The sequence below is a fragment of the Mustelus asterias genome, chromosome 5 (assembly GCF_964213995.1).
Source record: "Mustelus asterias chromosome 5, sMusAst1.hap1.1, whole genome shotgun sequence".
NCBI lineage: Eukaryota > Metazoa > Chordata > Chondrichthyes > Carcharhiniformes > Triakidae > Mustelus > Mustelus asterias.
In genome coordinates, this window is record NC_135805.1 from 108,899,179 (window position 1) to 108,971,267 (window position 72,089).

At 43.3% G+C, this 72,089-nt stretch overlaps 1 protein-coding gene across 1 annotated transcript; it reads right to left on the bottom strand.

Annotated features, from left to right (window-relative positions):
* Positions 1 to 55,345: 55,345 nt before the first annotated feature.
* Positions 55,346 to 57,725, bottom strand: LOC144493752 (transcription factor SOX-11-like). The gene has a single exon (XM_078213194.1). It carries the CDS (start codon positions 57,723 to 57,725, stop codon positions 56,595 to 56,597), a length of 1,131 nt encoding a protein of 376 aa, XP_078069320.1. The 3' UTR covers positions 55,346 to 56,594.
* Positions 57,726 to 72,089: the final 14,364 nt, after the last annotated feature.

Consider the following 72,089-nt stretch of genomic DNA (forward strand, 5'->3'; position numbering starts at 1 on the left):
ACTACCAAAATGCTGGGGGTTACCATTGACTAGAAACTGAGCTGGAATAGTAATCTAAATACTGTGGCTACAAGAGCAGGTCAGAGGCTGAGAACTCTGCAGCAAGTAACTCACTTCCTGACTCCCCAAAAGCCTGTCCACCATCTACAAGAAATAAGTAGGAGTGTGATGGAATACCCTCCACTTGCCTGGATAAGTGTAGTTCCAACAAAATTCAAGAAGCTTAAGCCATTCAGGACAAAACAGCTTTCCTATATGCCATCACATTCACCATCTTGAACACCACCAATGCGCAGTGGCAGCAGTAAACCATCTACAAGATGCACTGCAGCATTTGTCAAGATCCTTCGATAGCTCCTTCAAACCCGCAAAATTGGCCATTTAGAAGAACAAGGGCAGTAGATGCCTGGGAACACCACTGCCTGCAAGTTCCCGCCCAAGTCGCACACCGTCCTGACTTGTAAATATATCACTGTTCCTTCACTGTCACTGGGTCAAAATCCTGTAACTCCCTCCCTACCAGCACTGTGGGTGTACCTGCACTACATGGACTGCAGCGATTCAAGAAGGCAGCTCACCATGACCTTCTTAAGGGTAATTAGGGATAGGCAATTAATGCTGGCCCTGTGTTCTTTTTCACTACGTAAACAAGTGTTGTACTGATTAAACTGAGTTAATCTGATTATAACTGTTGCTTTGTATGTTCATTCATTATGGAATATAGCAGCGGAGCAATTATTATCAAATCCACAAAGTTATGATACGCAGTTCGCTTGCAGAAGCAACTGCCACGGAACCCAAGAAAGTATCTGCAGCAGATCGAAATCTGCAAAATTTAGTAAGAGTTTTCTTCAACTTAACATCAGCAAGATCAAAGTAATTCAAGATGATTCGTGCCAAAAACTCAATAGGCCAGCTCCAATTTAATTCTGCCCTCATTGCTCACTCCATCTGTATCTAATGATATGCGATCTTGTTGTTTTGGTTGATTTGAAGCTTAACTTCAACCTTCATGTCTGATGTCTAATCATTACTAAGATTGTCTATTTCCACCTCTATCCATTCTTCACACTCACTGCCACTGATATCTTCATTCTCATTTTGTCAGCCCCCAGTGTCTCTAATGCTCTTGTTGCTGGCATACCAAGTTTTATCCTTCACAAACTCTAATTCATCCAATGTTTTGCCATCCATCCTATACACCGACCTATTCTCCAATTGTCCCTATTTGTGATGGCCTTCATTGTCTCCCTGTCCTCAACATATTCAATTCAAAACCATTTTCTTTCCTTGCAAATTGTTCATTGATCTAATCCTTCCTTATCACTAAACCCACCTCCAGCTATAATTTCCCTTCAGGATCTAGCACCCATTGCTCCCATTTCTCCACATTTGATGACAGAACTTTTAGCCATCTTGACTGCATGTTCTGGAACTCTGTTCTCAAATTAACCTGTGCCTTGTAAACCCATCCAGCTCCTTCAAAAAACCCCCGCACAGCCTATTGTTTTGACAGTATCTACATTCATAAACTCCCACCATTTCTTGGTGAATGTGAAACACTTGGGTGTGTATTGCTAGGTTAAAAGCACTAAAAAAAAGCTGTTGCACAGCCTTTAAATTTCATTTAGCTCAGATGCAGAAATAATAGTATTCTCCGTGATTTCTCTCGTTAAAGCTACATCAGTTACTCGTTTTTCCTCTCCACCTAAACAGGCTGACTTAATTTCAAACATAAATATACCTCATTCAGTATTCCAGAAAAACATGGAACTCCTGATAATTTGGCTGAATCTGACATCTATTGAACTTTGTCGGGCCTGAGAATTGGCCCAGGCATTTGAGGGAGACCTGAACCAATTTGCCATTTCCTGCAGCTGCCCCCACTGAGTTCACACACGGCTGATAGTTTTTTTTTCCCCTTTTTACTTTGATAGAGGTTGATTGAATAAAGTTCAGGAAACTATCCTGTTTATGTACATAAGCACTGTGTATAGTCGTGAGCAAATGTAGATTTATCTTTTGCTTCTGTTTAATCAACTTTTTTTCATGTGGTCACTGAGCAGTGATCAAGAAATGTTATAGAAGAAATACAATATGGTTATGTGTGTGTATGTCTGTATATGTGCGTGTGTCTGAGTATGTTTGTGTGTGTCTGTGTTTCTGCGTGTGTCTGAGTACATCTGTGTGCATGTGTGTTTGTGTGTTTCTGTGTGTGTCTGAATATGTGAGTGTGTGTGTGTGTGCTGGTGTGTGTCTGGGTGGTGTGTGCACACGTGTATGTATGTGTATTTGTGTGTGTGTTGTGTGCGTATGTGTTGTGTGTGTGTGTCTTTGTGTGCGTATGCACCGGCTTGTGTGTGTGTGCGTATGTGTCAAGTGTGTGTGTGCGCGTATGTGTTGAGAGTGTGTGTGTGTGTCTCTGCATGTGTATGCACGCATGCGTGTGTGTCTGATGGTGGAATGTTAATGCTGACAGAAAAGTTGGTTTGATTTCTGTTACAAGCTGTTTCCTTTTTCAAAAAGTTGCCTCTGGTCTGAATGGGACCGTTTTCCGCTCCTGGCTGTGACACTACCTCCTGATTCCAATGTGCAACTCCGTAATGAAACCGGGAAATGCTGCACTGCACGACAAATCTGCCAGCAGATTTGAACAGAGCAAACACAGTTTAATGCTTACGATATAATTGTCGGTCAGAATGGAAAACTGAAAGATAAACAAGCATTTTGACAATGGATGTGAGATAAAGAAAATAAGGGAAGGAGAAGAAAAAAACAATGTGGATGGATAGGTGATCTACGTCTACACCAGCATCGATGATATTGCCCTCTTAATTCAGTGATTCCTGTAAACTCGCTTTGGGTTCCTGTCTATTATGTCAGATTGATCGGCCAAAAGCTAATAACATTAACATATCACTTAACCCAATATAAAAGCAGGTGAAGAGGAAACTGATCACTCATGATGTGATCTTTCTTTCCTCTGGCAATTGCAAAGGACGTAATATCTCAGAAAGACAGGAATTGCTGTCTAAAGTCAAATACGTGAGGGTAATTGTCAATCACAATCAGTGATTTATTATTTACGATTTATTATGGATTCAATTTATTACCTGGGTGCATGTTTCACTGAAAATGAGTTCGAAGTATCTTGCAGTGCCTGTTACACATGCTGCTGTAATGAACCTGTCTAATGTTAAACATGTCACAATGGAGCATATAGACGCAAGCTATCAGATTCATCAAAATGCTTCCTGAAATGTTTTCCTTGCCATTTTTAATCATGGTCACAGAAATTTAAAATACCTAATATAAGGATTTTAACAAAATAAAAGGTCCAGAATGTGGGACAGCCAGACAATGGGGCAGGATTTTCCTTCCGGGAGCAAGACTGGAAGATGGAACTGCTTCCAGGCTCAAACCAGCCTCTGGCCTTGGGTCTCATGACTTGGAGACAGGCTAGGTAGAAAATTAATGGTCAGAGGAGCAGGAACAGAGGTGGGGCTGCTCAAATGCTGGCCTGATTCAAACAGACCATGGCACTCATTACTGTGGCTGCCATTTGAGTGCTGTACACCATAGATTCATTGAAGCATCAAATCCCTGAGAGCTAGAGGCCTGATACCTGGGGAAAAGTGCAGCCCCTCAATTCTCTGATAATTCTCCTCAGGAGAGAGAATGGAAGTCCTCTTTGCAGAGGGTGGCAGGAAAAGGAATCCCACCTAAATGAAGCAGGTCTGGATGGAGATGGCTGACGGAGTCGGCAGAAGAAGCATGGGGCAATGAAATTGGATCCAGTGTCAGAAGAAGTTTAATGGCCTGGCAGGGTAAATACAATCCTCAAACATCAAGACCGGCCTCAGACACAGCAGCCAAGGTGCCTCAGGGCACAGGTTGCTCCTAACCATGGCAGGACAGTGTACCCAGGGCACTTACTAACACCGCAGAATGCCTCAGAGTCATGGTGCTGCCGAGGACTAAAACTAATGAATTGGAGCAGCAGGCATTGATCAGAGAGGACAAGAGTGACTTCTCTCACTCTCTTTTATCCTTTGAGGGGAAATGCGCACATAATGCCTAGGAGAAGTCACAGGCTGGAGGAAGTGTTCTCTACCTTCATGTGTTCGTATGGATGGAGCGGGGAGGCATTTATGTCGACAGAGTCATGGACCCTGAGGAAGTAAAGCATGGAAAACTGGGCATCCATAGTGAAGATGGTGATACAAGAATCATCCACAACTGTCCCTCAATTCGAGGATGACATCTACTTAGAGTCAAGGGTTTCTATCCTAGGTCTTCACATGACTAAATAGATCAATTACCCAGAGATCTTTGGGCACATGGGGCCAGATGTCCCCTGAGGTAATGGGATCCAGAGCACAGGATTTACTTCCTGTTCTTTCCTCGGTTGCCTCAGCACCGCCTTATCAAGATGTTGTAACTTAAAGTGTTTTGAAACTTGATGGACAAGTTGTCACCATTTTTAATGACTGGTAGCAAGCCTCACTCAGTCTTCAATGTCAATGACGCAGTGCTTCAAGGAGAGCTTCAGATTGTCTTTGAAGTGTTTTCTTTGTCATCCTGTGCAACGTTGACCATTTGAGAGTTGAGAAGACAAGTCCTCGCAGAGGAGACAGTTTTTGGCCATCTGGACAGTAAACAGTCCATCAAAGTTGACTTTGCAGGAGTTTTGCCTAACTGTTTGTGCAGATGACTTTAAGAAGGACATCAGAATTTGTTCAATGGTCCTCCCATTGAACCCAGAGGATGCAGGAGAGTCTTTGGTAATGCAATTACTCTAGCACACTGATAATTATTGATAGATAGTCCAGGTTTTGATGCAGTGAGACAATGCACTCATTAATAGCATGTATTACACTCCACCTCACCAACAGAATGCCAAATACTGAGATATATTGGGAAGCCTCAGTACATGCAGAGGCTTCTGCTCTCTAAGACTACTTCTCATGATCTCTTTTTGTATGTCCCACAGGTGAAGACATAGATGTGACAAAACCATCTCCTGCAACATCACCAGGCTAACAATAACAAAGCTTAGAAGGACACCTATACACCTTACAAACATCCTCCTACAGGACAGTTACGGCTACCTTAGCAGTTCCTTTTGTGTGGCTAAATAAGGTCGAACTGGACGAAGAGCATACCATGAGAGCCAGAGGAGGTGACAGATATAGATGCAGCTTAGACCATTAGACCATAAAACATAGGAGCAGAATTAGGCCACTTGGCCCATCGAGTCTGCTCCACCATTCAATTGTGGCTGATTATTTTCTCATCCCCATTCTCCTGCCTTTTCCCCATAACCTCTGATCCCCTTATTAATCAAGAACCTTTGTATCTCTGTCTTAAAGACACTCAGTGACCTGGCCACCACAGCCTTCTGCGGCAAAGAGTTCCACAGATTGACCACTCTCTAGCTGAAGAAGTTCCTCCTCATCTCTGTTTTAAAGGATCTTAATCTGAGGTTGTGCCCTCTGGTTCTAGCTTTTCCTACTAGTGGAAACATCCTCTCTATGTCCACTCTACGCAGGCCTCGCAGTATCCTGTAAGTTTCAATAAGATCCCCCCTCATCCTTTTAAACTCCAACGAGTACAGACCCAGAGTCCTCAACCGTTCCTCACACTACAAGCTCTTCATTTCAAAGATCATTCTTGTGAACCTCCTCTGGACTCCTCCAAGACCAGCACATCCTTCCTTAGATAAGGGGCCCAAAACTGCTCACAATACTCCAAATGGGGTCTGACCAGAGCCTGATACAGCCTCAGAAGTACATTCCTGCTCTTGTATTCTAGCCCTCTCAACATGAATGCGAACTTTGCATTTGTCTTCCTAACTGCTGACTGAACTTGCTTATAGGCAGTCCCCCTCAGAAGAGGGAAGACAGATTTGATATGTGCAGCTGGGCACAACTGCAAGGCCTGACTAGTCACAGTAAAGAAGTCTCTACTTGGACCAGGTGTGCTCCCACGTGTCAGAGTTCCCTGAGTCAGTGCCAGGTCATGAGTGGAGGATAATAATATTATAAAATCAAGGAAATAGGAGCAGAATAGGCCATTCAGTTCATCGAACCTGTAAATAGTTGACACATAAGCCAGACCTATGAGCCACCTTTTATTCACAGAATCCCTACAGTGCAGAAGGAGGCCATTCAGCCCATGGAGTCTGCATCTTACCCAGGCCAACCCCCAACTCCACCCTATCCCCGTTACCCCACGCATTTACCATAGCCAATCCACCTAACCTGCACATCTTTGGACTGTGGGAGGAAACCAGAACACCCAGAGGAAATCCAAGCAGACACGGAAAGAACGTGCAAGCTGCACACCCAATATCTCCTAAGGCTGGAATTGAACCCGGATCCCTGGCTCTATGAGGCAGCAGTGCTAACCACTGTGCCTTCATTTTGAAGTGCCCTCTTCCTCACTTACTTACTATGAGTTCCTGCTCCTTTCAATCTGGAAGGCTTCTTATTTGGTCTCCAGCTTCTAAAGCCTGCCCTCTGGTCATTAATTGGCTCTCCAGGGAAAATCACATTGGGTGAGGCCACGCCTGGAGTATTATGTGCAGTTTTGGTCTCCTTATCTATGAAAGGATAGATGCCATGGAGGAGCTAAAGCAAAGGTTCACCAGACTGATTCCTGGGTTGGAAGGATTGTCATACGATGAGAGATTGGGTTGACTGAGCCTGTATTGACCGGAATTTAGAATGAGAGGGGATCTAATGAAATATATAAATATCTGACAGGGCTGGACAGACTGGATGCAGGGACCTTTTTTCCTCTGGTTGGTGCATCTAGAACAAGTGCTCACAGTCTGAGGATATGGGGTAGGTTATTTAGGACTGAGATGAGAAGAAACTTCTTCACTCAGTGGGTGGTGAACCTGAGGAATTATCTGCCTCAAAAGGCTGTGAGGCCAAGTCACTGAATATATTTAAGAAGGAAATCGATAGATTTCTAGACTCCAAAAGCATCAAGGGGTTTGGGGAGGGCACGGGAGTATGGTGTTGAGGTCGAGGATCAACCATGATCATATTGAATGGTGGAGCAGGCTGAATGGGCCAAATGGCCTTATCTTCTCCTATTTCCTATGTTTCTCTGATTGACTGTTTCCCGCAACCTGCAGACTTCTGATTCCCATTTGAACCTACTGTTGAGAAGCCCACTGGGGAAATCCAGCCTGTAGGATTTAGAGCACAACAGGAGGCTAACAAGCCATCAAATCTTTGTCGCATTCCAGCTTCAAACCATATAATGATGCAAAACAGTCTTGAGAGGTTGGATGATTCCCAGCTGCAACTTAAAACTAATAGGCACATTCCAATAGGAAAGGTTCCCTGAAAGAGTGATGGCATTTCGGTGTTTTGGCTTGAAGGGCAGATCATCTGAAAGCAAACACTCCCTTAGCAGCAGAATAATACATGGTTACATGGTGCACTACCAGCATGAAACAGCATCGTGGGTGGGACTTTCTGGCCATGCTCGTCCCTAAACTGGAAAATCCTACCCAAGGTCAATGGACCTTTCCCTGGTCCGCCCCTCGCCCGCTCTGATCCCTGTGACGCGCAGAACGGGAAAATTCGCCCCTGCACTTTTAACTGATAAGGGCTCAAAATAACATGTCAAAATGTTCCAGAAAGGCTGAGGACCAGCAAGACTTAAAAATGATGGTGAATCATTAGTGTGCTAAGTCATTATTAACATTCATTGACACACCATCCACACATTCTCCTGTTACTGTTGCTCATGTGGAGTTGTTATCGCAGTTGCAATGGAATCCATGGGTGACATGCTGTCTCAGGGGAAACTTTGAGATAAGCTTTGGTTTAGACAAGGTCACAGCCACCATTCTCGATAGGTACCATAGTGGTTTATCACTGTCAGAATCAGGCAGAGAAAGGATACACAACAGGGCCAAGCACTAAGTGACGTCAGACCAAATAACTCACTAGTGACACTGATGCCAGTGAGTTATAAAGGATAATTTTATTAGCTTGCGCTGCCAGTGCAAAGCTTCACCTTCACATATTAGGACTTTAGATATAGGGATTGACATGCTCTGCAGGATTTTCTGACTATTAAAATGAATGAGAAAAATCCTGAAAAGGCCATTGACCTCCATTTCCCAAACCTACCATCTGTGGTTATGGCAGGTGAAACTCATCCCAGGATTTCAAATTAATACCATGCTTCCTCCACTGCAAATCCACAATTAAAACTGCATCCGTTTGGATTGCTGCAACTAACATGAATTTTGACCAAAATAAGAACAAGATAAATATTTCTCTGAAAATGATGTAATATGTTGCTGAATTTTATGTGTGTTACACTGGTTTCTTGGTATGGTGGGGGAACCCGAATCATCCAAGGAGCCTGGAATCATTCAAGCAATGGATCTTAGATAGTTGATTGCAGAACTGATGATTTTGGCAAGGGTGAATGGCCTTCCTCATAAGTACCCATTTTCCACCATTTAGATGTAGAATAGCAGAAATGTGTTTACCTGTTCAGACAGATCTCCCATTTCTTTACTCACAATGGATAGTACGGTGGCACAGTGATTAGCAGTGCTGCCTCACAGCTCCATGGACCTGGGTTCAATTCTGGTCTCAGGTGACTGTGTGGAGTTTGTACATTCTCCCCGTGTCTGTGTGGGTTTCCTCCAGGTGCTCCAGTTTCCTCCCACAGTCTAAAGATGTTCAGGTTAGATGGATTGGCCGTGCTAAATTGTCCCTTAGTATCCCAAGATGTGTAGGTTAGATGGATTAGCCATGGTAAATGTGTGGGGTTACGGGGCTAGGGCAGGGGGTAGGGTCTGGGTAAAATACTTTGTCAGAGAGTCGGTGCAGACTTGATGGGCCACATAGCCTCTTCTGCACTGTCGGGATTCTATGAATAAGTCAGAAGATAAAGTGTAATATCTTAAAGATGACATAATATCTTGATATGATACTGAGAGTTCAGGGTTATGTCTGAAATCTGACTAACTGACCAGCACATGATTTCACTTTTGCCATCTGATTTTCTATAAGGATCCCTTAGTGATTTGGATTCTGCAGTGATCCAATGAATCTTGTCAGTTATTCTGGAACCTGTCTGTTGTAAATTTGTCCAATGAACAGCAAGGGGCAAGATGTTAGTAGCATATTAATAATAATAATTTTACCCACTTAGGATCTTTTCATACAGACCATTCATTTTCTCATAGTTGAAGTGGGATCTTCTGTTTAAGGTATGGAAGAACTTTTATCAACAAGTAAATTAGTGAACTGAAAAACTTTTTGATAGGTTAATTCCACGTCAATGCAGAATTACCAGGCAAAATAGCTTCTCTCTCTATCCAATGCTATTCTTTAATGCCATGGTACCCAACCTTTCACAACATCACAAGGTAAATCCAGAGGTGGAAAATCCTTTGTCTTATTGTAGTTAATCTAGCCAGAAAGACCCCTATAATTGCTCTCAATATCACAGGACCCAGCTAAATGATTCTGTGTTTCACCTCCATCATCTTCCCCAGAAGTTTAGGCCAAATACTGTTCAAGCTTTCTATGAAGGGTTTCCTGACATCAATCCTAATTTTGCATTTGACTAGATTGAATCAGCATCCTCCTGTCCTGCAGGATTTGAAATGATCGTTTCCAAGCTTAAATACCTTTGTCCGTTATCTCTAATTGCCTCGTATTGAGGCTAAGGTTCAGATTTCTCTAGTTTTTTCCCATTGGTAGTTGGCGACCCTGTTGATAGCTGAGGCAGACGCTGTGTGTAAGCAGTCCAAATATCGATGAGCCCTTTGCACATGCACCTATACTAATAGCTGTAATCCACAGCATATTGCTCTATTAGCTGCCTACTGCTTTCAAATAGTTTTTGTGGTGAAACGGCAAAAAAAAAGAAGTGACTGCACCAGGAGCTGCCTACCATCAAAACACAGAGCTAGTAGCTCTGAGTGGGACTGAATTGTAGCAGTCCTTTGAGAAGAATTAGGAGGTGCGAAGGTGAGAGCAATGGCATGGGAAGGCACCCGATGGCATGCCCAATGTCTTGCAACTGTGATGCAATCTGCCAAGATTGGTGAAGGTGGCAGATTTTGCCCATCCACCCGGAGCCCAATTTTGTGGCCAAATAAGAGCATCTTGATCCCACCATGGGTACTCTACCCTGGTGGCCTCCAAGCGGACTTCAGGGAAAGGGGCCATATTTTGGGCACATATTGGCGCACTGCCCCCTGTTGACAATGGCCACCCTCCAGGCAATGGATTCGCTTGTCTTCAAATGACCCCAAGCCCTTGCCAAGTTTGCCTGCCTGTTTCTGGCCCATCCCAGAACCCATCTACCTGACTTTGAGGGCACACAACTACCGATGCATTCTTACCCTCCAGGTGCAACCTCAACCTCAACAATGGACACAGCGGGTGCGATCTTACTTGCCATTAACACCACACTCCCGCTGCAGTGAAGTTGGAGAATTTGGGAAAATCCCGCCGGCGTGAACGGTGGTAAGATTCCAGCCAGCAAGTGGTGGTCATGCTGAGCTGCTGGCCCTCTGATTGGGCTGAAATGTCTTTGGGGGAACGGCGGGGGGAGGTGATGGGTAGCATTCTTAACCTGATGGCAGCCATGGTAGCAGTCACTCAATTGACTGCTGTGGCAAAATATGTAAAGGAGTCTCACTACCCACTGAAATGTGTTTGACCTGAAGCTGAAAAGGGTCTAAGGGATGGCTACAGATTCCGCACTGGAAGGTTGTGAGTTTGAGAACTCCCACTCACCTGATGAAGGAGCAGCGCTCTGAAAGCTTGTGGCTTGTGCTACCAAATAAACCTGTTGGACTTTAACCTGGTGTTTGAGGTGAGGCAGCACCTCACTTGAGCTTTGACAAAGGGTCATCTGGACTCGAAGCGTCAGCTCTTTTCTCACCTTACAGATGCTGCCAGACCTGTTGAGATTTCCCAGCATTTTCTCTTTTGACCTCACTTGTATCACCTCACAAACTGACTCTGGTCTTTGCCTGAGCCTCATTCTGATAATAAAGATGAATCTTCTGACTTTTCCCTTAAACTCTCGCAGTACTTACATAAAGTGAGCAGCACAGAGACAGGCAGTCAGCTGATCCATTTCAATCTTTATACCACTCCAGCCCTCTCACTCCCCTTATCTAATCTGAACAGTAAAATTATTTTTAATCATGCGTTTACCTCGCTTTCCCTTAAAGGCAGCAGTATCTCCTTTGCATCTTCCTGACCATAATTAAACCTAATAAGCAGGCTTTTGTCTGATAAGAGCTCCGTACAGTTTGATTATGAGCTCCACTGACTTGTAAATGTGACCATAAAGGATTTTATGACTTTTCCCAAGCTCACAGAGTACATCTTCTCCTTTTGCTATCGGAGGCCCTCACTCTCGTGCTTGGAAGCCTCAATCACCTTTGTTCACTATAATGCTTTCCAATTCTCTGCTTCTCATTCAGTTGGCAGACTGTTATTTCCTGTGGAATTATTTTCAGACCTATCTGTAAATGTCTGTTTTTCTTTTGGTTTGCCTCTTAGCATTTGTTATAACAAGAGAGCAAAACACACAAAGTGAAAAGTGAAGACAGACGAGGTGGATATAGCTTAATTCCCGAGATGAGGAGACTGTCCCTTGAGAAGAGAATGAGTAGAATGGCCACAGATTCTCTGAGGTTTAAAGAATGAGATGTCCTTGCATTGAAACATATAAAATTCTTCGGGGGTTTGGCAGGGTAAATGCTGAGAGGCTGTTTCTCCCTAGCTCAAGGCTCTGGAGCTAGCAGGTCTCAAGATATGGGGGGGATAACAATTCAGCACTGTGATGCAGAGACATTTCCCAGAATTTTACCAGCACGCCCGCCCCGAAATCGGGACAGGTGAGGCTCGGAGGGCAGCATTCTCCATTGGCCTTGGGTGGGATCTTATGAGCCTCGAGTGGGCGAGGCCGTAAAATTCCGGAAATTTTGTCACTCACAAAATTCCAAATCTTGGGAATTTTCCATCCCGTAGGCCTGTGGATGCTCAGTCGTTGAGTATATTCAAGGCTGGGATTGAAAGATTCTTGGATCCTAGGGGAATCCAGGGATATGGGGATCAGGTGGGAAAATGGAATTGTTGCAGAAGTTTAGCAGTATTGTATGTCGGAACAGGCTGCAAGGGTCATATGGCCTACTGCTGCCTCTATTCTAATGTCATTACATTAAAGAAAAACCACTCAGAACTAGAAGTATGTTTTTTTTTGTTCCTCACTTTATTTTTTCCTTCTGTCGCTCCAATTTTGTTCTGAAAGTGCAGAGTTCTTCTGGGAGTTACAGTTTCACACAGACTGATCATCTTCCAAGACCTCACCATTTATTATTTTAAAAGCCTTGCTGTTCTGTTTGACCCAGAGCCAAACCTCAAATTCATGTCTTATTCTACTCCCTTCAACTTCCAAAATATTATTGGCTCCCCTGCTCCCTCAATCCCACCCTGTTGAAATCCTTTTGTTACGTCTTTGTGAGAATTCTCTCATGTCTTTCTTTCGAACCTCCCCCTCACCAACTTGTCTAAAACCCACCCACCCATGATGCGCGACAATCAAGCACGAGGAACAAGGCTTCAGTATTGAAGGCTTTTATTAGCAAACAATGGAACTAACTAACACGAGTACACCAGTTCAGACTGGAGGGGTCCCGCCTGAGCAGAGGGTCTTATACCTCTCCCCAGGAGGCGGGGCCCGACCGGGATGTGCCATAACAACATCTACCACAGGTAAACACCCTAACCCAACAACATTATACAACCCCCACAGTGGCAACACCCTAACCCAACAGTAACATAGGCATAACCCACAGTGGTAACCAACGATGGTTCACCACAACCCACCACTCATACAGATCACAAACTGAACTGGCTCTGATTTCCAACCAGCAGCAATTATGTGGACTGGGATGGTGGGGAGGGGAGGTGAGTTAGGGTTATGGGTGGGGAAAGGGAATGGGGGCAGCGGGGTGGGGGTGGGGGGGGGGGCGCAGAAATGAAGCTGAACCCAATTCTGTCCTCAACTGACATTTCAGCATGAGTCACTTCCGAATGATCAAGAATAGAAAATCACCACATCTTTGGGGAACTGAGGCTCATTGCAGAACCCCTTCGCCGGCTAAATCAGTGGCAGATGGGAAAATAAATACGAGTCCTTCCTGTTCTGGGTGACTTGATAGAACTGGCACAATAGGTAAACGTTAGGTATCTTTAACATAGGTTATCGGAGACTTGTCAGGGTTATGTCTCTTTTGTATTCTGCCCTGTTGGGGCATAGTTTTCTCAGGCAACCATCTGCCAATAAAACAGCTCAGATGCCTATGCAGACCTGAGATCTGCTGCTAAGCATGAGAAGACCTTCAGCTTTCTGCACTCAAAACAACATTTATTGTGGTTCCAATTTCAGTGAATCTCTGGTTCCTGGTTGAGTAGCCTCTGTATTAGCTTTTAAATTTGTTTTCAGATCATAAAGGTTTATATAATCCAAAGATTTGTGGGTTAGGTCGATTAGCCATGCTAAATTGATCTGAGTGTCAGGGGGATTAGCAGGGTAAATGAGGGTTGCAGGATTAGGGCCTGGATGGGATTGTAGTCAGTATAGACTCAATGGGCCAAATGGCCTCCTTCTGTACTGTAGGGATTCTACGATTCTATGATAAATCTATAAACATAAAGGGACAGATTTTCCTGTCTCTGTGTCTAGGGTTATTGGGTTTCCTGGGTGCTGCAAGCACAAAACAATTAGGAGTGAGCCTTAATCTGGAGGCTGCCTGATTTCCATGCATTTTCTGTGCTCAGCCATTTGATTTGACCCAGAGGTGGAAAATCAGCCCTACATTCACCTTAATAATGGATGATGTCTGGTTTAGTAAAACTAACAGCAACTTGCATTTATGTCGTGGCTGTAATGAAACAAAATGTCCCATCGTTGTGTGTGTTATGATATAAAGGCACCAGTCACACATAAGGTAGTGTGCATGCACACTGGGTTCATTTATTACACGTGGACAGATATACATGGATAGAAAGCTGGAGGACATCAGCAGCAGAGCTGTGGGTCTGTGCTCTGCCCCAGGCCAAAGTGAAACTGAAGCTGGATCACATGATGCACCTCCTTTAAAATGAAGGCATGCTGCAATCCCTGAAAGGCATAGTACCACACCATTGTGTTTCACAGCAACGACCTGAATTTATATTGTGCCTTCATTGTAGTAAAATGTTCCAAGGGGCATCACTGTAGTTTTATCAGACAAAAATCAATATTGAGCTAAAGCTTGTGATGTGAGAATCCAACTAAAAGAATGGTAAAAGAGGTACGTTTTAAGGAGCATCGGAAAGGAGAGAGAGGGAGAGAGATGGACAGATTTAGGGAAGGAAATCCAGAGCTCTCTGTCACCTATGGCAGGATGATGGAAGTGGGAGTTGCACAAGTCAGAGTTGGAGGAATACAGAGCTGTCAGAGGATTAGAACATGTTTTCAGTAATCCTATGAATTGTGACTAGTTTTCACAAAGAGGAATTTCAATTTCTAACTTCTGCCTATATTTAGCCCATTGCTGGGTCCTGGTTACTTCTAACGTTCCTCTCGGTAATTGCCTGCTTTCTAGTAATTATTGATACCCATCTTTCCCATTTTTACTTTGTTTTGGTCAGGTTTATAAGCCATGTCATGTCAGTTCTGATCAAGGATCATCCCTCAAATGCTGCTGTATTTTTTTCCCAACAGATGCTAACCAACAGCTGTATATTTCCAGCATTTTCTGCTTTATTTCAGAATTCCCGCAGTTGCCATCTTTCTTGTCTACAATACCATTCTTATCATACCGGGTGCACAAAGACAGGAGAAAATCAGCTGAAGCTATTCATGAACAGACTGATTTGAATGACTGTAATTGAAGTATGCACAAATGGCTCTGCAATACTCAGAGGACATCACTTTCTTAAGAGAGTCCAGCTGCACTCTTTAGAATGTAAGAGCTGGCAGATCTATTGGAGCTTTTGAATAGAATGATGAATTTACAAGGACTCCACGTTACAACAAAACAGCAGGCAATGGTCATGTGGTGTGAAGCCAGTGATTTTTTTCTCTCTATCTTCAGCCACTAACGAGCTTCTTGAGATGTCACATTCTTGTTGTCTTTAAACTGGCAGCGAAGTATTGATGGTAACTAGGTGAAAACAAATAAGGCTCATTAGGTTGAGCTTGTGTTAGATGCCAGAGTCACCACCCATAATTAACAGTGTTATTCAAATGTCGTTCGACTGTTCACTGAGCATCGCATATGTGCTGGCAGTTTGAATCCTTGTTTAAAGTGGGTAAGCTTGTGTATTCAAACACTGCAAACAAATGCGAATGTATTGTTCTGTTAATGAGAATAAATGTTATTAAAAATGTGATGAAATTAAATGCTAAATTATAAAGATGATGCATAGGATTTTTCTGTTCCTGTAAATACAGGAAAGCTGGGTAAGATGGAGAACATGTTTGTAAGAGAACCAAGCCCAGTTTTGCATATCCACAGCACCGAGCTGATTCATGGTGCAAGGCTGGGAAAATGGACCCTACTTTCCATCCCCAAAATTCTTCCCTATTTTCCCTTTGAGGTGGTGTGATACCATGAGTACCACTCTCCAATATCTGATTCTACAAAAACAAAATGCATTTTAAATCACCTTTGATCTAATAAAACTCCCCACACATTTCTCAGGAGTATAATTAGATGAAGATTGACACTGGGTACTGGAGTAAGTCATCGCAGGAGAGCTCAAAACCGTGTTGTGCTCCTCGTGTTCCACGTGGGGTAACGCGAACATTTCCAGGGCCTGGGACAAGTATGTGTGTGGAAAGTGTCTCTAGCTGCAGCTCCTGGAAGCCCGTGTTTCAGAGTTGGAGCAGTGGCTGGGGACACTGTGGAACATCCATGAAGTGGAGAGTATCGTGGATAGCACATATTGAGAGGAGGCCACACCGCAGACTAAGATTCCCCGGGCAGGAAGGGAATGGGTGACCACCAGGCAGAGCAAGAGGTCTAAGAAGAGAGTGCCGGGATCTCCTGTGGCCATTCCCTCATAAAACAGATATGCCGCTATGGATACTATTGAGGGAAATGGTCTCTCAAGGGAAAGCAACAGAAGCCAAATTCATTGCTCCACAGTTGGCTCTGCTGCATAGGAGAAGAGTAAAAAGTGTGGGAGTGCAATAGTTATAGGGGACTCAATTGTAAGCGGAATAGATAGGTGTTTCTGTTGCCGCAAACAGTGGTGTGTTGCCTCCCTGGTGCTAGTGCCAAGGATGTCATGAAGTGGTTGCTGGACATTTTTGAGCACGAGTGTGAACAGCCAGTGGTCATGGTTCACCTTAGTATAAATGACAGATGTAAAAAAAAGAATGAGGTCCTAAAAGCAGAATGTAGGGAGTTAGGAAGTAAGTTGAAAAGTATGACCTCAAAGGTAGTGATCTTAGGAAAAGCACTGTGCCATATGCTAGTAGAAATACATGGCTGAGGAGATGGTGTGAAGGGAGGGTTTTAGATCCTGGGACAGTGGGACCTGCTCTGGGGGAAGTGGGGCCAATACAAACTGAATGGGTTATAGCTGGGCAGGACCAGGACCCTCGGGGGAGTATTTGCTGGAGTGGTTGGGAATGGTTTAAATTAGGATTGCAGGGGAATGGGAACTAATACAAGGAGTCAGAGGAAGGGGAATCCAGGACTAGAACAAAATACAGTAAAGAGAATAAGAAGAGTGATAGGCAGAGGAATCAAGGCCCAGAATCAAACAAAGCCTCAGTGAAAAATAGTGGGAATGGGACAAGTAAGATTAAAAAGACGTGCCTTCAGGCTTTGTACCTTAATGTGTGGAGTATTCACAATAAATTGGAAGACTTAATTGTGCAAATTGATGTAAACGGGTATAATATATTTGGGATTACAGAGACATGGCTGCAGGGTGACCAGAGATGGGAATTGAATATCCAGAGGCATTCAGTATTTAGGGAGGACAAACAAAAAGGTTAAAGAGGAAATTAACGCAATAGTGAGGAAAGATATTAGCTCCGATGATATGGAATCTGTATGGGTAGATCTGAAAAACACTAAGGGACAAAAAACCCTAAAATAGGTTGTATGTAGACCCCCAAACTATAGCGCAGATGTTGAGAATGGCATTAAACAGGAAATTAAACATGCGATAAAGAAACACCTGTTAATGTAGATGACCTTAATCTGCAAATAGACTGGACAAATTAAATTAGTCACAATACCGTAAAGGAGGATTTCCTGGAGTGTAGGCGGGATGGATTTCTTGACCAATACGTTGAGGAACCAACTAGAGAACAGGCCATTCTTGACTGGGTATTGTGTAATGAGAAAGTGATAATTGACAATCTAGTTGTGTGAGACCTCTTGGGATTGAACGACCATAATATGATGTGTCAGCAAGCATAGGGATGATAAGGAAACAAGAACTGCTGTGAGCTAGAATTTTGGGTGACTTCAAGTTTACAGAGGGTAGATTGTGGAAATCTTGAAATAAAAGTAAAGTTTATTTATTAGTCTCAAGTAGGCTTACATTAACACTGCAATGAAGTTACTATGAAATTCCCCCAGTCGCGACACTCTGCCGCCTGTTCGGGCCAACGCACCTAACCAGCACATCTTTCAGAATGTGGGAGGAAACTGGAGCACCCGGAGGAAACCCATGCAGACACAGGGAGAACGTGCAAACTCAACACAGACAGTGACCCAAGCCGGGAATCGAACCCGGGTCTCTGGCGCTGTGAGGTAGCAGTGCTAACTACTGTGCCACAGTGCTGCCCACATACATGACATAGTCAAGTCTAGAAATTACAAAGGCAGGAATGGGGGTTCCAGCAGCAGATGAGTTGAAATAGGGGCGAAGTCAGACGATGCTATGGAGGTGAAAATAGGTGGTCTTAGTAATGATATCAATAGGCTCATCGCAGACTACATTAAGGAGCGCAGCATTTTCACTCTCAGTCACGGTCACCTCTGCGTCTTTACATCTGGATCTTTCTAGGATGAATAAGCTGCCTTTCGCCACAGGTTAGGCATCTGGTAGCACTGCAGCAAAAGGACACTGATGCTCCACTCTGGAGGGTTGCACAATTCATAACCTTCCCAGGGAGACAAGATGATTACATAGAACGGGGCCTCTCCAGTTCTACAGTCTGCAGGATTCCCACAGCTGCAAGGAGAAATTGACAGGAAACATGAGGCACTAAAGTTCCATATGCCAAGCACATGAACGCCATGAACAGGGAAGCCATTAATGTTCAGCTTGTGTACAATGCATATTAATAAAGAGAAAACTTCATCTGCCTCCCATCTATTCCCCATCATGTTTAATGTCAGCCTTTTGGTTATTGATCAGTTCATTGTACAAGCAAATGCAGAAAATGTCATGTTGGACAGGAGACATTTTAGAACAAAATGCTAAGTGCATTTGGTCAAATGCAGCAACTGTAGGTAACTTTTTCAAATGTAATTTTTATGGCCAGGCAGGTTGATAAGACAATTAGTGATAAGTAAGATCTTTGTTTATTGAAAAACAGGCACAGACTAATCCCCATAATCTCCCACTGCAGACTTTTATAGTTTGTTGGAGGTTACGTAAATCAATATGTTTTCCCAAGGAACACGATTACATCATAAATCACTGGTTACTGATCGCTTTGCGGCTCTAGTCCTGGTGCATGATGGAAATGTACATGGTCATTTTTTAAACTCAAAAAGACCCTGGGAATTTGAAGAAAGAAGTGGAACTTGTTGAGAAGTGTACACTGTTATGAGGACTGTTATATATTTTGGTTTAAGCTGAACATTGCATGTAAAATGTTTGAGACATGATGGGCTATTATCAAATGCCTCACTCGACACGAAACCGTAAAATTCCGCCTGAGGTCAACGGACCTCCCCATGCTCCACCCGCTCGCCTGCTCCGATTCCCTTGGTGGGCAGGACGGTAAACTTCCAGCCACTGTTTTTGATGTATAATTAACATTACATACAATTTACAGCACAGAAACAGGCCATTTGGCCCAACTATTCTATTCTTGTGTTCATGCTCCTCCCACCTTAATTCAGCAAGTACTGACACATAGACCTCTTTTACTTTCTCCCCCCAGTACATATTTAGCTTCCTCTTAAATGCATCAATGCTATTGATTTATACAACATTATTGCTGCCAGTTACAGTACGAAAAGTAAATTACAGAAACATTTAAACTGAAGCCCTAATGTGAGTAAGTAACTGGAGACTTTCAAAGTTCAATTAGGATTGTGTAAAATGTCTGCAACAAATTGAAATACCGCAGTTTACTATTCTAGAATTTTAGAAATAGATATTTTTAAAAACTGAGAAGGTGCATGGTCCATAGTCCAGGTCTGAAAATTGTGAAAGAGATCAGAATTATTAAGGAACAGTTTTTTTTTATTCACCCAGGGGATACGGGCTTTGCTGACGTGCCTAATTGCCCTTGAGAAGACGATGGTGATGAGTTGCTTTTTGTAATGTTCTTGTAATGTAGGTACACCACAGTGGTGTTGGGAAGGAAGTCCCAGTATCTTGACCCAGCAAAGCAATGGCGATATAATTCCAAGTCAGAATGATCTATCGCTGTGAGGGAAATTTGCAGGTGGTTCTGTGTCCTTGTTCTTCCAGGTGGTAGAGGTTGCAGGTTTGGAAGATGCTGTCAAAGGAGGCTTGGTGAATTGTTGTAGTGCATCTTGCAGATGATACACACAGCTGCCACTGTGCATCAGCAGTAGAGGAAGGTCGCTGATCAAGCGGGTTGCTTTGTCCTGGATGGTGTCAAGCTTCTTGAATGTAATTGAAGCTGCACTCATCCAGGCAAGTGGAGAGCATTCCTTCCATCATGCATTCAATATCCACATTAGGTGTGGATAGACTTTGGGGAATGAGATGGGTCATTTCTCTTTCATAAGATGTGGAGTGGCACTGGCACTTGATTCCATCCCTAATTGCCCTTGAGAATATAGTGGTGAGCCACCTTCTGGAACCGCTGCAGTCCTTGTGGTGTAGGTACACCTGCAGTGCTATTAGAAAGGCAGTTCCAGGATTTAGATCCAGTGACAGTGAGGGAATGGCAACATAGTTTCAAGTCATGATGGTATGTAGCTTGGAGGGGAACTGTCAGGTGGTGGTGTCCCCATGTTTGTTCTGCCGTTGTTCTTCTCGATGGTAGGTGCTGCAAGTTTTCAAGCTGGAGTTGAAGGAGGGTTCCTGAGTTTCTGCAGTGCATCTTATATCTGGTATACACTACATTGATTGCAGAGTGATTCAATGTTTATGATAGTGAACAAGATGTCGATCAAACTTTGTCCTGGCTGGTGTCAGGCTTCTTGAGTGTTGTTAGAGCTGCATTCATTCAGTGGAGAGTATTCCATCACACTCTTAACACGTGCCTTGTAGATGGTGATCTGACTTTGGGGAGTGCAGAATTTCCAGCCTCTGACCTGTTCCTTTAATCATGGTATGTACACTGGTGGTCCAGTTCAGTTTCTGGTCAGTGGTAGCCCCTGGGATATTGATAGTGGGGGATTCAGCGACGGTAATACCATTGAATGTCAAGGGAAAATGGTTAGATTCTCCCTTGTTGGAAATGGTCATTGTCTGGCATTTTTGTGGCATGATTGTTAATTGCCATGTTTCAGCCCAATCTTGAACGTTGTCCACGTCTTGCTGCATATGGACACAGACTAATTCAGTATGATGCTGAACATTGTGCAATCATCAGCGAACATTCTCATTTCTGGCCTTACGATGGAAGGAAGGTCATTGATGAAGCAGCTGAACTCTTGCAGTGATGTCCTGGAACTAAGATGATTGGTCTCCAACAACTACTTCATCGTCCTTTGAGCTCGATCTGACTCCAACCAGTGAAGAATTTTACCCCTGATTCGCATTGACTTAAATTTTGTTTGGGCTCCTTGATGCCATATTTGGTCAAATGCTACCTGATGTGAAAGGCATTCACTTACATTTCACCTCTGGAGATCAGTCCTTTTTTCCCATGTTTGGACCAAGGCTGTAATGTGGTCAGGAACGGAATGGCCCTGGTGAAACACAAACTGAGCTCAGCAAGAAGGTTATTGCTGTGTAAGTGCCATTTGATAGCACTGTTGACAATACCTTCCACCACTTTGCTGATGATCGAGAATGGACTGATGGGACGCTTATTGACCAGATTTGTCCTGCTTTTTGTGTACAGGATGAACCTAGTCAATTTTCCACATTGCTGGGTAGATGCCAGTTTTGTAGCTGTACTGGAACAGATTGGCTAGGGTGTGGCTAGTTCTGGAGCACAAGCCTTCAGCACCATTGCCAGAGTGTTGTCAGGGCCCCAAACCTTTGCAGTATCCAGTTATTCTAGCTATTTCTTAATATCACCTAGTTTGAGTCAAATTGGCTGAAGATTGGCATCTGTGATACTGGAGCCCTCAGGAGGAGGCTAAGATGGATCATCCACTCAACAACTGGCTGATAATATTTGAAAATGCTTCATTTGATGTGCTGGGCTCCTCCATCATTGAGGATGGAAATATTTGTGGTGTCTCGTCCTCCAGTTAGTTGCTTAATTGTCCACCATTATTCACAACTGGATGGAACAGGATCTCAGAGCTTTGATCTGATCCATTTGTTGTAGAATTGCTTAACTCTTATCACATTTTGTGCAGGATTGCCCACCCTGGTTTAGCATACATGTACTCCTGTGTTGTATCTTCACCAAGTTATTGCCTCATTTTTAGGTATGCTCAGTGCTGTTCATGACATGCCCTCCTGCACTCTTCATTGAACCAAGGTTGATCCCCTGGCTTGTTGATAATGGCAGAGTGGAGGGTTTGTTGGGCTATAATGTTACACATTGTGGTGGAATACAATTCTGCTGCTGCTGATGGCAAACAGTGCCTCATGGAAGTCTAGTTTCAAGCTGTTGAACATCCTGAAGTTATCTCATCCAGCATGTTGTAGTGTCACAGAATACAATGAACGATAGCTTCAGTGTGAAGTTGAGACTTTATTTCCACAAGAAGTATTCTGTGGTCATTTCTCTCAAAACTGCTATAAAAAGATGCATCTGTGACAGGTCAATTGGTGAAGATGCGGTCAAGTTAGTTTTTCCCTCCTGTTGATTCCCTCACCACCCGCTGAAGGCACAATTTGGCAGATATGTCCTTCAATAATTGGCTAGCTTGGTCAGTAGTGGAGCTACCGAGCCACTCATGGTGATGAACATTGAAGTCCCCCTCCAGAGTACATTCAGTACTCTCACCACCTTTAGTGCTTCTTCCAACTGATGTTCAAAATGTAGAGGTACTGATTCATCAGCTGGGGGAGGGAGATAGGGAGTAATCAGCTGATATTTGACCTCATAGAGTCATAGAGGTTTACAGCATGGAAACAGGCCCAACTTGTCCAATTTGCCCAGTTTTTACCACTAAGCTAGTCTCAATTGGCCCATATCCCTCTATACCTATCTTACCCATGTAACTGTCTAAGCACTTTTTAAAATGTTGCCATAAGACTTTATGTGATTTGTAGTCAATGTCGAGGTCTCCTGGGATAACAACCTCCTGACTGTATACCACTGTGCCACCTCCCTGGTGAGTCTGATCCGCCAGTGGGACAAGACACCCAGCAATGGTGATGGAGGTGTCTGGAGTGATATCAGTAAGATATAATTCAGTGAGTATGATGATGTCAGGCTGTTGCTTGACTAGTCTGTGAGACAGCTCTCCCAATTTTGGTACAAGTCCCCAGACGTCAGTAAGAAGGATTTTGCAGGCTCCATTGGGCATGGTGTGTCTTTGTTGTTTCCGGTACCTCGGTCGATACCAGGTGATCTGTCCAGTTTTATTCTTTTTTGACTTTTCTTTAGTAGTTCAATATGACTGAGTGTCTTGTGGGGCCAACTCAGAGGCAGTTAAGTGGATAAACCACAGTGCTGTGAATCTGGAATTACATGGAAGCCAGACTGAATAAATATAATAGGCATCCTTCCTTAAAGGTCAACAAAGAACAAAGAACAATACAGCACAGGAACAGGCCCTTCGGCCCTCCAAGCCCGTGCCGCTCCCTGGTCCAAACTAGACCAATCTTTTGTATCCCTCCATTCCCACTACGTTCATATGGCTGTCTAGATAAGTCTTAAACGTTCCCAGTGTGTCCGCCTCCACCACCTTGCCTGGCAGCGCATTCCAGGCCCCCACCACACTCTGTGTAAAATATGTCCTTCTGATATCTGTGTTAAACCTCCCCCCCTTCACCTTGAACCTATGACCCCTCGTGAACGTCACCACCGACCTGGGGGAAAGCTTCCCACCGTTCACCCTATCTATGCCTTTCATAATTTTATACACCTCTATTAAGTCTCCCTTCATCCTCCATCTTTCCAGGGAGAACAACCCCAGTTTACCCAATCTTTCCTCATAACTAAGCCCCTCCATACCAGGCAACATCCTGGTAAACCTCCTCTGTACTCTCTCCAAAGCCTCCACGTCCTTCTGGTAGTGTGGCGACCAGAACTGGACGCAGTATTCCAAATGCGGCCGAACCAATGTTCTATACATCTGCAACATCAGACCCCAACTTTTATACTCTATGCCCCGTCCTATAAAGGCAAGCATGCCATATGCCTTCTTCACCACCTTCTCCACCTGTGACGTCACTTTCAAGGATCTGTGGACTTGCACACCCAGGTCCCTCTGCGTATCTACACCCTTTATGGTTCTGCCATTTAGCGTATAGCTCCTCCCTACATTATTTCTACCAAAATGCATCACTTCGCATTTATCAGGATTGAACTCCATCTGCCATTTCTTTGCCCCAATTTCCAGCCTATCTATATCCTTCTGTAGCTTCTGACAATGCTCCTCACTATCTGCAAGTCCTGCCAATTTTGTGTCGTCCGCATGAATGAACCAGATGGATTTTTACAACCGTGTGACCTTTCATGGTTATCATTACTGAGACTACCTGGATTTATTAATTCATTAAATTTAAATGAAAGAGGTGGGATTTGAACTCGTGGCTGGAATTTTATGCTCCATCTGTGGGTGGGATGGTGGATCAGTGGCATAAAATTGGGCACAAAGGCATGGGCGCTGTGCCTGTCCATCTACCTGCCCTGTGGATATTCTACCCATGATGGGGAAGGCATGCCCACCTGCCAATGGGCCAATTGGAGTATTTAACAGGCCAATAAATGACTGCTGAAAAAGCACCTCCCTCCATTGCTGTAGCAGAGGAGACTGGAGTGAGGTGTTCAGCCACCTGGTGCCATTGTGGCTGGGTTAGGAGGGGCACCTCCTAGTCAGGCACCTGGTGCCAAACAGAGGCCCACTTGGTGCCAAACAGCGGCACACTCCCTGCCTCTGCCCCATCTGGTTATCCCCTCCCCCTTGCCCTTTCAATTCCAGCCACACCACCACCCCCACCTGCAAACTGACCATTTGATTGGCCAGAATTTTAGATGGGGGCAGAATGGCCACCGGTTGCCAAATGGCTGCAGGGCGAGTCAGCCAAGCGCAGGCAGGATTGTCCCCAACTTTTACACTGGGGTATGGGTGCAGGTGCGGGTGCCCTGCTCCTCTGGAGCATTAATGCTCTCGTCTTCATTACTAGTCCAGCCATGTTATTTCCTCACAGTTAGGTGATGCCAACCCATGGTTTTGAAAGCTGACAGATTGTAAGAGGAAGAGGCAACTTACAAAGATATGGAGATACACATTTGAGAAAGAGTGAGACTGACTATGAGGGACTTCAATAAAGACTTGGTCTGTTTATTTAAAATGGGTTGGGGTCTGGATTAGAGGCAGACAAGCTGAAGGACCTGTCACCATGCTATATTGCCCTATGACTCGATGGCCGGAACTCTACCACCTTGCCCGCCACGGAATCGGCGCGGGAGAGGATCTGACAACGGAAATCTCTGTTCACTTCGGGCGGGAATTTCCAGTCTCTCCCGAGCGAGGCTGTAAAATCCCGCCCATTGACTTTATAAGTATTTCCCAGCTTGGAATTTGGCAGTGTCAGCCTCCATTCCAATTCCCCACCAGAAACCCATCTCCAAGACATGGTTTCTTCAAACAGGGTTGGACTGGCTACTCGGCGGCAGAGGTGGGGAACCAAATTTGGATTAATTAGTTTAATGAAGGGGCCTGTTCCTGTACTCAGCAATATATATGGTATTTGCTACCAAATAAACCTGTTGGACTTTAACCTGGTGTTGTGAGACTTCTTACACAGCAATATGGGCAGGCAGCGTTGGTCTGGACCATGATTGTTCACAGGAGGGGTTCTCCCCCTCCACACCTATAATGGACATTGGCCCACAGCTACAACCGCTGGTTATCGTCCCCTGCTGCCCTTCCAGGATCATGGGCAGGCAGCTGTGGCATTTTAGAAAGTGAAGTAAATGTACCTGCAGAGTCCCTCCCTGTCTGCATCTTCACTTTGACAGCTCCCATCTTGGCCAGCAGAGTTCTCGATCTCTGAGTGCTAGAAGACCTCCCATTCAGATGAAAGCTGTTTATCATTCTGCCTTTCACGCCCCCACACAGTTGTTTCTTTACTTGTCCCATTCCTATGGCCCTGGACCATCAACTCTTTTGTCATTCAATCTCTCCTGTCTTCCACCCACTCACAGGCCTGCAATGTTCACAACCCTCCCCCATTTTCACTTGTTTGAAAACTCATTACATTTCTGACTTTACACAATTCTGATGTTTTGGTCATAGACTTGAAGCATTAACTCAGTTTCTCTCTCCACAGGGATTGCCTGCCTAACCTTCTGAGTATTTCCAGCATTTTCTTATTTTATTTTAAAATTTCCAGGATCTGCAGTATTTTGCTTTGGTATTTACAGCCCCATCTTTGATCATCTTCTCTAAGCCTAATGCCTCGAGGCAGATTTGGAGAACAAGAGTCACTATACAGAAATATTGGTAGAAATATTAATAATTGCACACCATCGTGCTCCACAGATAACTTTCAGTTGTCCCAGATTAAATCTTTGGACAATGCTGATTTTTCAACCTTAGACACCAACAGGATACATCAATTAACCTTGATATTCCTGAGTTAAGGAGAGACAAAAAGGCTGGAATCCTGATCACTGGAATCCAAAGTGACTCTTGTTGGAAAAGATCACATGAGTTGGATCTCAGCAAAGGGGTGATGCTGACAAAATTGCATTTTTATTGCCCATTGCTATTTGCCCAAACAAAATGGCAGTGTACCTTCTTTTTCAGCCACTTGGTGATAAGGATGTTCCTATGATGGTTTCAGATAAAGAGATCCAAAAGATTTCCCAACAGCAATGAAGGAACAGCAATACTTGGAGGGGAATATGGAGATGATAGTAATCCCGTGATATTGCTGCTCTTGTTCTTGGAGGTAAAGCACAGGTTTAGAAAATCACTGGCAAAATAAGTCTGGTTAGTTGTTGAAGTGCATCTTGTGCATCATACAATGCTGCAGCCACAATCTGCAGGTGGTGGACAGAGTGTATACTGGAACTGAGTGAAATGAAGATTTACCAAAAGCTGATATAAAAGCAAATTTTCAATTTCTTCCCTATTAAATGTAAATGAGCATTGCCAGGCTGTTGAACAATGTTCAGCATCACAACTAAGCTCAGTCCACAGCTATAACATTTAAAAAGCATTTGGATAAGTACATGGATGGGAAAGGATTAGAGGAATATGGGCCAAATGCAGGCAATTGGAACTGGCGGGGTACAATGGTTGGCATGGACCGGTTGGGCCGAAGGGCCTGTTTCCGTGCTGTATTGCTCTATGACTTTACAAGTACTTCCAATTAGGTGATCACTGGACGGTGATCAACTTTTGATGACCAACTGAACAGGAATCTTTGTTGATGTTCTCCTTCTAACCCGAGGGTATTGAGGCCAGTTGTAACACCTCTATTGCCAAAGACTCTGAGGGGGGAATATTACCATTTTGAGTCTAAGTGCCGCATCTGGGCGTCAATTAAATCCGCGCCTGGAATCCTCTTTCCAGCGCGCCCATACGCGTTTTGCCAGCTGCGGCCCGGTTCGCGCTGTGGGCGGGGCTTAGCGCTGGCAGACCGATCGGAGCTCTGAACTGTGCATGCGCAGTTCGAAAAAAATCTGACAGCGCAGCCACAGCCATCTCTCCCGCTCTCTCGCACCTGCAGGGAAGAGTAATCTGTGGCTGGTAGTGTACCAGTGATGGTGCCAGGAGGGATCGGCCGCAGACACGCAGCGGAACCCCCCCGACCAGAGGATGAAACGTCACCCCCCCCCCCCCCCCCCACACGCCAGAGGACGAGATGTCACACCCCCCCTCCTTCTTCCCCCCACAGCGGATGATACGTCACCCCCCCTCCCCTCCCACCCCCCCCCCAGGGGATGAGACGTCACCCCCTCTCCCCTCCCACCACCCCTCACCTCCCCCCCCCAGGGGGTGAGACATCACACCCCTTCTCCTCCTCCCACCCCCCTCCCGCCCCGACCAGAGGATGACCTGGGTCAGAGAGTCGTTGCAGTCTCTGACCCCGCTCTTCGGAAGCTGCAGCGGCGACTTCAGACTTTTATTTTGCAGGTCGGTAACAGCGCGGACGCGGATCGGGCCCGAAGACGGTAAAGTGGGATTTGGCGGTAGAGTTGGGCGCGCGGTTCATTAAGTCGATTTAAACGCATGCAAATGCATTTAAGTCGTCGGGCCGCCCGATACGGACGCGCGCCGGACCCACGCCCGAATCGGGTGTCGGTAAAGCTGCGATCTGCTCGGAGTCGGGTGCAGATCGCGGTATAGGCCCGACGCCCAACTTTACCCTTCGTGCGCGAAGTTTTGATAAAATCAGGCCCTTAATATAGCTTAATTATTCAGAATATAAAGTGTACATATAATATACATGGAATGTTTTTGTTTATTAATGTGCCTATGAAGTGCCTCAAGATATTTTACTACTTTAAAGGAGCTGGAGATGTGAAAGTTGTTGTTGTTCCATATTTTTCTCATTTCTTTTTTCCCATGTTTTTCCCAAGCACTGATTCCTGCGAGGTAGGGCCTGGCTCCATATTCTCCAGCCACCCTCACTTTGTTTAAATATGAGAGTCTTGGCAATGAAGGGCAAATTCACCAACCCCATGCTCCTAGCAGGTAACCATGTTGGATAATTGAGTTTCTGGGGCTATAGCCATAACTCTGGTTCCTGCTGCTTTTGAGCAAAGCTCACTACTCAGGAGCAGAGGATTGCTGCACTTATTTTATTGAGTGTCAACAATTATTTTACTGGTTCACTGGTGAGCAATAGGAATTGGGAACAGTGCCTGATATTTTTCAACCTCCTGGGGTGCTGAGCCCAATTGTTATCCCAGTACAGGCCACAATTGGAGTTAGCATCTTCCGGTGTGTGAGGTTCCATACTAGATTGTAGAGCGGCTTTAACCATTAAATGTGCTGGAGCTGGAATAAAGTATTGGAGTTAGATTATGGTACAGTGCTCATGGAATGTATGTGGTTAAGGAAAGACTTGGGAGGAATTCATGGAACCTGCTTTTAGTTATTAGTCTCTGCTTTCTTACATTGTTGTTCTCAGTCCAATATGGAGCTGATGTATTTCATTCACTACTGTTTGAGCATTTATCAATGCATTCCATCCTCAAATACTTTGTTAATAGGTCTATACACTGGTGGACCCTCAGAAATATTCTGCATCAAAAAGCACACGTATAAATCCAAATAGTTTCAATGGTTTTCAAACTAAAATCCTATTCTTGAAAATTAAATGTGTTTTGCTTAAATTACTGACACCATAAGTCATTCTCAGTTTGTTTTACCTTTTTAAATTTTGTTTCCAATTCCCTTCTCCTATCAGCTGGAGCTGCAATCGGACGGATATAATTGTCACAGTGCTCCTGGGACCATGAGTACCAGTAACCACGTCGCCTGCTGCAGCACCTATCTCCACCCACCCTGCCTGTACACAAGTAAGAGCACCATCAAGCTCAGTTGTAATGCCTTCCATGGTCGACTGTTCTGCTGATATTCATTTTCTGGCTTTATATTGAAAAAAATGATGAAATAGTCAATCTTCTTCACTGTCATCGGATCAGCACGTGCAGCTTTGCCAGTGTCCTCCAGACCCAGGGGGTGAAAATATTCCCACTGAAAACATGGAAGAAGGTGGAAGGACTAGAACTAGACCAGAGCCTAGCTACATTAGGTCTTTTCAGTCCAATAGTTTACATGGCGTCTTGTGTGGGGTAAAGCCATGGAAGTGTACTCCATGCTGAGAATTCCTATGTCATGTGGGTGGGCTGGGCCAAGCAGGTTCCCAAAATGATTCTAGACCCTGTTCCATGAAACTCCACCTGGCTGCCCTTCGTCCTGCCTTTGGAAAGTCACCTCTTCACTCACCATGCTTTTATTGTCTCCTGCAATTTTTCACCTAATAATAATTGCCACACATATTATTTGATAGCTAAAGTTTGTTGTGTTTATCAGTGAGAAAAGGACTTCACTTTAAGAGGATTTGTACTATTAAAAATCAATGGTGTCTTATGTCTCACTGCTGCACTAACGAGTAATTTAATATCAATAATCTGATTTGAATTTGAAGGCCAAAAATGACAAGAAATGAGAAAGCATTCTCTGCCACGCCTTCTGTCTGGAGCATTTTGGGACATTTACCATGTTAAAGGTGTTCAGAAAATGCAAGATGTTCTTTTCCTTGTCTTTGCATATAATCATGATAATTACGATATTATCATTTCCTGATTCTGTATTAATATATACTGATTATAAACTCAATATCCCAGGAACTGATGGAAGTACTGTATTTACAACTGACTAGGGTCGTAACAGTAAGAAAGAGATACCTTTCAGGCTGCGAACTGAATGTGTAACTGGCTCACTGGGTCAGTGAATTTTCTGCCTTTGCTCGGATCCACTTTTGAATGACAGTGAAATACTTTGCGGGATATTATAAATGGTGTAGATAAAATTCCTCTGAGCTACTATCCATTTTAATACTGTACAATGAGATTATGGTATTAAGTATGACTGGCAAGTGGAGTTAGTGCTAAATGAGTTTGGTTCATTCTTCTGGATCAAAGCCAATAAACCAATCAGTTTGTATGCATTACACTGCATATGGTGTACAATACAGAGGCTCCTAGTCCAGATTATGTAAAACATGCCATTCAAAGACTTTGCTTCAATTTTAAAACTTTCAGTGCCGACTTAAACCTCACTATCGCATGGAAAACAGCACAAGACTTAAAAGGGTTTCGCATAATCAGTTCAGACCCCCTTTATCACATCCCATTTACTATTCAGTGAATCTCAAGTATTACTGGAGCCCGCAGCTTTTTAAGATTTTTTTATTACACTCCATGAAGGCAGATAATAACCAAAGATACTCTGACATATCTAATGTTGGAGGATAAACCGAGGAAGTTTCAGGATGGTTAAACCCAGAAATGTAACAAGGATTATAGCTTGATGAATGATGGCTGTGTGGGGGATGGGTGGGATACTCACTGGGAGAAGGTCGGGGGGGAAGGGAAGTCATGGCAAAGAATGCTTTCTTGCTTTTTTTTGCCATTTTTGGCCTTCAAATTCAAATCAGATTATTGATATTAAATTACTCGTTAGTGCAGCAGTGAGATATAAGGTACCAGAGATTGTTAATAGTACCAATCCTCTTTAGTTTAAGTGAAGTCATTTTCTCATTGATAGACACAACAAAATTTAGCTATTAAATAATGTATATAAAGAAATCAATTCAATTGAATCTTAGAAAGAATCTTAGAAACCCTACAGCACAGAAAGAGGCCATTCGGCCCATTGAGTCTGCACCGACCACAATCCCACCCAGGCCCTACCCCCCATATCCCTACATATTTTATCCACTAATCCCTCTAACCTACGCATCCCAGGGCACTAAGGGCAATTTTAGCATGGCCAATCAACCTAACCTGCACATCTTTGGACTGTGGGAGGAAACCGGAGCACCCGGAGGAAACCCATGCAGACACGAGGAGAATGGGCAAACTCCACACAGACAGTGACCCAAGCCGGGAATCGAACCCAGGTCCCTGGAGCTGTGAAGCAGCAGTGCTAACCACTGTGCCACCGTGCCGCCCGATTGAGTCATATTACACAAATAATTGTGATGAATCTGACTGATCTGGACGATGTGTCTTGGTTATTACTTCAGACTGAGAGGGGGTGCAAAGACTGCAATGTGTGATTGACCTGTTTCCATTGATAACAATGCACACAGCACACCAACTATGTGCTGCCTGCTCATTTAAATGACCTCTCTGTCCAGTTAGCACTAACCACATTGTTCATTGGCTGGATGTATCAGCAAGGCATGGGGCAATGTTGTTTGAGTAGCTGACACCACTTAAAGCTGGCCCACACCTCTTTAAGAGGAGATGCTTTGTGGCTGAAGCAGGTGTTGGGAGTCACAGCCAAAGAAAGTCTGATCTTGTAGAAAAGCAAGGAATGTACATCAGGGCGGGAGTGGGTTCTGAGGTTTGGAAATGAGTTGAGACCTTGGTGGAGGCAAAGCTTTATAGATGGTGGCAAGAGCTATTCTCTCATGAGGTTCTGTACCCATCATGCAGCAGCCCACCATTATCTTGACACCTGCTCTGCCAAGAACATCAGGGCTCCTTCAGAGTGGATTGGGCAACAAAGCAATGCTTCTGCCATTGAGTGCCAATGCTGTGCTGTCACATTTCGTGCATCGACATTGCATTCATTGTATGCATGCTGTGCATATCTGTGTAGGTTGCAAGTCAGAATGATCAGCCCTGTTGGCAGGTGCAGAATAGTCACTTCTGTTTGTCACGGGGGCTCTAACATAACCAACACAAAATTAAGACAGTGTGATTGATGTCACCACACTAGACATTGACCTGCTTGAGTTGCCGCCTATGATCAGGCACTAGCTGGACTTGAGGGAGTGGAATCTCTCTTAGTCCAGTATAGGACAGAGTTGAGATGTGGCAGCAACAAAATGATATGCATACAATTAATGGCAACCTGCTCCATGGGGAAGTCTATAATGCTGACAAAACCATGTTCTCGCTCAGTCTGCATGTCTCAGAGAGAAGTGTATTTGGTTGTCATTAGAATCACCTCAGTGACCTCCCCTATGCAACATGGATGACAAACTGCGAGATACTGCAAATTTCTCCAACTTGGAAGGAGCCAGACACAGACAAGTTCATTTCTGCAGTCACTATCGCTGGCAATGTGGTCATTGTCCTGCTCTGAGGTTGCAGTTGTGGCTGGAGCAGGTGGCAGGTTTCAGTGAGGATTGTGTCCTTATTGATGCACTGACATCTTGCACATGGTTCCCCTCTGGAGTGTGGATAGGAAAATTGTTCCCTAAGCACACTGGGATTGCCTTGTGCTGAAAGCCCTTTTTTCCCTTTCCCTCTCCTCTCTTCCAACAAGCTGGCATGCTCTGCCCGATCTCTATTCATTCTCCAAATCATGCTGTATTCAGAGGGAAATGCCTACTCCTGCAGCCATGTCTGGGGCAACTGGTTTGTGTAGAAACCTTGAAGTCAGCAAAAAGTCCTTCAGCACCTGTCATACCACTCCCTGCAGATTCCTGCATCTTGAGACCACACTAGAAAGAACCAAATACCTACAGAATTGTAGCAACATCAATAAGAAATCAACTAGCAATTAACCTGAAAGTGGTTGATGATGCACTGGTGAGGTTGAGGGAGGGGCTGCTTCTTGCTCCTGAACAGATATTCAGCTGTGCCAGGTTATGGGAGGGTGCTGGCTAGCGTGTGGTCTTCCAAAATGGCACGGCTAGCATTAAATCAACTAGCTCTGCATCCTTGAGGTGAACTTTCCCCGCATTCACACTAAGACCTGCACCAATATGTTGCCTGGCGTAATTTGTTACACAATTGTGCACGTGCCATGGATGCCACTCTTTAGGCACTTGTATTGCACAAAAAAGGGCACGAGTGAGCCCAATTTCCCATCCACTGGGCAGGATTACAGGCCACACCCGCTGCCAGGAACAGCCAGAAGTCCATAGGCCCACCCACATCCCCTGCGGTGGGCCCAGCCACGGCAGGGCTAGAAAATACCCTTCTTGCCACTTGTCCTCTATCTTCGGATTGGAAAAATGCCATGTGCAATTAATTCAGGAGAGGATCAATAGGCCTTTGGCCAAGAGGTTGTCCTTAGACAATAACTGCATGCACTGCCTGCATAAGTTGTCAGGAAAGCAATAAAAAACAGGATCATAAATACATTATAAATCATTACGCAAGCTTCCCAATGTTTTGGCTCATTAAAGGCAATGCATTAGCTTAGCCATCTAGATCAAAAAGATCTGTGACTCAATCGCCAGCCTTTGCTGAGTTAACATTGGGTGGTTTCAGGGGTGTTGCAAGTGGCCCTCGCGCACATCAGTTAACAAAGTGAAAACATCAGCTGGATTTCCCGCTCCTCAATTGCTGTCTTGCTGGAAATTGGAGATCATAGACATGAAGTGAAGATAGACAGAGACTGAGCCATGAGTTTGCCTCATCCCATAGTCAAATAACTTGCTATGTACATTGTCTAAGCTCACCCACGGAGGATTGAAACCTGAGAGAGCAATAGAGACCAATTGTTACCAGGCTCCGGGAGAGGAGAATAAGAGGGGAGACAACTGACAGAGAAAAGTGGTGAGCAAAATCAGTCCTTCATCTCCACTGATGGGTTAGTAGGTGAGGTTAACTGCTAGCTGTGCTACTGAGGCGTACGGATCTGAAATGTCCCAATTCCAATTCCTGAAGTTGTACTTAGTTGATCTCAGCTAAAGTAGTCATTGGGTGCTACAATTAGCATTCTGTCATAAAATTAGGGAACAAACAACCAACATGCCTATTGTTGATTGTCGTCCAAAATGCTCACAGTGTGTGAACATGAGGCAATGGCAAAATGGAAATGCTCTATCATGACCTTGCTTTCCTCAGACAAAATGCAGGCTGCAATACCCCAATGTAGCTACGAGGAGAGATTGAATAAACTGGGATTGTTCTCCCTGGAAAGATGAAGGCTGAGGGGTGACCTGATAGAAGTTTATAAAATTATGAGGGGTATGGGTAAGATGAACAGTTGGAAGCCTTTTCCTAGGGCAGAAATGACAATCACAAGGGGGCACAATTCAAGGTAAGGGGGTAAAGGTTCAGTGAAGATGTGTGGATGAAGTTTTTTACACAGAGAGTGGTGGTGGCCTGGAATGCACTGTCAAGTGAGGTGGTTGAGACAGACATGTTAGTGACATTTAAGGCCTATCTGGATAGACACATGAACAGACCAGGAATAGACGGATACAAGTGGTTGGTCTAGATAGGACAATGTGATCGGCACAGGCCTGGAAGACCGAAGGGCCTGTTCCTGTGCTGTACAGTTCTTTGTTCTTTTCTTTGTACTGCTAGCATTCTTCAAGAGAGGAAAGAAAAACAGGAACAAAATTGGAGAACATCACCCTTTCTGCTTTCTTCAGCCAACTTTTCCGTCACCACCTTCATGTCCTCCTTTCCTCACTAGATGTCCCATTCCCATCCATCTTCTGCAAACTGCCTTGCAGTTTTAGTCCTGACATCAAACACACTTTATAAATGCCTGTTGAGTTTGAAATGGCATTAGTAATCATGGCATGGAGACCCATGGTGAGGAGTTTCCATTCTCCACACCGATACAGATAATATAACATAATATACAGATAATATATAGCAAATAGGAATGGCTGCTATATGTAATTATTCGGGAATTCATGTGCATCAAACAGGCTGCAGGCAGACTAAGTGATCACTTATGTAGCACCTTTAACGTAAAAAACATCCCAAGGTACTTCACAAGGACTGAAAAGTTGAAAGGCAAGGAGCAGAAGAAACATTGAGGAGGATTGAGCAAACACAAAGGGCTCATTTTGTGTGCCTCTGCTGGGCATATTTTTGGTGGCTAGATACACGTAAAATAGGGCAGGTGCCCACCCAACTACCTTCATGCCCACCCCCACAACACAACTCAATTAAGCTTGTTAACAAGTCAGCTGACTTTGATAACCTGCTGCACACAAGTTGCCGTGGGTGTCGGCTGGGAGTGGGCAGGCCACTTTGATAGAAAACCTTTTCAATGGCCAGGAGGGAAGGTGGGGATACTATCTTTGAGAGGGGACCCTTTGTGCATTGAGGGGCAGCTCCCCAAATATAGTACTCCCCTTTTCTGCCTACTCCCCCGCCCTATAAAAAAAAACACCCCCAACCACCCACACTGCCCCACCTGCAGCATATTATGGCTACAGGGCAGGTTGGCATGAAGTGGTTCAGCTCCATGCCAACTTTGCTTCTGGGGGCATCAGTCCACTCCACCATAATATTGGTCCCATAATCAAAGATGAGGATGAAGATAGAAAATGCTGGAAAATCTCAACAGGTCTGACAGCATCTGTGGTGAGAGAACAGAGCTAACAATTCGACTCTGGATAGCCCTTCATCAGAGCCTTCATCGGCCGAAGGGTCATCCAGACTCAAAACGTTGGCTCTATTCTCTCTCCACAGATACTGTCAGACCTGCTGAGATTTTCCAGCATTTTCTGCTTTTGCTTCAGATTCCAGCATCCAGAGTCATTTGCTTTTATATTATATGAGGATGAAGATATTATGAAGAAGAGCAAGGTAGAATGTCAGAGGGGATTGTGGAGGCAAGCCCAGAATGTGGGCCCTTGACACCTGAATCTATAGTCACCATTGGTGGGCAAGGGGAAAGTAGTTACACCCGAAGTCAGAATCAGAGATGGCGTCTTGAGGCTGGAAGAGATTGAGAAGAGAGAGACCATAGTCAAATTTAAGCGAGAAAGAGAGAGAGAGAGGACTTTTAAATTAGAGGCAATGGGAACCTGGAATCAATGTATATTGATGAGGACAGTGATGATGGCCAAATGGGACTGGATGCGCAATTGGATGATCAGAGGTTTTTAGAGGGTGCAGGATAGGATGCCATCCAGGACAGCATTGGAATTGCTGAGTCTGGAGATGACAAGGGATTCAATAAGGGTTTCAGCAGAAAAGCAGCTGAAGTGGAGGTGGACACTCTTACTGAGGTGGAAGTAGGTGGATATTGTGATCAAATGTTACAGGATCGGAAGGCTAGCACTTTGAAAAGGTTCCAATGTTTAAAGGCTCAGGTCAGAATTGGGGAAGTTGTTTTTCCATTGTTGCCAGTGTGCTGAAAGCTGTTTTTGGTACTGTGCTGCAGCAGGAACACAACAGTTCCACATTTGGGAAAAGCGAGTAGAGCTAAGGGGTGAAAACAAGCTTGAAAGTATGAAAAGAAACGAGAATACTTCTCTCAATGCTGCACAAACATTTGTATGTACCATTAACTACAGTACAGAGGATAATGAAATAACCCACTGTATAGGATTTCAACATTATTCTGAAACAAAGCAGTACAACAAAACTCTATTTCCTTCAATGCGTTGTTTCAGTGAGCTGTCTGAGTGGTGTGATAACATCAGCGTTCTCTGCAATTAAAAGTGAGGGTGCAGTTCTCACAATACCTCAATGTTAGGCACTCAGTCAAGAGGGAAGGTGGTAAGCAAAGGCTGCATGTTTCCATACATGGAGGAAGGAGTAAAGAGAAATCAGTACAATGGTTAACTTTGATGCAAATCCTCCCAACCATATTCAGGGCAGGAAATTTTCCCCTTTTCAATTATTTTATCTGAAATGGGCAAACTTTGAAATGTATCTGTAAGATTTGGTACCTGTGATTGAAAGTGACTTTTCAGAATAATCCAAAACAAGGAAAATATTTTACAAAACTGAACATCAGCTAATATGAGCTAAATACAGTTGGGGTGGTGGTAGTATGGTGGTAATGTCACTGGACTAGTGATCCAGAGGCCCAGGCTAATGCTCTGGGGACATGGGTTCGAATCGCAGCTCGGCAGCTGTTGAAAGCTAATCTCATTAATGGTAACCATGAAACTATCATCAATTGTCGTAAAAACCCATCTGGTTCACTAATGTCCCTTAGGGAAGGAAATCTGCCATCCTTCCTCGGTCTAGCCGACATGTGACTCCCGGCCCACACAATGTTTTACCCCTTAACTGCCCTCCAGCTAGCCACACAGTTCAAGGACAATTAGGGATGGGCAACAAATGTTGGACTTGCCAGCGACACCCACATCCCATGAAAGAACAAAGAAAATAAAAGTAACTTCGGAAGAAAATTGATTTTTTTGTAGGGAAAATGTGTCGGGTTTTATGTAAATGTACTTTAGGGAAATATGGCATATCCTGATTCTGCATATTATTTATTGGCAAGATTTTTAGACCATAGTCACAGTTGAGGAAATTCAAGAAATGGAAAATCCCTTTAAAATCATTAAAAAGCTCCAAACCAGTTAAATTCTGTGGTGTCTGAGAAAGCTGACTGATATTAATACCATACATAATCCCTCTTAAGATTGTTCTAAATTGGCTTGCATATGTATATTATCTTGGCTATTTTAATTATGTAAAATTCACATCAGAGCATACCAGTGGGATTGATACAACATTGACGAATGCAGTATGGTTTGAACACCAAGTGATGAATTCGAAATATTGTATGTGTGCTATGTATATCTCATGCTGGATTATGTTCACAAAATGTTCATGAATTGGCTTCGTGCTCCATTACAATGCTTCAAGGAATTTGTACCACAGAATGTGTTCTGTTCAAAAGTCCATACAAATGAGGTAACATGCCAAGCTTTCCACTTGATTGTTGCTTTACGGTACTGCCTTAGCAACAAATTTACCAAGTACCTTGTTTTTTGCTATGATTACTTCTTTGCTTTGACAACATAATCCCTTGTTGATCACCTGCTCCAAATAAATCTAGATGTGGCTTCACGTCAAATTTTGGTTGATAACACTCTTGTGAAGCCCTTTACTATGTTAAAGGTGCTATACAAATCTAAGTGCTTGTTGTTGCTCTGTTCCTATGCAGAATGGATTGCACATTGATGGAGGATTAAACAAGCCTGCACATATGTAATTGTTTAACATTCATGGTTTGCAACTTCATTTCTGGCTTTTGGGTCATTCCTGACTACGAGAGAAAACCCTGCACAGGCTTGTTAGCTTATGTGATTGGTGTGGGCACTCAGTCCACCCAGTGGCAGAACAAGATGGTAGTTAGTAATTCCAATTGCAGCATCTGTTATTTGCTGTCCCAAGACTCCAGTAGAAGTGTCAGTTGTGACACAGTGGTAACACACTTGCCACTACGTTGTGGTCTCAATTCCCACTCTGGAGATTTGAGTACACAGCACTAGGCTGACATTTTAGGCCAAAAGAGAAAATGCTGGAAAATCTCAGTAGGTCTGGCAGCATCTGTAAGGAGAGAAAAAGAGCTAACGTTTTGAACCCAGGTGACCCTTTGTCCAATTTTAGGGCAAGGTTGAGGGAGTGCTGCACAGCCGAAGGTAAGATGTTGGGCAGAATTTTACATTTTTCAGACAAAGTGCTGTGGCAGGTGGGTTCTGTGCTGTGTTTCCCGCTGGGCGTAATGGCAGGAAATCATGCTCCATTTCACTCTAGGAGACTCATAAATTATACACAGCTGAATATCTCTCTGAATCACGTGGTGGGTCGGGAACTGATTCATCCACCCCGCCATCACCTAATGGGGTGGAAGGGCCGGGCACTATATTTAAATGCCACCCAAAGACATGTTCTTTCTCTCCAGCCCAGCTATGCAAAGGAGACATCTCCAGATGGCTGTGTCCAAGGAGCAAGCTGCCCAAAAGTTCAGTCATAATCCCCCTTGAGGTCTTCATCAATGGAGTATGCTAACACCAGGATGTCCTCTACTCCAGAGGTCGTTCCTTAGTAATAGGGATCCCCTCAAGAACTACTCCATAGCCAGGCATCAGGGAGAATATATCTTTATTGCAATCTACCAGTTCCATACTCCAAACGACAACTTCCCTCTCGGGGCAGTTCCTGGCCTGCCCACCCCACACCCTGGGTTACATGACCCATTCCCTAAAATGGGCTACGCCCCAATATACATAACATCCTTCCCTCTAAACAACAATCCCCCCATAACAGCAACATCAAATTTAAACTATTTACATACAATTCTACATTCTTGTTTTTAGATCATTCCAAACACTTGGTGAAGAACCCACAATATGATATAGTCCATTGGTTAGTTCTCCACCCTTACGTCCATCCTACATTGACAATCTGTTAGTGAGATAATGATCCTGTGGGACTTGTTTCCTGGGAATTGACACCGGACTTAGTTCCTCTCTGGCGATTGTGGTCTCAATGAAGCCACCAAAGATGACACTTCTTCCTGCACACCACCAGTTGCCAATGCCAGCCATCCAGTTCTTTCTGTGGATGGTGGAGCTAGTGATTCCATGCCTCCCTCTCCTGATACCTCCGCTGGCACTGTTCATAACGCCTCTGTAATTGTAAATGGGGTCCCCATCCCTTGATGTGGGGCCGCCAGCAGGTGGTCTGCATGCCGATGCCAAATTAACTCATCCTGAATTTCCACCATTTAGGATAACGGCCCTGTCTTGGTTACAATTGCGGTCGGAACACACTTCTCCCCCAAAGCGTAGTTTCTGACAAGTACCAATTCGTCCTTCTGAAATACCCTCAGCTTGGCATGTTCAGTCCGATAGCCCATCTACACCTTCTGGTTCCACTCCACCACTCATGTAGTCTCATCAGGCTTCAGTACGTTAAACATTGTATGCAACTGTCTCCCAAACACCAATGCCGCCGGGAGCATTTAGTTGTTGCACGTGGGAGTGTCCTAGACACACTCAAGAAGTGGTTTAATCTTTGCATCAATGATTCCACTCCCCCCCCCCCCCCCCCCCCGCCCCCACTCCCCCATAAAGCCTCCAAGGAGTGTTTAACTGACTATACAAAATGCTCCACTAACCCATTCGTTTCTGGCTGGTAGGGCACAGATTTTACATGATGAATTCCATGCAGTTCCATGTACTGCTCAAGTCCCCTGACAAAGTCCATTGTCACTAACAACTTGGACTGGATATCCAAACTTAGCAAACATGTCATCGAGCTTGTCTACTGTCGCTTCTGTTGTCGCTGGTTTCCTACCTATCGCTTCCGGCCACTTTGAGTGTGCGTCCATGGCCACCAGCAACATCCCGCAAAGTCTATGTGGAGCCACTCCCAAGGCCCCTTTGGCTATTCCCATGGGTTCAATTTGATGCAGCTGGTCCCTTCTGGATCTTGCCACACGACTCTCACGAGCTTGCTTTCTCCTCAATGAAGGCATCGACTTTTGGCATGCATAACTGTGTGCCGCCTCTTTCATCCGCGCCAGCCCTGGGTGCCCTTGGTGCAATTGCTCCAACACTTTTCTCCTCAAGGGCGGGGGAATGACGATCTGCATGCTCCACAACAAACAACCATCCTGCACTGACAATTCCCATTGCCAGCTTAAATATGGCCTCAGCTACGAATCCTTCAGTTAGCTTATCCTCCCTTTGTGAACCAGATCAACTATTTGACTCAGTTATGGGATCCTTGTTGCTTGTTTCACCTTAGCAGCTGTAATCGGTACCTTATCACCATGTGAAAAGTACATGATCTGGATAACCTCATCCAAGACCTCTTTGTGACAAGGTAATGGCAGCCTGGATAACGCATCCACATTTGCATGTTGATTCGGCTGGCGGTAGTGAATTTCATACGAGTGGCCTGACAATATCAACGCCCACCTCTGCAACTGAACTGCGGCACATTACGCGGCAATCAACAGGAGACTTCCATGCCCAAGTTTGACCTGATAACATATCACTTTATAGGGTCTGGAGTTGATGTTGAGGACACCCATGGCTACTCCCTCTCAAGCAAAGACCACTGAACCACCATCTGTGGTGGATCAGTTTTGTTGGTGGGCCAGGACGTACCCAAAGATGGTTATGGAGGTATCTGGAACTTTGGCTGTAATATATATTTGGTGATTATATGTCAGGCTGTTGCTTGACTAGTCAGTGGAACAGCTCTCCAAATTGTGATATAAGTTCTCAGATGTTAGTGAGCAGGACTTTGTTGGCTGACTGGGTTGAGTGTGCCTTTGTCATTTCTGGTGCTCGGGTTGATACCAAGTGGTTCGTACGGTCTTATCCTTAATCGACTTTTCTTTTGTGGTTTGATGCGACTGAATGGCTTGCTAGGCTATTTCAGAAGGTAGTTAAGTGTCAACAACATTGTTGTGGGTCTAGCATCACACATAGGCTAGACTGAGTGGGGATGACAGATTTTCCTCCCTGAAGAACATTAGTGACTTGGGTTTTGGGTTTTTATGGTGATCAGGTTGTATCATGTTCATCATTACTGAAACTAGCTTGTTAATTAGATTTTGTAATTGGTTGAATTTAAATTCCCCCAGCTAGGATTTGTACGCTTGTCTCAAGGCCATTACATTGTCAGTCCTGTAACGTCCTTTTTTATACTTGAGCTTCTATGATGACAGTCAAGAATCCTGTATACTTTTCTTAACAGCTTTCACAATCATGTCCTGCCACCTTCAAAGATTTGTATATGCATCTCTGTATATCCTTCTGTTCCTATTGTATCATTTAGTTAATTGACTTTTCTCACTCTTCCTCCAAATTCAATCATCACACACTTTGCTGTGTTAAATTGCATTTGTCATGTATCTACCTATTTCAACAATTCATGCCCTCCCGAAATCTTGTTCTATTCTCTTTATTATTTACTCCTGTACTCTGTAAGCTTTGATATCATGGTCTGTATACCCAATTGTGGGTCATTAATGTATGTTAAAAAGAATAGTGGTTCCCACACCAACCCCTAGGGAAAACTAGTGTACACTTCCATCCAGTCTGAAAAACAACCATCTATGACTAATGTGGAGAGAAACAGAGTTAGGTTCAGGTCAATGCATTGTTTCTTGATGAAGGGTCACCGACCTGAAACGTTAACTCAGTTTCTCTTGCTGTAATTTCTGCAGAGATCGATAATTTTTTTTAAAAAATGAACTTCCAGTTACAGTCCTTGCTAAATGAAATGCGCACCAAGATTTCACCTTACCTGTAACAAATGACTAAAATATCACTATTGACTATAAACATTATTTTCTTTATGTTGTCAATTTATACACGAGACTGCAGAATAGAAATTCTCCATTTAACTTTTAGCAAACTGAAAATCTCCTGCAACAATTATATGTTACACTGTTAGTTAAATGACCACTCCAATCATCCAGGAGACAATGTAAACCTTTTCTCAGCTCCTGATTGCTTGCTTCTTTTTCACTCTCCCAGCTGGGTAACTTCTGATCCCAGAACTGACTTTCACTCTAATGGAGATTCCTTCCTTCCAGCCAAATCTAGGAGAATCTTCCAGCCTCCTTTAAAATCTCACAAACTCAGTCACTTCAATTTGAGTGCAAGCTCCTATCGGTGTTCTGCATGGTTAACAGTAGAGTCAACATTTTCCCTGCTTCAGGTGCGGAACAGGCTGCCTTTATCTTCCAATCTCCGCTTCTCAGATGACTGCAGATCATATCCAAGCAAATTGCTATCTGACTGTGATATTCACTGATTTGTAAAGAAGCCTGCAACCTGATGTTAAAAATGACTTCGTCTTCCCCATTGCAATGTGAAACACTTGTATTTTTTTAATTCTTTTATGTGGGCATTTGTTGTCCAATCCTAATTGCCCTTGAACAGGGTGGCTTGCCACATCATTTCAGAGGGCAGTTAAAAATCAATCATATTGATGTGTGCCTAGAGTCACCTGTAGGCCAGACAATGGAAAGTTGGCAGATTTCCTTCCCCAAAGGACATTAATGAGATAAATCGGTTTATTACAACAATCAATGGTAATTTCATGGTCACCATTATTGAGACGAGCTTTTCAATTCCAGGCTTAATTAATTGAATGCAAATTCCAGATGCTGCCCCAGAGCATTCACCCAGGCCTTTGGATTTCTAGTCCAGTGACATTACTACCATGCCACCATCTCCCCATGTAGAAAGGCTATTTAGCTATCTTTGATCCCAACACTTTTTCATATTAGAAGTGGACTGTTTAAAACACAATTGTTTAAAACCTAATATTATCACCTTTCTGGGATTTTGGGAGACTCAAAGCGTACTCATGGTATACTCAGAGGGCGCTGTCATTGTCTCCAAACATAAATACCTTGCACTGAAACAATTACCTTCAGTGAAACAATTAATGCCTCTTTTCATCACTGACAATCAAACAACCCAGGCTTACTATCAGGCAGATGTCAGAACCGGTCACATATACCTTCCGGGTATTAAAGGGGCAGCATGGTAGCACAGCGCCTGGGACCCGGGTTTGATTCCCGGCTTGGGTCATTGTCTGTATGGAGTTTGCACATTCTCCCCATGTCTGCGTGGGTGCTCCAGTTTCCTCCCACATTCTGAAAGACGTGCTGGCTAGGTGCATTGACCTGAACAGGCGCAGGAGTGTGGCGACTGGGGGAATTTCACAGTAACTTCATTGCAGTGTTAATGTAAGCCTTACTTGTGACTAATAAATAAACTTTAAAAACTTTTCATATACACCAAAGTTTAAAAATATAGTCCAAAAATATAATAATCATATACATTTTATAATTATTACATTCTCCACAAATGCTGCCTGACCTGCTGAGTATTTTTAGCATTTTCTATTTTAATTTTAGATTTCCAGCATCTATAGTGTTTTGCTATTGCATCTATGAAAACTCTCTGCTTTCTTTCCCTTTGTCAACCTTGTATCCATGCTGACACTTTTCCTTTTAATCCCATGAGCTTAATTTTGCTAAGAGGTGTATAATGTGGTACTTTGGCAAAACCTTTTTTAAATTTCATATGCACATCAATTGCACTATCCTCATCGAGTCTTTCTTTGCTGTATCTGGAAGCTTCCTCTGAAGGTGGCTCTCCACACCAATAGATGGAGCAGTGCCACCCTCATTCATTTTACAGCCTAATCACCAAGATCAGGGATGTGTTGTACAGAAACTTTCACACTGGGGTTTGTTGGAGTGAACACAGTAAGAAGTCTAACAACACCAGGTTAAAGCCCAACAGGTTTATTTGGTAGCAAATGCCACTAGCTTTCAGAGCGCTGTCCCTTCGTCAGGTGGAGTGAGAGATGTGCTCACAAACAGGGCATACAGAGACACGAACTCAATTTACAGAATAATGATTGGAATGCTTTTATTGGAGTGCTCAGGGAACTCATGGCTCCTGGCGCATGGCTTTGATGAGACCAGAGTCAGTGATGCTATCCCATTAAACCCAACATAAAGGTTTTTTTTGGAGTAGCGACTTCTACTTCAGGCCAGGCACAGAAATATTGTATTCCATACAGCAGCACTGCACCTGCATTTACACATTAAAGCAAATCGCTGAGCAGTTAACTTGCTTTCATGCCCTTCTGTTGGAAGGAGAAGACAAAAAGCTAATTCAAATGATACAATAGGTGATGGCATTATCCTGCCAAAATGATTGTAGCCCTATTCACACCTTATTTTAAGAGCACAACAGGGGCTGCCGTTTGCATAAACTTTTCTCTTCCTCATGAATGGAATTTGCATATACTTGCACGTAAACAGATCAAGCAGGATATAGAGGAAAGCTAAGCTTTCAAAAGAACACTTTAAAACCATTCTGCTCGTCAAGCTGGATGCTAGATTTGGCAAAAGGATTTTCCCGTTTGCATTTGATACACAGTGTCAGTATCAATTACTCTCAGGCCTGATGTAAGTTCATATGCATAGTTAACTCACTTTACAATGTGCCTCTCAGCTCAGAACAGCAGCTCCCACTGCACCACTTCCATTTTTTTACACCAGTGGTACTCCCTCTCTGATAGAAAACATTACCTTAATCCTTCATTTTCTTCTCCCTTTAAAGAGCAGTAGAAGCAGTATATTATTTAAATGGAGAGACTGCAGGACTCCACTATACGAAGAGATCTGGGTGTCCTGGTACATGAATCACAGAAAGTTACAATGTAGATATAGCAAGTGACTAGGAAGGCAAAATAGAATGTTGATGCTTATTGCAAGGGGAATGGAATATAAACGTGTGGAGGCTTTACTAGAATTGTATGGGTGTCGATAAAACAGAATTTACAGTATTGCATACAGCAGCTTGGTATGGCTCCTGCTCTGCCCAAGACCGCAAGAAACTGCAAAAGATCGCGAATGAAGCCCAGTCCATCACGCAAACCAGCCTCCCATCCATTGACTCAGTCTACACTTTCCACTGCCTCGGAAAAGCAACCAGCATAATCAAGGACCCCACGCACCCAGGACATACTCTCTTCTACCTTCTTCCATTGGGAACAAGATATAAAAGTCTTAGGTCATGTACTAACTGACCCAAGAACAGTTTCTTCCCTGCTGCCATCAGACTTTTGAATGGACCTACCTCACATTAAATTGATTTTTCTCTACACCTTAGCTATGACTGTAACACTACATTCTGCGCTCTCTCCTTTCCTTCTCTATGAGTGGCATGCTTTGTCTGTGTAGCGCGCAAGAAACAATACTTTTCACGAATACATGTAACAATAGTAAATCAAATCAAATCAAAAAAGTCTCCTTACAGAAGGAAGGATATAATTTCATTAGAATTTGTTCAGAAAGGTTCACTGAGCTGATTTCTGGAATGAAAGGATTGTCTTCTGGGAAAAAGTCGAGCAGATTGGGCAGTGACGCATTGCAGTTTTAAAAAATGAGAGATGATCTGATTGAGGCATGTAGGAAATTGGGGAGATTTGACAGGATGGATGCTGAGAGGACATTTCCCCATTTTGAAAGTCTGGACCTAGGGGACACAGATTAAAAATGAGGAGTCTCCCATTTATGACCCAACTTTCATGTGGTGACTGGTGTTCTAGCCTGTAAGAAGTTTAACAACACCAGGTTAAAGTCCAACAGGTTTATTTGGTAGCAAAAGCCACACAAGCTTTCGGAGCTCCAAGCCCCTTGAAGGGGCTGTGTTTACCCCAGTCCAACGCCGGCATCTCCACATCACGTTCTAGCCCGAAACAGGCAAGAACCTTATTATAATGCTTCAATGAAAGTTCCTGCACCCTTTGAAGGACCCCAGCATTATATTAGTTATTGCTCTGTGCACGGTCTGTATGTTCCACCCAGTGACACTGAGCATTAACCAGTGGGCATAAATAAGGAAATGTTGCAGGTGGTTCAGGAAATGCTTAGAATGAAAACCTGTAGCATTGATTTCAGTGTCCAGGTAGACCATGAGCACTGAACAGTACATGCCATCCCATTCCTGCCACCACTCCCGATTCCCTCTACTGCCATTTAAGCGATGACTTCTGGCAATGTCTGCTCATTTGGCTCTTTGAGCTAAGGAGGAGATATGTCCGACAGAATTCCCAAAAGGCATGCATTTTGACTAACCTATGTGAAGAATGACAGCTTAGCTACTTGAGGGTGCCTTTGGAATCATAATGAGGGATAGAAATTCCTGGCTAATCGAGGTGTTAATTAGCTGATCTCTTCCATTGTAGTCAAGGCAATCAATAGGTGTGGTGTATCCTTCTAGCTATTTAGTTTCATTAGATCAGGGTTCACTTAGCAAATAAATGTACAATCTACGCGCAGAACGTACAACACATAAGCAGGCCAGCAGTGCCAACCAGTCAACAGACTGTTAAGCCAGGAAATCATATTTTTGATGGGCAGATCTGAGATAAAACTGAGCTAGATAGGCCAGAAGAGATCTTGGTTCATTCCCTGATTTGTGCTGAGTTAGCTGGGTCCAGCTGAATGGCAGTAAGGAAACATGGTTCAGACATTAGACAGAGAAACAAATCATCTACAAATTCTTATTCCTGATTGCTCATTGTTCTCACTGCTGGGAAGTGTGTGAATTTGAGTTTGGGTCTCAGCTGTGATTTCCCGACAGTAGAATAGCCTGTTCCATTTTACTGGCTCGACACCAACACAAACAATGAATTCTTGAACAAAGTACCTAATGGCTGGACCTCTGGACATAATGGGTGGAATTTTACTCTTCGCAGCACTGCTCTGACAAAGAGCCCATCCCTCCCACTCCATCACACCATCAACCATTGTCCTGAAACAAGACTTAATATGGGAGGTAGGATTTCTGCAGCTAAGAAGGAACTACCAGGTACACCATGGAAACTGGAACTTCAGGGGCACAGTGGGAATGCTACAAGAGGGAATGGATCTTAATGTGTGACCATGGTTTACATAGGAGCATAAATTGGTCAAGATTGGAGAATACGGAGGCACCTATGGTACCCTATCCCGCCTATGCTGCGATTTAGTGACATTGTTGCAATTGCTGCAATATTGTATTCCTAGGGAAATGGCCGGCTGGAAATGGAATAAGAGGTTGCACTCTGCTCCCTGTTCTTTCAGCTCCAGTATTTACAATTGAGGTCAGGCAGGTGGAAGACAGCCATAGGTATCCGTTCCTCATTTTGCACACACCCCCCAACACCTCCCTCCCCCACCGATATCTGCCACTATGTCACCTAATTTGAACAGAATAGCGGAGAAGAATTCATCCCTGGTAATTAACATCTTTTGCATTTTTCTTACTCTGTCACTTTAATCTTATTATAATTCGCAAATCTTTTCCACATTTCCCTTAGAATCTTGGAAAACGAAGCGTTTCGAGTAATTTTAGCCCAGCGGTTTGAGCAATTTAGCCAAACATTTTGGCATGTGGCAACTATAGGATTCTATCAGACCTTAGTAACGTACTTAGTGAGTTGTTTTGTCAAAGTCTCCTCATAGAGGCATGGTTTATGCAGTAGATTAGGTTTGTGTGTTATACTTCTAATATCATGACTAATATTTCTAATAATCTTTTATATTTTGGATGTGCACATTAACAATGGTCAAGCTGTTAAATTTGCACACTACATTCCACTGGACAGTTTAAGTTATTTCCATCAGCGAATTGTCAAAGTGCGAGTGCAGAAAGTAACTTTCCTATGCTTCAGTGGCACATATTCATATTAGGGAGACATTATAAACTGACAAAAAGGCTGGTTCAACTACTGTACCTTCACAAAATATAATCTCATGAGCGATTCTGAAAGCATAGGAGCATTGTAAGAAAATATAATGATAACTCATTGTTAGTAAACTTATAAAAATACATTTGGACTTGCTATGTTAATATAAACCATGAGCAGAGGTTGCTTCAATGTTTTGGTGTATGCTATGATGGAGCCTTATTTTATTGCAAAGTAGATTGCAGTGATACCATCATCACATTTGAATACTTGGCAGGTAACTAACTATGTTATAAACGTGCTGCCTTTGATATTAGTTTCAAGTACGTATACTATATTGCTGCATACCTAAGATACATAAATGCAGATGGAAACACTACCACTATAAATGGCCACAGATGGCAAGTTGAACCAGCAGCTTTGTTAAAAGGTTCATTTGAGAACTATTGACACATATGGAAAAAATTATAAAGGAATTATTAAAGTGCCAGTTCTTTGACAAACTGCAGTGTGAGGCATGCGAATGGACTTAGATGACAAGGTAATTTCAAAAACTGCCCACAACGGCTTTTTATACCACGTTGTTGTATTTGGATACCTTCATTAAAGTGACAGATAACACTGCTGCAAGAATCATTTACACGATAGGTTTTCAAACTGGGGTCCAAGGACACCAGGAGGGGGTCCACAAGGTCATCCGCTAGCTTTCTGTCTGATCCAGACAATGACACGCACTGTGAACAATGACTCAAGAATGCTGCTTTTCATCATTTTTTGTTCTTTATCAGTTGACTTATTAGCTCATTATTTCTGATTTTTAAACCAGAGATACTCGGCAATGGTAGCGCAGCTTTCTTTGGAGTAGCAGATGTTTTAGAAGTTTAGATGGAAGGAAACCTTACTCGTATTAGTATTTGTAATAGATCCTTCACACAAAAGAACTAAGAAATCACTGGATTCATATTCAGGCCGAGTCAAGTTCACCCCGAGATTAGGAATCAGAACAGTTTTGTAGTTGCTTGAACTAAAATTGCCTATTTGAACCTCTTCTTGTTTCAGTCACCTATTGAATGCAATATTAGATTTTCACTTATCCACATTTTCTCAGCATGGTATGTGTTGGGGTATCAATCCACACCCACTCTCAACTAAGTTGACACTGTTCTTTTGGTAGTCCTGTGAGTGGTAGTGATGATTTGACTGCAGGAACTATTCCAGCTGAGTCTAGGCCTGCTGAGCATTTTCTAGGAAGAGTCACGAGACAATGAGAATTGGTGAAAACCCTTGATGATTTTCCCTTCCCTACTGGGGGGAGGGGGGCATTGGTCTGCATCATTGCCGAGCTGAGATTGCTTAACTCCACACAAACTGGTGATAAACCTGGAATTTTCTGAACTGCATTGTCCGGCACAACACCATAAGCACATTTACATGTGCACTTTTAAGCTTTAACTCACATTATCACTTTCAAAAATATTTGGGCCTACACTTGTCTGCTGCTGATTCACTATAACCTGTTTTACACTATCGCAAGATCTACAGTTTCAATTTGTTCCAAACAACAAATAGATGCATTTTTCACATGGCAAAGGGGAAATGTGTATAAAATATGTATAAAGGATACATATATATACATACATATACATAAGGGAAAACATAAGGGTAAATATGTATAAAAGGGGAAATATTTACAATATTTTCTCTTTATTGGAGTGTAATTGGACAGAAGCCAAAGTAGGATGTATTACAATTGGTGACTAAATGCTTGGTCAAATTAGTAAGTTTTAAGAAGTGTCATAAATAGAGTGAGAGCGAGGTTTAAGGCGGGAGAGCCAGGATTTAATTTATTTGAAGAGAGAATTTAAGGGCTAGTGAGTAATAGCCAAGCCAACAATGCACTTCAAAATCTGCAATACTGATTGTCCTCTTGACAAAATTATTATATTAGAAATGAAAGGACGTGCAATGTTCATTTGTTTGTCTTTTAATAGCATGCCATTGAATTAATCCAGGCATTAAAATTTGAAGTATATGCAAAAAATGTAGAACTTATGTTTTTAATAGGAGGCCCATTAGTTGTCAGAATTTAAATGGAATGCTGTTAATCACCAAACTTATGGTTTAATTATAAATATGACCTTTAACTATAAAATAAATAGTATTGTTAGATACTGCTGACTTTCTGAATAATATGTGGCTTAATGCCCTTTTCAGATTGTTCCCACTGCACCTGGTGCCCTTTTTATTTTGTGTAATTTGAATACTGGCCTCAGAATTAAGAAAACCAAATTATCTAACTACTAATCATCACTAAGTTTGTACGTCTCACTCTGAAGCTGCAAAGATAGCTGGTATATAAAATAGAAAAAGTCACACTGTGTCCAGTTCCACTTTCATGAACTGGGGTTTTTGACGGTCTTATGCTCCACATGAGTCCCCGCCAACTTTCGCCTTCTAACACCAACAACATTGCCTTCTGTTCCTTCCTCCTTCATGTACTTATCCAACTTCCCCTTAAATGCATCTGTTATTTGCCTACTCCATGTAATAATAAACTCTATGTCATAACCACTCTCCAGAGCTTGAATCAGCGCCTTCAGGACAGAAAAGGAAAAAACGTGAAATAAGACAATTGGCACACATGGTGTAAACAAATGAAAATATCAGACTGACATAATGACCTGAATGACTTCTTGTGGCACTAAATTACACACAGAATTACAAGCGTGAGACATTTCTCCTGAATACTTTTTGAATTTATTAGTAACTTCTATTTAAGGCCCCTAGTTTGGTATCTCAGAAATTGAAATATTTTCTCTACATCTACCCTATCAAGCCTGTTCATATTGTTTAACACCTCAATCAGGTCAAGCATTTGGTCTTCTTTCTTCATCTCAGAATATTCAGATTATGGCTGCACAAGTAAATGTACAACTTCATTGTGTTCTGTCTGTGATACTAAGAAAGGCATTTAGAATTGATGCTTGAGATCAGATTAAATTACAATGTTCGGAATGATACATTGAGCAAGACATATTTACAGTTTCAAAACAAAATGCACCAAATTTTGGTAACCAGAATTGATAAAAAATCTATTGCTATTTTAAGGACATCATAAAATTGCAAAATGTATTATACTTCTACAATCCTTCAAATGAGAGCTGCAGGAAATATTGCGTTACACTTCATTTACTCTGCTGTTTGATTGTATCCAAAATGGTTACACCCAGGTCTGTTTGAAGACCCTGCAATAATTACACCAGATTGTTTTAAACCTAACCTCCAGTGCACCAGTACTACTTCATTTGTAGTTTATTAACTAATCCTAACCCTACCTCAAAGTATAGTAAGCATTGGAGAAAAAGTAATTGTAAATAATTCTTCACCAGGCCCGTTTGATGATAACAGTTTTGAAGGAGCAGCCACTTCGATCTGATTATAGTAACATCTTACACTTCTCTGCTTTTAATATAGAAAAATGTACCAAAATGTATCAAAGAAGTGCAATCAGGAAATAAAAGGACACTGATCAAAAGGAGATTTTAGGATGGTAATCAAAATTTTGTTCAGATATGGGTTTTAAAATGGGTCTCGATGCATCAGGTGTAGACGTTGAGAGGTTTATAGGGTGGATTTCAGTCCTAAATATGATCGTTAGAGAAGGAGTGTTAAAACCACAGTGCCCAAAATTATATTTCTGGAAATCTTTTCAAATCATGGATTAAGTGATCTCTGCATTTCTAATACTGTAATGTTTATAATCATAGAATCCTTACAGTGCAAAAGAGGTCATTTGGTCCATCGAATCTGCACTGACGCTCCGGAAGAGTATTGTACCCAGACCCTCTCTCCTGCCCTATCCCCGTATGGCTAATACATCTTGGGACATTAAGGGGCAATTTAGCATGACTAATCCACCTAACCTGCACATCTTTGGACTGTGAGAGGAGCACCCAGAGGAAAGCCACACAGACATGGGAAGAACATACAAACTCCACACAGTCACCCAAGGCTGGAATTGAACCATGGTCCCTAGAGCTGTGAGGCAGCAGTGCTAACCACTGTGCTACCGTGCCGTTTATATTTAGAAGTTTCCTTTGGTTCATTCAGCAGTTGTTGGTTCTTAAACCCAAACTGGATATCATGTCGACCATCTTCAGGGTCTTTACTCTTCACATTAAAACGGGCTACATTAACTGTTTTGCACTGCAGCAACCAAGAAAAAACAATATTTCTGATGATTTTGCTTTTGCTCATCGGATATGAATCAGACCTGGGCGATGGAATAAATTTATGCTTTTAGCATCAAGCACAGCGTAAGTCAAATTCAAAGGCTGCAACAACATGCCTTAATGAAACAAAATTCAAAGATAATGCATGGATTGCAGCAAAATCTTCTTTTAGGAACAGGAAGATAATGTAATTACAATAAGGAACGTTATGGATGTATGTAAAAACTGACTCTATCTAAAGTTACCCAGGCTAGAGGATAATACTGTGTTGAAATTAAAATATATTGGGAATTAGTGTTGATGTGATCAATACCAGAATCAGGAACAGGAAGTTTGCCAGAACAGATCAGCAGACGAACTGAGGAATGATTATGCCAGTCTCAGTAAATGGAAGCAATATTGTAAGTCAAAACGTAACTTATTGAAGGCATATTTAATTTTTGGTTATGTTGTATACAACATTGAGGGAATGGTTACAGATCTCTTTCCTGCACCATTCATTTTACATCCACTCAGCGGAATACCTCTACAATAGCACTGTGAATATTGTTTATTTCCTCACGTAGAGGTGATATTTGTGTCCTTAAGTTCGATTGCCAATTTAGTGCCAACTGGTGTTGAATTTTGCCATGGAATGCACAAGGGGCTAAAGTCAAAATTTTCCAACTTTATGATAAACAGTATTCGAACAGGCAATAGGGACACTTTCATCAGATGTGGTTGGATTTGAACAGCGAGGCGAAGTGACAAAGTTTGCAATTGGGATGGGATATCTGATTCTCTGACTGAGAAACTTGCTGTCTTTGCATCAAAAAAGCTATTCCCCAAGTGCCCAGTACTTATGGCATTGAAGAAATTTCAATATTAGTAGAAAGTCTGAACAAATATTGTGAGGCTTCCTCTTGAGGGCAATTTTTGTCTGTGAGCAGAATACTAACATACATTTCACAGCAGATTAACCAAATAGTCTAGTGGATAAGAGCAGGAGCTGATTGCCTTTCTCTCCTCACACCTTTAGTCAATTTTAAAGACTGAATTAAAATTCATTTTACAGTATTAATTGGAAGTATCAAAGTTTGTTTATTTTTCACTGTTGCACCAAAACTAATGTCAGTGTGGAGTGTTTGGAATGACGTGACAAATCTGTTGAAGATTGTTGTGTGAAGACAAAAACTGAAAGTCATCCACATATGTGTTTTTTGGAAAAAGAGGTCAGGTAGACAGTAACAACACGAGATGACTAATTCAGAACTTTCATGCAGAGTGCTTTCCAGACTGTAAATCATCCCTGCTCCCCTTACCTTGGGTCTCCAATGTCACCTCACAGAAAGTTTAAAACAGGGTACCCATATCACTGCCCATGGGCCAAATACAGCCCAGGAAACCAGGACAACTTGATTTAATTTATGCTTATAATTCTTAATCACTGGTTGGTCCTCTTAAGAGTGTCATGGGATTGCCGATTGGCAAACGGCTGTATGCAGTGCTGTTGCCTCATTAACTGATAATCCGAAATCAGAATGCCCAGTCTGCTTGATTGTATCTGTAACTTGAGATGCTTGCAAATTCATGTAATTGCTAACTTAAGTCAGTGTACATGGCCCATATGATTCCAAGCTGTGCACCTAAGCAAGCCAGGATGACAAAACATTTGGAAGTTCCTGGTATTAAGACTCTGGCAGTCTTTTCCTACAAATCCCAACCTCATAGAAAATCTCCATTGTATCTCAATACGCTATCACCCAAAATGTTTTTTTTTAAATCACTTTTTTTCCCATCCCTCCATCAGATGGGGACAGCGCAGCATCTTTTGACTCCCAGTTTATCCAGAGATGTGTCAAATCCCATTAGGTGCTTGGGTTGGGTTGTCAGTCACCATCGTTGAGCCTGCTGTAGGTGTGGTTGACTAACCCAACCACCTTTGGCGTGGGAATGAAGAAGCAGTAATGGTTTTAGTTTGGATAGATTAGATTTGATAGGTGGCAGTTTGGGAGGAGGGGGTGGGGTAGGGATAACTGTGTAAACTTGCAGGATTTTGGCAGATTCAAAGAGCCCTCCTGAACTGCCACCACCACCTGCAATCGGTCGTTGCTGGTCCAGCATTAAGTGCTTTATCGTTATCATCAGTTAACCAAGGACATTATTTGCCTCTTTTTAAAAAGCAGATTACATGATTTGAATCGGTTACTGTACAAATTTTAAGTACATAGGTACACACTTGAGGCAAATTCTTGCGTTTATTAAAAAAACCTTTAGATAACCCAAAGTCAAATCCTGGACAAATTAAGACTTTTTAATCTATTTATATATAGTCGACGTTGAATTAATCTCGGCTCTTCGAAACGATGCTCTCTGTGCAATGCCCGAAGCAGCTCTTTACAGCGGAGACAGACCGACAGCATTTATCCCAACACAGATCAAAAAGAGTGGAGTGGGGTGGCTGTGTAACCGTACGAGTAACTTGTTTAAAAAGCATCAGGGAACTTCTACGCCGGTCCTGTCTCGGGAATGGTCGGACCTCTGGGATTCACACTGTCTGTCTGTCAACCTTCTCCACACTCGGGGACACGCTCGCATTCATTCACGTGAGAATGGTGACTCGCACAAGGCGGGGGATTTGAATTTAAAGTCACAGTGTCCTATTTTGCTTGGCCAATAAGCATTCACGGAAGGCGCCGCTGCTCCGTAATAAAGTCAATAAGAAACTTAGCGATGCCAGATTTATTGCCATCTTTTCTAGGTTTGTACAAGCAGAACTCCACTCCCCCCCCCCCCCCCCCCGCCCTCCCAGTGAGGTTAGTAAGCGGATCGACGTTAATATCCCGTATAAATGCATGGCAATACTTCTGTTACTATCAGTTCCAGCTGATTTCTTTATTTAAACCCCTCCCAACCCTCCCCCCCACACCCCCGATACAGACTCTTAGTATCAAGACAGGGCAATGATTACAGTGCACACGTCTGTTTTAGTTCATAAGTTTGCTACAAAATAATGTGCAGATGATCTGTGTTTCATATTGCACAACAATGAATTAAGATTTCACATGTGCCATGTTAAAATGCTCCAGTTTCACACCTGTCATTGGGATCGAACCCACATCTCACAGCGTATGAGTACACATAAAATTCCTACAGTATATAATACAGTACATATAGTCTCACTAGGAACGACTCGAGTTCTATCTCACGTCTTTGCAATAAATTTTCTTACCTACAAATATTCAACAAATCTAAATCTACAACTGTACAAAAAAGACCGAGCACTTGCAGATTTAAAATCACAAGGCATTATTGATGCATCGATTTTTGTCTTTTCCGAAAAAAAATGTTTTTGAATCCTTTAAGCAGGACGTACCAACGTTCGCATGCCGAAGAGGAGGAATTTATAAAAAAAAAGAAAATTAAAATTAAAAAAAGGAAGTGCCAGAGATTCTCACTGGACAATCACAGCAAGAAGGTTCCCTTTAAGCTGTAGAAAAATACAAGTGAAAATATTTCGTATTTTCTCTTCGTTTTTTTTAAAAAGTCTTGAGGTCTGCATGTATCAAAAAAAATCTATACTCTTGAGGTCTATGCTTGCCTGTGTAATTCGGTGGTACAAGGAGGTATCGTGAGGGAACAAAAACGAGTTACAGAGCAAAAAACAGTCTTATTGGCATATACATCACACGATTAAACAGTACAACGGATCAAGTTAACTTCAAGGTCTTGCTGTAAGACAAACTGTTCATATACAAGCCTGGGTTTCTTTTTTTTTGCCGTTTAAACTCCCTGCTGATGTATAGAAGTGTCCACAGCTCTCTCTCTCTCTGAGTTGGAGAATAGTGGACCATCCTAGATGGTCCCACTCGGAGCATCCAAGAAACTGGTTTTTAACAGTTGCGCCGCCAAAGGATAGAAAGTCCGGCCACGATTTCCAATCAAAATTATAGTTAAAAAGAAAAGAAATCTGCATCTTTTTTTCTCTGGGAAAGGCGAGGGGGGAGGGGGTGAGGGGTGGGTCACATACACATAAGGAGAAGGAGAAAGATCCCACTCAGAGAGCAGATCAAGAGAGACTTGCAATGGTGACAATTATGTTTTGAATAAAAACATAGACAGTCCGTCATTAAACCAACAAAAAAAAGTTTCTTTTTTGTTTAAAAAAAACACATTTTTTTAAAAACGGTTTAAAAATCAGTAAGTGAAGACCAGGTCGGAAAAGTTTGCCTCCAGCCAGTCCCCTGCGATCATCTCACTGAGTTCTGGAGTGCAGTAATCTGGGAATTCAAAGTGAGAGGCTGAGCTGCCCTCGCTGTACGAGTCCAAGTCCTTATCCACCAGGGACAGGCTGACATTCCCTGAACTGAACGGATCCGAGCCGTTTCCGTTCCCGCCGCCTCCTCCTCCTCCACCTCCTCCGCTCCCGCCCGCCGAGAAGTTCATGCTGAAGTCGTAGAGCAAATCGTCCGCCTCTTCGCTGGAGGTGGAAGCCGAGCGGCTGGAGCTGGGCGAGCTGGCCCTCAGGTGGATGCACCTCCTGCCACCGCCGGCCAGCTTCCCCCCTTCCCGCTCCTCGTACAGGCTGGCCCCTTCCACCGAGTCGGCGGCCGAGCTGAGGGTCGGGCTGGCCGGCACGGCGGCCACGCTGCCCCGCCGGGGGCTCTGGGTGACCCCTCCCCGCGGCTGTAAGCGACCCTCCTCGGCCTCGTCCTCCTCCTCCTCCTCCTCGCTGGCCGCCCGGCCGAACACACTCTTGACAGTCTTGTTCCCCCTCAGGTTGCCGAAGACAAAGTCCTCGGACAGCTCGCTGGGCTTGGCGGCTTTGAGTTTGCCGCCACTGCTGCCGCATCTCTTGGCCGAGTGTTTGGAGCTCTTGCCGTGACTTTTCTCCGGTGTCAGGCCGGAGGAGGGCGGCTGCTGCTGCTTGCCCGCCTCGGTCTTGGGCTTCTTTCGGGGCCGGTACTTGTAGTCTGGGTAGTCGGCCATGTGTTTGAGCCGCAGCCTCTCCGCCTCCCGGATGAAGGGGATCTTCTCGCTGTCCCGCAGCATTTTCCAGCGCTTGCCCAGCCTCTTGGAGATCTCCGCGTTGTGCATGTCCGGCGACTGCTCCATGATCTTCCTCCTCTCGATCTTCGACCACACCATGAACGCGTTCATGGGCCGCTTGATGTGACCGCTCGCCGTCTTGCACCAGTCCGGGTCCCGCTCGTCCGCCCCCTCGCAAGCCGGCGACGGGCTGCACGCAAGAAACTCGCTCTCCTCGCTATCCGTGGCATCCCGGGACAAACTGCTCTCCACCTCAATCCCTGCAGTTTGCTGAACCATCTTCTCTTTCCCCCCCTCCCCCCCACCCACCCCCGCCCACTCCTGTCTGTGTCTGTGTGTGTGTGTCCCCTCTCCCAGCACTGATCCACAAGAGGCGAATATCCTTCCAGGCACTCTCCTCTCCTCTCTCTGCCCCGGTAACTTTGTATCACTCACATCCACACACACTCTCCCGCACGCCTTTTGCCAAAGTTGTTGCAGCTTCTCAACTAGTTATTATGTTTTCATACCGGGTACGTCACCTTCAAAAGCTCCAATAGTCTTGCAAGACCCTCCCCTGGAAGGAGGAGGAGAGGGAGATGGTGAGGAATCACTGCCTTTAACCCATCACTCTCCCGCCCCTCTGTGTTCCCAGCGCCCAATGCCAGGACTAGCGAAAACACCCAGGGAATTTATCCCCAACGTCTTGCCCGCCTTCACATCGACCCCGACAAACACGGCTTTATTAACATCTACTCGCTGCTGGACAAGAGTGGGTGAGTTGAGCTCCAGCTGAGTGGAGCCACATTCCCTCCAGCACCATCTCAGTGCCCAGAACTAACTGGAGGTGGCGCTTCGACACTGCTCACTCAAATATGCCAACTCTCCCTCCACCAGCTTCGGGCTCGATTTGAATTGAAACCCACAAGCAAGCACACACACACACACTCTTCCAATTTGGTTCAGGTAACGAACGTCACCGAGTTTTATATTTGAATTTAAAAAAACAAAAGCTTTAATAGATGCAAAGTGGGAGAAAGGAAAAAAAACACGTTAACGTTGGTGATTGTCCACACATGCTGCTGCTCACAAGAGCTTTAATCTGAAAGAGATTGGGGATTTAATAGGATACACTCCAGTACCATCGATCAGTTTTCATCGTAACTTAAAGAGCACTTGGAGCTGGAGTTGGCAGCCGTGGTTAAATAAATATATCTTCAACATAAAAGTGAGAGAGGGAAGAGCTACATGATAATAAATGTTGTTTCCAATGTCACCCTTTAAACATTTCGCAACATTCTAACTACAAGACGGGATAGTTGTATTCAAGACAGCCCCCCACGCACTGCTTTTCCTCAGTTCATCTCAGTTCAAGCTAACACTGACCTCATGTTTTCACCACAAATAGATCAGTTTCTGTCCAAGTAATAATTTAAAGAATTGGCTTCCAAATTAGTGTAAAGAGTAATGAAAGGACGGTCTTACGAGGTGTGGTCTACTGCAGGCAAGGCACACAAACGTATACACTTTTTATCCCCTGGAGCTTGCAATGCAAGAGCTGATTTGCTGCCCCAAGGGATGCGGTTGTGAAGAATCACTGCTGTTCTGCTTCCTGATAATCTTCTCACATCTGTGACCTGAAGCAAGGAATATAAAGTTGGATTTGGGGCAGCATTAGTTGACGCTTCGTTGCTACGTTATCTTCCAGGCAGAATTCATTTTTGAAATATAGAAGAAACATTAGAAATATAGAAGAAACGGGCAGCACGATGGCAAAGTGGTTAGCACTGCTGCCTCAGCGCTAGGGAACTGGGTTCAAATCCAACCTCAGATCACTGTCTGTGTGGAGTTTGCACGTTCTCCCCGTGTCTGCATGGGTTTCCTCTGGGTGCTCTGGTTTCCTCCCACAGTCCAAAGGTATGTGGGTTAGGTTGTTTGGCCATGCTAAATTGACCTTAGTGTCAGGGGAGTTAGCAGGATAAATATGTGGGGTTACCGGAATGGGCCTGGGTGGGATTGTGGATGGTGCAGACTTGATAGGCCGAATGGCCTCCTTCTGCACTGTAGGGATTTTATGATTCTATTTAATCCAAGCTCTGTACCTATTTTATGTGGACCAACAGAAGTTACCCCAGTGTCACCAGATCAATAAACTTCACTATGATGGTTCTCTCCAAGAAGGAACTGCTAATGCAATAATGCAACATGAGGTCCAATTAAATCAGGAGATGCTTAAAATAAAAGTGTTGTTAAAATCAGTTACACAATAAATATCTTGTGGAGCCCACCTACGGCAGATAGCCTCGAGCACACTAGCCCTTCCCAAAAGAGTCTTCCGATTCAAAATTCCCAGCTTCAACACTGAGTCTGCTCCAAGAGTGGAATCAGCAGCAGAAAGTAAAAGATGTAGCTGGAATAACAGTGAAAATATCTTCAAGCAAGTGGAATGTCTCTATGAACAGGAATGGGAATAGAAGCCCCTGAACAGGAATGGGAATAGCAGATAAAAGCAAATTACTGTGGATGCTGGAATCTGAAACCAAAAGAGAAAATGCTGGAAAATCTCAGCAGGTCTGGCAGCATCTGTAAGGAGAGAAAAGAGCTGATGTTTCAAGTCCAGATGAGCCTTTGTCAAAGCTGCAAATGAACAGGAATGGGTAGAGCAGTCTCTAGGAATGGGAATGAGAACAGCAGTCTCTAGGAATGGGAATGGGAACAGCAGTCTCTAGGAATGGGAATGGGTATAGCAGTCTCTCTGAACAAGAATGGGAACATCTGGTTCCTCCTATGAACAGGACTGGGAATAGTTTACCTGTATGAACAGGAATGGGAATAGCAGGCTTCAATGAACAGGAATGGGAATAGCAGTCTCTATGAACAGGAATGGAAATATCCGGCCTCTGAACAGGAATCGGAATATAGAATCATGGAATCCGTACAGTGTAGAAGAGGACCATTCGGCCCATTGAATCCGCATCGACACTCCAACAGAGCATCTTACCCATGCCCTATTCCTGCATCCATCCCAGGTATTTACCCCATTAATCCCACTAGCCTACGCATCTTGGGATAGACACTAAGGGGCAATTTAGCATGACAAATCCACCTAATCTGCATACCTTTGGACTGTGGGAGGAAACTGGAGGATCCGGTGGAGATGGGGAGGGCATGCAAACTCCACACAGTCACCCAAGGCTGGAATCAAACCTGGCTCCCTAATGCTGTGAGGCAGCAATGCTAACCATTGTGCCACCAATATCTCGATGAACAGAAATGGGAATAGTGGGGCTCTATGAACAGGAACCGAATAGCAACCTCGATGTACAGAAATGGGAATAGCAGTCTCTATGACCAGGGCTGGGAATAGTGGGGCTCTATGAACAGAAGCCTGGGGCCTCAGTACAACTAACTGTGAAGTTGCAAACAAGCCTTTTATCTGTACTTTCAGTATCTAAACCAATTACCAACTCATGTCACATTGTTACTTCCATTTGCACGCACTTATTTTTGCCAATAATCTTTTGTCCAAAACCTTATTAAATGCCTTCTGGAAATCTATATAGATAACATCCATAGACACTCCCTTGCCATTGTGCTAGTGACCTCTTCAAAAAATTAAATGAGATTAGTCAGACATGACTTAGATTTCACAAGACCATGCTGACTCTCTTTGATCATCTCATACTTGTCCAAGTGCTCAGTCACTTTGTCTGTGATGATAGATTCCAGTAACTTCCCTACAATCGTTGCTCAAGGGATAGATCTGTAGTTACCTGTTTTTTCTCTTCCTCCCTTCTTTGACAAGGGAGTGACATTTGTAATTTTCCAAACCCAAGGCACATGGATTTAGAGAGCTTCAGAAAATTATAACTCACATATATACAATTCTCTGACCTATTTCTTTTAACGCCTTGAGGTGGAAACAATCAAGTTCAAAGATTTGTCTAGATTAAATGTTACTGTATATTTTTGAAATATGTGTACAGTTGGAAACTTGTTGGTAAGTATAAAGGCATTGATTAACAATACAAATATATGTGTGGAATTTTCTCCACATTTGATAATGCATGAGGAGGAAAATGATCTCCAAATCTCACTCATCTTTCAAAAATGCATCTTTTAGACTAGCACAGGTAGACCAACCAAACAGCCACAGGTTATGTCCCAAGGGTTGTCTGTCACTCAAACATAAATATCACTGCTAGTAATTGCCTTTTTCCAATAGATATGTAGTACTGGAATGTGATAACAGGATATTCCATCTTGGGAGGGGAACGATTGGTAAAATTAGCTCAATCTACTGTGGAAACATCCTCTGGCATCTGATAATGCAGCAGGTCACGTCAGTGCCTCCATGCAAATCTCCCATTGCCCATTTAGGAAGGGGGGGCTTTCAGAGAGCTTTCCTGTTCGGGAAATAAAAATGACAAGAAAAAGAAATGAACAAAAAGTATCCTCGATGTTTCAAAACATTTCAAAGAAACCTTATATTAGAAAGTCATTTTGATGCCTCGGAACCAAAGAATCCGCATGTTTTTGTTTTGATTTGAAGATTGAGATTGGATTTTAATGATGACGTAGGTAGCATATCTGCAAAGCAATGAATTGAAACAATGCTGGTTGCGGTATTAGCTATTGATGTTACATTCCAGGTTTTGAAATGCAAGCTACTTTCTCATATTTCAAAATATTAAAATAAATCACAAAAGTTCATTTCTAATTAAAAGGAGATTTGTTTTATTGTCAAATGAAAGAAAAGATTCTGTTTCTCATAAGGGTTAATGCAAATTAACATAAGCATATTTATATCTGGTCTCGGTTTCACTGATTCTGCCAATCACCTGAAATATGTTCAATGGAATATCTGCAGAAATAGTATTCCCACTTCTTTCACTGTTACCTCCACCCACTCCTTCCATGCCCCTGCCCCCTCCTGGCTCCAGAACTACATGGAGACTGTATTGCTCCTTAATCCACACCTATATATAACTGCATATTTAAGGCTAGTTAAGCAAAGGACTTGCCTTCCAGCTAAATTTCACCCTGAAATTAAGATTAGTAAATCTTTTGAAGTAACCATTTGAAGTAACTATTTGAAAAATATATGAGAAGGGCCATATTATCTTTAATTAATATTGTGGACTTAACCAAGATGGGGTTAATCATCAAACCCGTCTTCATCTTTCCTTCCCCTCCTTCTGTCAGGAGATGAAATAGTTGAGTAACAAATACCTTACAGTGTTCACCAAGAACTGACAGCAATTTTTCCCTGGTGTATATCTAGCCAGTCCCAAGTCTCAAGTCTGTGGCCATTTGACTAGGCCCTTTGACTGACTAGTCTGAAGCATGCAGCTCCATATAGCTATGGGTTAGATAGGAGCAGGTAGTCACTATGTAGTGGTGTGGTGGGTGAAGGGTTGGAGAGGAAGTGAGGGGGAAGGGGGGGGTGCATGAAGATGTCAGTGGAAGAAGCCAGAATGCCATTTTTGCTGCTCTTCTGCCCAAACTATTACAATTGATTTGTCGAAGCAGTGGAAATATCTGCAGTTTGACAGGCAGAGTATGTTGAGCCAGATAGTGAAAATTCTATCCCTAAGTTTTATAGTCCTGAGTCTCACAGATATATCTCTATTATATCTATAATCTTACAAATTTAGTTGATGGTTCTTGTGTGGAATTGGATCAACATGTAGCCCCTCACATTCACTATGTTATTTTGACAAAGGGTCATCTGGACTCGAAATGTCACCTCTTTTCTCCTTACAGATGCTGCCAGACCTGCTCAGATTTTCCAGGATTTTCTCGTTTGGTTTCAGATTCTATTATTCTATTCTGTATGGCTGAATTTTTTTACTACATTTACCTTTCAAACCATTGGTGAGAAATCTCCAGACAGATAAAATGATACAGTTTCAACTGGGCATGTCTTAATGTTTTACCGTTTGTGTACAACTTACAGTTGGCAAAGTCCATTTTCCTCTTTGTGAACTGTTGGAATTTGTTGCTTTCAGTGAGCATATTTTAAAGTTTAATATTTATTTATTAGTGTCACAAGTAGACTTACATTAACACTGCAATAAAGTTACTGTGAAACTCTCCTTGTCGCCACACTCCAGCGCCCGTTCGGGTACACTGAGGGAGAATTTAGCATGGCCAATGCACCTAGCCAGCACATTGTTTGCACTGTGAGAGGAAGCCAGAGAACCTGGAGGAAACCCACGCAGACACGGAGAGAACGTGCAGACTCCGCACAGGCAGAGGCCCAAGCCGGGAATCAAACCCGAGTCCCTGGTGCTGTGAGGAGCAGTGCTAACCACTGTGCCACCTTGCCGTCCTATGGATGAACTTTCCCACAACTGGGAAAACTGTTCTACATCCCAACTGTTTTGTCAGTTCAGCTTCTCACTCGAATCTCCCCACTCTGTGCACTGCAGAGGTCCCAGTCGTGAATATCATTAAAAACCCTGGGGGCGGGGCCTATTCACGCTGGAGTTTGACAGTTCTGGAACTCTGCACATGCGCAGTGGCCCCGATCTGTCAAACTCCCCGTTTGCTGGCCAGCTCGGGATCCCCACAAAGCTGCCCCTCCAGCACCCCCGCCCAACGGCGCAATTGCGGCCCCATAACAATTCCCAGGCCAGCCCTGATACCCCATCCCGTCCCGGAGCGTCCCGATGCACAGCCCATCCCCCCCAGCAGTGGCAATCCCCCTACCCCACCCGGCAGACCACCCCCCAGTCGCTGCCCTCCCTCCATCCCAGACCGATCCTGTCTGCAGAGTGACACCAGGACTCCCCCACCCCCACTGATTGCCTCTGGAGTCCGCCCACAATAGGCCCCACCCCCTTGGCACTGCTTGATGCCCGATGGGCGGTGCCAAGGTGCCCCCTGGGCATGGGCACTTTGCCCATTGGGCAGTGCCAGGGGGCACAGGCTGGCATTGCCTGGTGCCCATGCCCAGGGGGCACCATCCCCCGCCACCCGATCCCCTGGGGGGGCCCCGATTGCCCCCCTATATTCTGGCGGGGTCTCCCGCTAGTTTATCGAATGTGGGGAGCTAGTCTGAACCCCACCAGAATGAAATACTCCTGGCGGGGTGGGAGATTCAATCGGGACCTGAAAGTTCCCAATAATGAACTAATAAACATGTTTAAAATACATTTTTCAATGATTTAAGTTACTTACCTGCCTTCCTGTTGGTTTCCAGCGTGTTCTGACCGGCAACTGTTCGCCTGCTCTGGGAGATGCACATGTGTTCCCGGCACATGCGCAAATCCCGGTTCAAGGCCGGCGACGTGCGTCTCCCACCGCAACCCGCCAGAAAAGTTGCAGGTCACAATGGGAGAATTGCGGCTATGGTTTCTGATCACAATCCCCCTGGGCCTTCTGGACCTGGAAAGATTATTTCTTGGACATGAAAGATGAAGTGAAGTGCTTGGTGATGCTACCATAGTACAGCGTAAGTCACAATGTGCAGGAAAGGAGTGAAATGATAGAAGGTGGGGAATTAGAAAAAATGAGAAAAGATGCCTTTATAGCTGTGTTAAGACCAGCACCATTTTAAGGCTTTGCCAGGTCAGAAGGGGCATTGAGGTTTTTCCTTTTCATTCCAATACTTAATTGTCAGTCTTTTTTTAGTTTGTTTCAACTCTCATCCAGATTGACCCATCAACAATTTTGACCCAAGGTCTTTACGTCAATGTACAAAAGTGACAAAGACCATCTAGATTAAATTTTCCTTTCTGATCTATGGGGTAAGCCCAGAGTCTTTGATAAGGACATTCCAAATCATAGAATGATTCAACATATGCAGTCAAAATTGATGATGTGACCCTTGCTCCATAGGTTTGCTGCAACACAGAATCATACTCTGACCTGTCAAAGGAGCAGGTTAGCAGAGGGGAGTAGAAGCACAATTGTTCTGTTGAGGGGAATAAATATGTCAGATAAATTTCTACAACATTTTGATGAGATAGTTACCTGCTATGTGTGTGTGCGCGTGTGTGGGGGGAGGTGCTGATGCAATGGCAATGTAGGTAATATATTCTGGAATAAGTGACTCGTAGACACCATTACCATGTCTGTCAGAGCTGCTAAATTAATTCTGCACTCAAATGCCAAAATGCATGATTAAAATTGTTCCATCAAAAACCAAAAGGTCTGTGGATAAAATCTGTGGAAGAAATCTGTGGAAGAAATCTGTCTCATTGATTTCAAAATAATGGCCTGCATTTTACAAAGCTGAGAACAAGGGTTATTGCAGCAAATTACCATGTGTTAAATACTCCCATTTCCTTGTTTGACTTTACTTTTCAAATCAACACAGTTTAACAGTTAAAACAGTTGTAATTACAGATCAAACAATTCCACACTCCCCCTCCCCCCACCATCACCACAAATGACAATGAGTGAATAACAACAAAACATGGCAGAAACCTCTGAACCTAACACTATGCATAACTTCAGTCAGAATGGAATGAAAAGCATTACTTGGCTGGTAAGACCTAAACTAAAGCAACTCAAAGTAGTTATTATAGACACGTTTTTTAGATGGTTTCAATAGATCAGTAAGGTTCAACCAGGACCAAGAAGCATGAGGGAGTCCAGTCTGCATTTTATGAAATCCACAGGGTTTCAGTTCCCCTTATTCTCTTTCTTGTGGTGGTTTCTCGCAGGCCATTGATCTGTGCTAAAACCACAGAGGAACTTGTATTGTGTATGGCTTGCGATGGACAGGTTCACACAACATAAAGGAGTCCTAGCGGGCTTAGCATGTGTATAACATCACAATGCAGTCTTATTCCCATTGTGCTTTTTACAAAGAGGTTGACTACTGCAGTGCATCGCCCATTCTGCAAAAAAAAAAGTTTTAAAAATATAAACCACAAAGTAAAATTTCACTTAGGAACAGTGAGGAAAATTAAGACATTTTCTATGAGGGAAAAGCAGGACATCTCAATGTTAAATGTAATGGTTTATGCCAAATACTTAAAGGCAAATCTCAGTTCTTGGATCTGTTAACAAAGTGCGACTCTCTTGTTTCATGTCCCATTTGCTAAGGTTAACTCACATTACATGCTGATTTATGAACTACAACTTGAAATTTTAACACAGCAGGATGAAATATTAAAATGCCACATGTTCAATTTAGTACAAACTAAATTGAAGTTTATGTTGTTTTTGATATGAACACAGGAATTCTATTGTGAACCTTATATGCATAAGAATCATACTAATGCTTCCAAATTTCTCAGTCCCGTCTTTGCGAGTCCCAAGAGCTATACTTTTGGTTTGTGTCCTGCTCTGCATGATCTGCACTCGGAGGACCTGAGGGTGCTGTCATTATAAATAAGAGCACTTAGTTAATTTGGATTCCTTCTTCACTTTGCTGTTTACACTAATTCTCCAATTCATATGGTCGCAAAGACTAATGCAAAAAAGACGAGCACCTACATAGCACATTGTTGCTTCATATGCAAAATCTTTACCCTTATTTTACAAAAAAACTAATTTGCATTACAAGTGCTGTCAAGTTTGTTCCAATTTACTGAAGTGTTTGAATCTAATATTGCACATCAGTGATCACATCATTGGTTGCAGCATGACCTTCCATATGTAATACAGATTGCAATTGCCAAATCCATAGTAAAGCAAGCCAGACTGATCTGAAATGATTATATCACTTTCTCTTGTATTTTCCTGCCCTGTCCTGAAGGCACATTTCATGTTGTATGGCTGCTCAGCTGTTCAGATACCTGGTCACTGGAAAACTGATGGGATGGGGTCAATCGCCCCCTTCGCACATGACCAACTTTCCTTTCTATTGACATCAATGGAAAATAAAATCAGGCAGTGTGTAAAATTGCTATCAGACATGACTAAAAAAGCAAATTCTGTTATCAGTGGACATTTTCCAGCATTAGTTATTGGATAGCAATAAGAAGCGGATGATTTTAAAAATCCCTTTTTGGCCCAGAGGCTGAAGGATCCTAGTAGCATCCCTACTATAGTGTTCATTAAGATCAGCGAAACCAGCACAAACATGGGACCTTCTGATGTGTATAGCCAAGTACAATGCCACGCAATGCATTTACCTGCCAAACCAGCAGGCATCCACCAGATGGTTTGCTTTCACACAGCACTGATTTGCATTCATGCCAATAGAAGTTGACAGGAAGCCTGATGAAAAATAACTAAATTTAAAGTAGCAATTTCCTCTGTTTCAGCCACCCCTTTCATTTGGAAATTATTTTGCCGTGGTTTAAAAGGTACACAATTCTTCCACAAATGCATTTGTAATGTGTACATGCACAGTAGGTCAAGTTTAAAAAAAGGTCTGAGGTGAAGCTGTTGTCCTTATGGTGAAGTTGAAGAGGAAATAGATTTACACAGGTAAAAGACAAGCTTCATAGAATCTCTACAGTGCAGAAGGAGGCCATTCAGCCCATCAAGTCTGCACTGACTCTCTGAAATAGTAACCTACCAAGGCCCTCCCCTCTGCCTACCCCTGTAACCCTATGTATTTACCCCACTAATCTCACTAACCTATACATCTTGGGACACCAAGAGGCAATTCAGCATGGCCAATCCGCCTAACCTGCACATCTTTGGGCTGTGGGAGGGAACCGGAGCACCCGGAAGAAACCCACGCAGATACGGGGAGAATGCAAAAACTCCACACAGACATCCAAGGCCGGATTGAGCCCTGCTCCCTGGCATTGTGAGGCAGCAGTGCTAACCACTGTGCCACCGTGCTGCCCATTCAGATTGATATCAGAAAGCAGATCCTTTTTCAGAAATGATGCACAGAGTAGAGGATACAAACACTCTGCCATTGTTCAGGAGGATGTTATATGCTAATGGATGTCTATGGAAATGTATTATAGTTGGGTCAAATGGTCACCTTCATTTATACTTATTCTTGTGATTTTAGCATAGCAATAGCAAACATATATAGTGTGTGAAGTGCAAATTAATTTATTGTCAATCTGAATTAAAGTCTTCCACCTCTGGACTCTAGTTTAAAATCCAACCCAAGTAAATGGATTCAAATTCATGTGGTGTAAACAGTCTCATTGAGAAACCTGACGGCCTTCTGCTCATCTGACAAGTCAAACAACATTAAACAGGAAATTGGATACCCTTCAATGCCTACACTTGCTTGAGGCAGGGGTGAGTGTGGAAACTATCAGGATCAAATTCGGTTTGGATATGCAGATTCAATTTCCTGAGTGTAAACTGGGTGAAAGACTCTTAACACCCCAGATAATCAAAGTTAACAACACATCAGGCACAAGTCAAGTGTTGAAAACGTGCCTACATAAAATTGAAAGTAGATTATGAAATTGGAGCTGTTGTAATGCTAGATAATTCAGTATCAAAGACTTTCTCACACAAAAATTACTTAACCAACGTTTAAACAAAACAATTTGCAGCAAGATCGATTTGCAGTACCAACTACACACAGGAAGTGGTGTCCTAGAGTTAAATATGTGACAATGTCATAATGCTATGACACACTGTGACACACTCATGCTTGAATGGTTCACACAAACTGCCTGCATTGTAATGTGATATGAAACCATTTTGAAATAGCACAGATTTCTGTGAAGTATAAACGATGGAGTCAAGGAGAGCATCTTCAGTACATTAAATGGTTTCACGTGGAAACTATTTCCTTGCTTCCAGTGGTGTAGTATTAAAAAAGGGGGATTTAAGAACCAGTGATCAATCAGTGGTAAAATTATAGTACAGTCTCCCCCATAAGTGCATGCCAAGACTACGTGTCATTCCCAAAGCTGAGGCTCCCAAGCTTTTTAAAGATAGAAAGGGAGTTACAGACTAAATTAACAGTAATTAAAGCTTACCCAAAAGGGAAGCCTTCAAATGATATGGAAAACGACTGAAGCATATGAAGCCACCACAAGGGTCTGGCTCATACATGAGTCAAACCAAGAGCAGTTGAAATTGTCTGAATGTGCCAACACTTTATGCTGTTTTGGCTGGTTTCCATTGAACAGTTACTGCTGTTTTTGTGAAAGTGAGCCAGACATACACAACTTAGATAAAGGCACATATGCGCAATGAAAGTGATGGTGACTGCTTCATGGCATATAAGGTCATAGATTACACACAATACATTGGGCACATCACATTATTTACTGTGAATGCCGTTTTTACTAAAAAGTGTATCGCTTGGATTCTGATCAAATGTTTTTTCACTTTGCATTTTCTCGTCTGGATTTTTATCATTTAGTTCTTCAGTGAAGGTGGCAAAAATGTGTGGATTAAGTATTTCACTAGTAGTTTCTTTACCTCCGTAGCTTAATGAGAAACAACATAGTTTTATGTAGCAGTCTTCATACAACAACACAACCAAAGGAGTTTTACAGTGAAAGGAGTGGATACTGGACAGGAAGTGAGATAAGTTTACAGGCCATAGGCAGTTCAAAGAGGCAGATTTTGAGGAGGATTCTGAAGGTGGAGTAAAGGGGGCAAGAGGAAAGCCTTTAAGGAGGGATGTCCCAAATCATGTAATGATTGAAGGCTTAGTGATGGTGCTGTGTAAAGCGAAGAGGGTACAGACGGATGATGAAAGACTGACATAGTTGTAGTAGCTCACAGAGCTGGAGATGTTTGCAGATGCATGTCAGATGAGCTCATGGAAGGATGTGAAGAAGCAAACAAAACTTTATTCCTGGACTAGTATCTATTGTTGTAATATGCCCTTAAGGGATAGCAGAATTGAATTGAATTTATTACTGTCACATGTATTGGGATACAGTGAAAAGCATTGTTTTTTGTGAACTTTACAGACAAAACATATCATCCATAGAAAACATAGGGGGAGAAGGAAAGGAAAGGATGCAGAATATAGTGTTACAGTTATTGCTAGGGTGTAGAGAAAGATTAACTTAATATATGGTAGGTCCATTGAAAAGTCTGATGGCTGCAGGGAAGAAGCTGTTCCTCAGTTGGTTGATTCGCGTTTTCAGACTTTCATATCTTTTCCCTGACAGAAGAAAGTGGGAGAGAGTATGTTTGGGGTGCATTGGGGCCCTTGATTATGCCAGCTGTTTTTATGAGGCAGCGGGAAGTGTAGATGGAGTCAATGGATGGGAGGCTGGTTTGCATGATGAACTGGGCTGCGTTCACAAATTTTTGTAGTTTCTTGCGGTCTTGGTCAGAGAAGGAGCCATACCAAGTTGTGGTATAACTAGAAAGAATGCTTTCTATGGTGCACTTGTAAAAATTGGTGAGAGTCAAAGTGGTCATGCTAAATTCCCTTAGCCTTCTGAGAAAATATAGGCATTGGTGGACTTTCTTAACTATGGCATCGGTGTGGAGGGACCAGGATAGATTGTTGGTGATCTGAACACCTAGAAACTTGAAGCTCTCGACCATTTCCAATTCATCACCTTTGATGTAGACAGGGGCATGTCCTCCATTACGCTTCCTGAAGTTGATGACTATCTCCTTCGTTTTACTGAAGTTGAGGGAGAGATCATTGTCATCACACCATTTCACCAGATTCTCTATCTCCTTCCTGCATTCCATATCATCATTGTTTGAGATCCATGGTGGTGTCATCAGTAAAATTGAAAACCGAGTTGGAGGTGAATTTGGCCACACAGTCATAGGTGTATAAGGAGTACAGTAAGGGGCTGAGGACACAGCCTTGTGGGGCACCAATGTTGAGGATAATCATGGAGGAGGTGTCATTAACTGTCCTTACTGATTGTGGTCTGTGAGTTAGGAAGTCTAGGATCCAGTCACAGAGGGAGGAGCCAAGCCCTAAGCCACAGAGTCTGGAAATGAGTTTTATTGGGAGAATGGTGTTGAAGGTTGAGCTGTAGTCAATAAAAAGGAGTCTGACATAAGTGTCCTTGTTGTCCAAGTGTTCCAGGATTGAGTGTATGGCCAGGGAAATGGCGTCTGCTGTGGACCTGTTGCGGTGATAGGCGAGCTGTAGTGGATCCAGGCAATCCGGGAGACTGAAGTTGAAGTGTGCCATGACTAACCTTTCGAAGCACTTCATGATGATGGATGTCAAAGCCACCGGGTGATAGTCATTAAGGTATGCTGCCTGGCTTTTCTTTGGTCTAGGGATGATGGTCATCTTCTTGAAGCAGGCAGGGACCTCAGATCAGAGTAAGGAGCGGTTAAAGATGTCTGCAAATACCAGCTGGTCCGCACAGGATCTGTGTGCTCATCTGGGTACACATTCCGGTCCAATCGCTTTCTGTGGGTCAACTAAAAAGGTCGGTCTGACGTCTGTGACGACGAAGGGTATTCTGTCCGCCATGTCCCGTGTTTGTCTTCTGAGGAGGTTGGTGCAGTTTTTCGCTGTGGCACATCGGAATTGTCGATCGATGAGTCGAGCGCCATATCCTGTTCTTATGAGGGCGTCTTTCAGCATCTGTAGGTGTCCGTCTGGTACATTCAAGCAAAACAAAATTACAATCTGGAATCCCATCAGAACATATACATGAGATGACTAACTAACCAAAAAATGACAATGATGTTCACAGTGAGACAATGAGTGGCAAATACAAATTTCACATCATCAATCTGGAAAACATAAATGCTATCACATCGTCTGAACTGTTTGCCAAGATACAAATTATTTGTCATAAGGAAATTGGTAATTATTCATTATTGGCC

Excerpts from the sequence above, each read along its gene's own strand:
- LOC144493752 (XM_078213194.1), bottom strand. The coding sequence starts at position 57,725 with ATGGTTCAGCAAACTGCAGGGATTGAGGTGGAGAGCAGTTTGTCCCGG.